General features: G+C 42.6%; 1 protein-coding gene, 1 long non-coding RNA gene and 1 pseudogene across 2 annotated transcripts; all 3 read left to right on the top strand.

Annotated features, from left to right (window-relative positions):
* The first annotated feature begins 19073 nt into the window (after positions 1-19073).
* LOC147646111 (uncharacterized) lies at positions 19074-27316 on the top strand. Its single transcript, XM_086873913.1, has one exon. It carries the CDS (start codon positions 19833-19835, stop codon positions 21849-21851), a length of 2019 nt encoding a protein of 672 aa, XP_086730039.1. The 5' UTR covers positions 19074-19832; the 3' UTR covers positions 21852-27316.
* Positions 25419-26797, top strand: LOC147646112 (uncharacterized; annotated as a pseudogene).
* Positions 27317-34274: 6958 nt separating the features above from the next.
* On the top strand, positions 34275-41207 carry LOC111944118 (uncharacterized). The gene is made up of 3 exons (XR_015281952.1): positions 34275-34557; positions 34639-34920; positions 37042-41207. It is a non-coding gene; the product is annotated as an uncharacterized LOC111944118 (long non-coding RNA).
* The last annotated feature ends 14285 nt before the right edge of the window (positions 41208-55492 follow it).

Below are 55492 nucleotides of genomic sequence, written 5' to 3'. Positions count from 1 at the left end.
AAGGCCATAGGGATAATCATTGATAGACTAAAATATCTCATTTAATTCATGAAAAAAGTATAAAATAAAGTATTAAAACTATAAATCTAAACAAAAGCATCCATTAATGAAACAAATGTTAAAATAACTGTAATCCCATTAAAAGCTTGAACAGAAAATAAATAAAAACAATAACATGCCCATTGCACCCAGGGAGAGAAGTAGAAAACTTCTGTTTCCAGAGATGATCAGAAAAACAAATGAAGAAAACATCTGCCTTCAAACAACTCATCCTTAAAATAACACCCCATGAATTCATAACCCATAGACACACCTCTATGAGGGCTGTAAAAATGAGAAAAATGTCACAATAGAAAATTTTTTTCCCAGATGCCTGCTATTTGTAAAAATAAAAAAACACACAAAACCTGTTTCTTGTAAAAAAGTCTTCATGATACAATAAGAAAAAACTCCTCTCCCTACAAAAACTAATAAAAAACTTGTGTAATGAATACTGTTTTAACATCCGAAGTTCTATCTCTATGCTGTCAGTTAAAAAAAAAAACAACAAAAGTTATTCAGGAGAGGAAAGGCATTCTGTAAGTTTTATTCTGGTTTCTCATTCTTGTAGTCCTGTTAATAAAGTTTCTTTATTCCTTCTAACTTTTAAGCCTGGTTTTCCCTTCTCCTAATCCATATCTCACAGTGAGAAATGAGTAAGTGCCCTGGAGATTTCAGCCAGCGCTAAACCCACCACATTATTTAGTGCATTAGCCAAAAAATCAAATTAGAGAATCTCAGCCACTGCACCAGGCTTAAGCTGAGGATCCCCAGCCAAGCTCAGAGGGAGGAGAACACAGCATTTGTGGGATCCTTTCCAGTCTGACTTGCTTTAGCTGGAGCCTGGGGGAGGAGAGAGCAGGAGAAGGGTTGGCTGAGTCCTCTCCCCTCTGCCTTGCCCTTCTCTGCTGGATCCTCAGTTCATCCCACACCCACCCCAAGACTCCATCCCCATCCTACTGGTGCTGACAGGATTAAAGGAGATAAAGAGGAGATTAAAAAGATAGAGAGGAGAGAAAAAGAGAAGTTTAAATGCAGTTTAAATATGAAAGAAATGCACATGTTAGTGAGTGCTGAGAGTTGAAAGGGAGCTGAAGGGTTTGGGAAGGGCCAGGAGTCCGTGAAGGGCTCAGGAGCTGCTGCTGCTGGGAGGGAGGAAATGCACCAATGGCTCCCAGCAGAGTCTGTGCTTTGAGGCTCTTTCCCAAACAGCTGCAGGAGGGAAAGCAGCTGAGTTTGGAGGAAGAGTTTTCTGCTGAGGTTTCCTGTTTGGAGCTGTCACAAGCTTGAGCTGCTCAAGGGAAACGCGGCTCTGCTTCCAGCAGGGCCCAACTGCCCGGGAGCACAACTTGGTTCCCTGGCCCTGAGCCAACGGGCAGCAGCAGCTTCTGTTCCCTCCTGGCTCTTGTGTCATTTCCAGCAGCACAAGGCACACCAAGAAAAGCTCCTCCAGAACATGCCATGAGAAACACAACCTGATTTCATGGCATGAAGGAGCTCTGACAGTCCCACGGGCTCAGGTTTGTTTGTCAGTGAACAGAGCAGGGAAAAGCACAGCCACATTCCCTGCACAGGGAATTCCCAGGAGGAAAGTGCAGCACTGGAGGATGAGCTTGGATACAACGTTCCCACGGCAGTTTTGGGGATAAAATCGTCAGCAGAGAGAATAGAAAAAGTGCTACCAAGGGTGGGCTGGGGAGGGCTGGTGCTTCCCGGGAGGCTCCCGAAGCTCAGCAGTGTGGAAGAGTGGCTAGCTAACAAAGGTCGTGTTCCCATGCAGCAATTAGCTGAGAAAGAATTAAACAACAGTAGAGTGTAGTTGGTATGAGATGTTGCAATGTCAGAAAGACCTTAGTGATAACTGTGAACTGAGAACAGGACACTGTGATCAGAAGAATGTGGATTCAGCACAGATGAATGACCACAAGAATGTGGAACTAGGTGGAGTTGTCCTTAAACGAAATACCCAATAATGAGCTTGCTTTTGCACTATGTAGGAGCCTAATTATTGATGTTATATAGGGAGTTTGGAGTTGCCAATAAAGGAGACTTGCTGATCATTCATATTGAGTGCTGCTTGTCTCCCGCCGAACTCATCAAATGGCGCCCGAACAAATGGGACCCTTGGGACCTTTGGGACCTTTGGGACATTAAAAAGCGAAGGCCACGGGAGTCGGCGACAGGGGACGGGTCCTCCGCAGCAAGGACGGCGAAAAGCAACGGTGCCGCGCCCCAGGCGACCTCAGAGGAGAGTCCTGGCCGTAACGTGCTGCCAAACCTTGTAGGGCTGCAACAGCGCTGACAGTAAGATGGAAAGGCAAGCAGCACATGATTTATTCACCTGCTTTTTAGAAAAGCCACAGCTTAAGGGTTTTGATTTGCGCAAGGAGCTCCCTGGATTTCTTGCTTACGGGTATGCTCTCGCCTTTGCCTCCCACTGCTGGGCAAACACTCCTATCTATGCTGCCCATGGAAAGAGGGAGGGAGAGTCAGAGAGAAGGAAATAATGAGAAAGAAATTCCACAGCAAACACTGAAACAACAGAATCTGTTCAGTTACGGCAGGATGTGATATATCCTGAACTATTTTCTTCACTTTTGGAGTCACTCTTAACACTACAATCTTATTTAAGTTCCAACTTTGCTACCCTGGAGGAAAAGAATCCAAATTTAGATTGGTTTCCACCCGAACCAGGGGGACATGGGGGAGCACTGAGGTGTGCGCAGAGAGCGGGGGCACCCCTGGGACAGAAGCAGTGCAGAAAAAGTTCCAAGGCCACACTGAACAATTACAGAAACAGCTGAGCAGAAACAGGTGGCTCAGACAGCTTCAAAAAGAGACAAAATAGCCAAAAAATCACAAACTATATGGTATCTAATTCAAACTTCATCACTGTAATTAGAAGTTGATAAGCTGCAATGGTCACCATTGTTGCCACCTGGTCCTAAGAGACTTTTGTGTCTTTGCATTGCCTGCTTTTGTAAAAATTGTGCCCCTTTTTTCCTCTATCAGTGAACAAGAGAGATTGAGAGAAACAACTGTATGTGTTAAACTTAAATTTGTGAGGTTTTTGGGGTTTTTTTCTGCGAGAGTATGTGGAGAATGTGAAGAAAGATAACAGCAGCAGAGAGCAGCAGCAGGGCGGGCAGTCCACCCACCCGCCCTCTAAGAAAAAGCACTGGGATAGTACCCAGTTTGTTAAAAAGTCATGATTCATGGGTTTTTTAAATGTTTTTATATACCCTTTTAGAGTAAATTTTGTGTTTTAAGTAATAATGAATTTATGCAGTTGCAGTTTTTTGGAGTTTTCCTGGAGAAATTATTGTGATTCTTTGAAAGTTTAAAAAGGTCCCTTTTCAAGAAAAAAGGTGTTTAAGGTGAATATTAACAGAAGTTACCTTGCAATAATTAGCCTTAAAACCTAAGGTTAAAATATGGTATAATTTACAGCTACTAAGAAAACCTTCCAATTGATGTTATCTACAAAAGATATTTATGGTTTAAAAAAATTAATTAGTAAAGAGAACTTTACTGTACAAGACAAAGTTAAGTTAAAGTATATATTACCCATTTGCTTGTTTTTTCCACAATTTTAATAAGGTAATTTCAATGTGAGTCCTTTTGTTATATAAAACACATATAACTGCATATATACCAATTTGGATTTTAGATTTTAGTTTAAGAATTGGTCTTTATGTTTCTGAAAAGTGCTACAGAAGCTGAATGGCAACTTGGCCAAATCCTGTGTTGTTGTGGTTTTTCTCTAGAAATACTGCACTTTAAAATCCTAACCAATTTGAACATATACTAGGCAAATTCCTGTTATGAATGTGTATTTTTAGTACCATTTGCAGTTATTGTGAGTTATTCTCAAAGCTAGATGACATAGAATTGTGATGTACTTGTTACATTTTTATAATCTTTATAGTGAATCCATGTTACTGTTATATTGTGTTTAAAAGGTATATATCAAACTTTTAGTTGCCTTTTTGTAGTAACAGAATAAGATTAAGGTATGTTTTTATTTAATATAGATTAAGTGTTAATAGAATTAAGCGAAGTCAAGTTTTATTATATTTAGGCTTGAATGTTTTTAAGTTAAGTTTTATAACTTAGATATTCCTTTAAGGTTAAGTTTGTTACTTCCTTTTGTCATAAATAATTATTGTTAGGTTTAAATATTGTTTAATTTAAATTATTTATGTTTTATTGGAGACACTTGTCTAAACTGCAAAGTATAGTTATTTTCCTAGAGAGATGAAGATAGCCACAACTGAAACAGCTGTGACAGAACGCTGATGAACACCTGCTTGTGGATAGAAGGGAATGCAGTCTGTGACACCCTTGACTTCATCAGGAGTTCTATTGGTTGTTGCAATCTCTGCAGTTTTTGTTTGTTATAGCTTTCTTATTTTTCAGTGTTTCCAGAATTTTAAGAAGATTTACCATTGCTGAGGATCAGCTGCCATGGGAGACGCTTCAGATTAAACCAACTGCTGCATGGTTTAATTGGTCTGGTACCTAAAGCTTCTGATCATTTGATTTGTACAAATGCATTTTAACAGTTTGCTGTGCTGTGAGCATCTCCTAGCTGCTGCTATTGAGAACCTTGTTTTAGAAATGAGTTAAGAGGCATCTTTCCAGTTTAAAGCCAGGCCCTGGCCAAGCCTTGACTTTACCTGGACAGATCTGTTTGCCAGCAGATCCAGATGTTTTCTGTACCAAATCAGTATTTGAGTCACTTTTTGACTCAGCAATTTGACCCTATTAATATGACAGCTGGATCAATTTTGAAGTGGGCTTGGAGAATCATTTCTGGAGGTGGTTGTCCAATCCTTCACTGATGATTTTTTGTTTCTATTTGTTTGCAAAGTATGGGATGCTGGTGCAGTGTTTTAGTAATTAATAGTAGTTTTATATTACATATGTTATTAATAATGTTTATAATTTGATTGATTTTTAACTGTTATAGGTTCTTATTCATTGTGTATATGGTTTTGTGTTAATATTGATGTTTATAACAGAAGTACATCTCGTTTTTATTTAAAAAAAAAAAAAATGGGGGAAATTGATGCCCTAAAAGCATTTGATTAGTGTAATTCATTAACTTCAAAGGAAGAAGTGTCTGTGTTTTGTTGGCAGGTTCAAAAAGGTCACCTGTCCATCTGACCAGACTGTGCCTCTGAACACACGAGATCCAGTGAACAGAGAAGTCACCACACAGCCTTGGTACTACAGACATGGATCAGAAGTGGAGCTGTCAGGACACAGTTGTGTCTGAACACTACACAGACAGTTGCCAACAGAAATTTTATGTTGTTATTATGATGTTGTGTCTCTACCAATTTTTCAGTTATCCTTTGTTTTAAGATTTAGAAGGATGTGAAGAACAACCTGAACATCAAAGCCCTCAGTCACCGATCAGCTGCCAGCTGACATCATGGGAGCAGTGAACGTTCCAAGATTGAATCGTGTTAGAGAAATTCTGTAGAAGATCTAAGAAAAGTGTAGAGACTCCATCTAACTGTATATAAAGCAAACTGTAGTTGTGTGTTTACCCTTTCAGCAAATTGCTTCCACACTTAGACTACATATATACCAGAGCACCTGTGTTAAAAGTAGTTAGATAATAGTTTAAGATAATGAGTTTAGCCTGTATAGTAATTGTTATATTAGTATAAAGTATAAGCATTTCCCCCTTCAAAAGCTAGTGTAAGCATTTTTGAAAGTTCATTTAACGTTTAAGTTTAGCTGTGAGTTTGCAAGTATGGTGTCATTTACATGGAACAAACTGCTTATGGTAATTGTGTTGTGTATAGTCCCGACCAACTGTCTGCTAACTAACATCCAAAAGTGACAGAACATATGGGTCACTCTGGCACATTGAACTGGCCAAAGGTCAATGTGTCTGAGCCTAGCCACACCTGGAGATCCTTTTCACACCTGTCCCATAGGAGTCCCTGAATGGGATCCTCAAGCATTTAAAGGTTTAGTTAGTAATGAGACTCGACTGAATGGATTGGCAATGTTGCAAGAGTGCAATTGCACTGTTGGCTTCACATTAAGACAACTTGAAGCCTGCAGGCAAGCAAAAATTATCAAAGTTCTTAATGTTACCATAGGGCCCCCCAGAAGAATTAGATTTGTTAGGTTGCACCCATACCTCAGGTGGATGGATAATGTTTGAACCCCCAACAGAAGCCATTCTAACAAAGTAATGCAGCACTGGGCTGCAGACAACCCTATAGCTGATCTCGTTACTACACAGAGTAAAGCCTTTATTAGTGGTGCAATCTCACAGAACAATTACCAAAGTGATTACCTAGTTCCATATTCCTAATCTGTGGAGATAGAGCATGGAATTAGATTCCTGCTAATCCACATAGAAAACCCTGTTATTTTGGGAAACTTACTTTGTTTCCATCCAAGCTTACATCAATTGTAGAATGTAGCTGATAAAATAAAAAACATCAGTCAAAGTGAAGCCTGAATGAATTAAAGCTTAGCAACTCTAAAAAGTCTCGCTTGTTAGACTAATAAAAAATTGAATTTAATATCCACAATGTTAAGTGAACTTTCAGCAGATGTGAGTAGTGTACGTCATGCAGTATTATAAAATCGAGCTGCAATTGACTTTTTGCTCTTAGCACAACATGGTTGTGGGGAGTTTGAAGGCATGTGCTGCTTGAATCTTACTAATCATTCAGTTTCCATCCATGGGCAACTGCAGCAGCTACAGGATGGGTTACATGCCCTGGAGGAAGATAGTGACCCCACTGGAAGTTGGTTCTCCAGCTGGGGCATCACTGGATGGTTGAGGTCTCTTGTGCTGGAGGGGGGACGGACTTTACTTATAATGTTAATGGGGATGACAGTCTAAGTTGTGTGTTATCTTGGCTTCATAAGAGTATAGAATGAGTCACATCCAAAGCCTGGTTTGTGCAAAAAGTGAAAGGGGGAATTGTTGCTATATTTTATATATTAGTAAAGGCCTGTCTGCACAAACCAGTCTTTGAAATAAGTCGTGATATTAAAGGCTAAAGTCCTTGAAACCCTCCTGCAGAAGAGAGAGTAAAGCAAAACAAAATCCTTGTGTACAGGAGAAAAAATGTAAACCTGTGTGTGTTAGCCAATAGTAACTTGCTCTGCCCGCAGGCCCTGTAGAACCCTATAAAAGGTGTGCTAAAGATAGAAATAAACGGTGTTCACGTTTACTTCTGTGAAGAGCGGTGGGTTGCTGGCGGTCCTCCAATAAAGTTCTACAAATGAAACATAACAAATGTCATTGGGGTGCAGAGGCATTGGTGAAATTGATGAAACAAAAATTAATCTCGGTACGGATGCTAACAATGGCAAAATCAGTAATGTCAAAATGTGAAATCTGCTTAAAAAACAACTCAGTGACTAGACACAGGCATAGCTAGGGAAGATTAGGATAGGAACAGAATCAGGATGACACTTGGCAAGAAGACTCTAGTAGAGTGAAATTTGGGTGGACCCTAGAGTCTTTGATTGGTCCTATAGCAAACTATCAGAAGAGAGACATGTTGTACAAACTTACAGGTCAGGTAGATAAATTAGCAAGAGTGACCTGAGAAAGATTTAAAGAACTAAGCGTACAATTACAATTTACTACTCCTGAAAGAGCATGGAGTGTGTGAGTTTTTTAAAGGGACGGATTGATCATTGCTGCATCCACACCGCAAATGTAACTGCACATGTAGAATATGACATCAATCAATTGCAACAAATAGAGCACGGAGCACAGGAAGAGCAAAAGGATTTGCCTACAAGTTGGTTAGTCAAAATCTTCAAAGGGTTAGGGTGGAATGTGAGTTCATGGATTAAATCTATCATTGAGAGTGTGATCATCTTACTAACTGTATTCTTAGCAATTTGGTTAGTTGACAGCATCTTCAAGGGAGAAATACAGAAGAAAACGTCCTGGAACCAGAAAATAATAAAGGCACTGATGTGAGATCCTCACCCACCATCTTCTGGTTCTCCAGTTCGTGACAACATCCAGGACAACGCTTATATCAATCAAGGATTCGAAGAACATCAAGTATAAACTCAGAAACAAAAGACTGTATCAAGTGAAAACATTTGCACTTCTAGTGAAGTGAAAATACTTTCAAAGGGGGGAATGATAGTAAAAGGCTTTGAAATCATAGAAAATTCGGGGACTTAGAAAGAAAGTTAGGTTTGGCAAGCCTGGGAAAAGTAGGCCATGGAAAATGTTAGGCCTTGTGCTTGCTAAAGATCAGGTGAAACTGCACCTGTGTAGTCAGTAGATGATAAATGATACAATTGTTAGATGTAATTAGATATAATTATTGTTTAAAGAACATGAGGAACAATGTTAGGGGGCTGGGGGGGATCATGAGAAATCCATGCTTGGGTAACATCAATGTATACAATAGAACAATGTAAGTTTAACAATTAATATGTAAGTTATATAATGATAGAGTACAAAAACATGTTCAACTCAAAACCAAGTCGGGTCAGATTTGGGTCTGAGTACCCATAAATCCCAAATCTCTACAATAAAGCACCTTCATATAATCATTCCGTGATTGTCTGTGTTCTTGAAAGATAACAATTTCATCAGATTTTACTGGAATTTTGTGGGATTTTCTGTAAAATTTTGTGGGATATTGAGGAGATTTAGGGAATTTTGTGGAAATTTTCTGGAATCTTGTGTATTTTTTTGGAATTTTGTGCAACTTTGTGGTGATTTTGTGGGATGTTTCAGGAATTTGGTGACATTTTTAAGAATTTAGTGGAATTTTTGTGGAATTTGGTCAGGTTTTGAGAAGTTTTAAAGAATTTTGTGGGAGTTTTCTGCCATTTTATGGAATTTTTCTGGAATGTTGTGGGATATTGATAAGAATTGAAAAATGTTGAAGGATATTTCTGGAATTGTGTGGAAATTGGAGGAGATTATATGGGATGTTTCTGGAATTTGGTGACAAGTTTAAGAATTTTGGGGAATTATTGTGGAAATTTTTGGAATTTTGAGGATACTTGAAGAATTTTGTGGGATTTTTCTTAGATTGTGTGGAAATTTGTGGAGATTTTGTGGGATGTTTCTGGAATTTGGTAGGGTTTTGAGAAGTTTTAGGGAATTTGGTTGGAGTTTTCTGCCATTTTGTGAGGTTGTTCCTTAAATTTTGTGGGCTGTTTCTGGAATTACGTGGGGGTTTTGTGGAATTTTGAGGGATATTGAGGAGACTTGAAGAATTTTGAGTCAATTACCTAAGATTCTGTGGAACTTGGTAAAGATTTTGTGGGATATTTCAAATATTTGATATGGTTTTGAGAAGATGTAAGGATTTTTTTGTGACATTTCTGCAATTTTGTGGGATTTGGCTGCAATTTTGTGGGATTTTTTCTGAATGTTGTGGGATTTTTCTGGAATGTTGTGGGATATTGATGAGACTTGAAGAATTTTGAAGGATATTTCTGGAATTGTGTGGAAATTGGAGGAGGTTTTGTGGGATGTTTCTGGAATTTGGTGACAAGTTTAAGAATTTTGTGGAATTTTTGTGGAATTTTGTGGGATTCTGAGGAGACTTGAAGAATTTTGTGGAATTTTCTTAGATTGTGTGGAAATTCGTGGAGATTTTGTGGGATGTTTCTGGAATTTGGTCGAGTTTAGAGACTATTTAGGGAATTTGGTGGGAGTTTTCTGCCATTTTATGGGGTTTTCCTTTAATTTTGTGGGATATTGAGGAGATTTTATGGGATGTTTCAGGAATTTGGTGACATTTTTAAGAATTTAGTGGAATTTTTGTGGAATTTTGTAAGATTCTGAGGAGACTTGAAGAATTTTGTGGGATCTTCTCAGATTGTGTGGAAATTTGTGGAGATTTTGTGGGATGTTTCAGGAATTTGGTAGAGTTTTGAGAAGTTTTAGGGAATTTGGTGGGAGTTTTCTGCTATTTTATGGGATTTTTGCATCTATTTTGTGGGCTGTTTCTGGAATTACATGTGGGTTTTGTGGATATTGAGGAGACTTGAAGAATTTTGAAGGATATTTCTGGAATTTTGAGGAAATTGGAGGAAATTTTTTGGGATGTTTCTGGAATTTGGTAACATTTTAAAGAATTTTGTAGAATTTTGGTGGAATTTTTTTTAGAATTTTGAGGGATTCTGAGGAGACCTGAAGAATTTTGTGGGATTTTTCTTAGATTGTGTGGAAATTTGTGGAGATTTTGTGGGATGTTTCAGGAATTTGGTAGAGTTTTGAGAAGTTTTAGGGAATTTGGTGGGAGTTTTCTGCCATTTTTTGGGATTGTTCCTTAAATTTTGTGGGCTGTTTCTGGAATTACGTGGGGGTTTTGTGGAATTTTGAGAGATATTGAGGAGACAAGAAGAATTTTGAGTCAATTATCTTAGATTGTGTGGAACTTGGTAAAGATTTTGTGGGATATTTCAAATATTTGATATGGTTTTGAAAAGATTTAAGGATTTTTTTGTGACTTTTCTGCAATTTTGTGGGATTTGGCTGCAATTTTGTGGGATTTTTTCTGAATGTTGTGGGATTTTTCTGGAATGTTGTGGGATATTGATGAGACTTGAAGAATTTTGAAGGATATTTCTGGAATTTTGTGGAAATTGGAGGAGATTTTGTGGGATGTTTCTGGAATTTGGTGACATTTTTAAGAATTTTGTGGAATTTTTGTGGAATTTTGTGGAATTATGAGGAGACTTGAAGAATTTTTTTGGATTTTTCTTAGATTGTGTGGAAATTTGTGGAGATTTTGTGGGATTGTTCCTTGAATTTGTTCGTGTATAGAGACGATTTAGGGAATTTTGTGGAAGTTTATTGCCATTTTGTTGGATTGTTCCTTAAATTTTGTGGGATATTTCTGGAATTACATGGGGGTTTTGTGGAATTTTGAGGGATATTGATGAGACTTGAAGAATTTTGAAGGATATTTGTGGAATTTTGTGGGAATTGGAGGTGATTTTTTGGGATGTTTCTGGAATTTGGTGACATTTTTAAGAATTTTGTGGAATTTTTTTAGAATTTTGTGGGATTCTGAGGAGACTTGAAGAATTTTGTGGAATTTTCTTAGATTGTGTGGAAATTTGTGGAGATTTTGTGGGATGTTTCTGGAATCTGGTAGGATTTTGAGAAGGTGTAGGGAATTTGGTGGGAGTTTTCTGCCATTTTGTGGGATTGTTCCTTTAATTTTGTGGGATATTGAGGAGATTTTGTGGGATGTTTCAGGAATTTGGTGACATTTTTAAGAATTTAGTGGAATTTTTGTGGAATTTTGTAAGATTCTTTGGAGACTTGAAGAATTTTGTGGGATCTTCTCAGATTGTGTGGAAATTTGAGGAGATTTTGTGGGATTGTTCCTTGAATTTGTTCGTGTATAGAGACGATTTAGGGAATTTTGTGGAAGTTTATTGCCATTTTGTTGGATTGTTCCTTAAATTTTGTGGGATATTTCTGGAATTACATGGGGGTTTTGTGGAATTTTGAGGGATATTGAGGAGACTTGAAGAATTTTGAAGGATATTTGTGGAATTTTGTGGGATATTGAGGAGATTTTGTGGGATGTTTCAGGAATTTGGTGACATTTTTAAGAATTTTGTGGAATTTTTGTGGAATTTTGTAAGATTCTGAGGAGACTTGAAGAATTTTGTGGGATCTTCTCAGATTGTGTGGAAATTTGTGGAGATTTTGTGGGATGTTTCAGGAATTTGGTAGAGTTTTGAGAAGTTTTAGGGAATTTGGTGGGAGTTTTCTGCCATTTTATGGGATTGTTCCTTAAATTTTGTGGGCTGTTTCTGGAATTACGTGTGGGTTTTGTGGAATTTTGAGGGATATTGAGGAGACAAGAAGAATTTTGAGTCAATTATCTTAGATTCTGTGGAACTTGGTAAAGATTTTGAGGGATATTTCAAATATTTGATATGGTTTTGAGAAGATTTTAGGATTTTTTTGTGACTTTTCTGCAATTTTGTGGGATTTGGCTGCAATTTTGTGGGATTTTTTCTGAATGTTGTGGGATTTTTCTGGAATTATGTGGGATATTGATGAGACTTGAAGAATTTTGAAGGATATTTCTGGAATTTTGTGGAAATTGGAGGAGATTTTGTGGGATGTTTCTGGAATTTGGTGACATTTTTAAGAATTTTGTGGAATTTTTGTGGAATTTTGTGGAATTATGAGGAGACTTGAAGAATTTTTTTGGATTTTTCTTAGATTGTGTGGAAATTTGTGGAGATTTTGTGGGATTGTTCCTTGAATTTGTTCGTGTATAGAGATGATTTAGGGAATTTTGTGGAAGTTTATTGCCCTTTTGTTGGATTGTTCCTTAAATTTTGTGGGATATTTCTGGAATTACATGGGGGTTTTGTGGAATTTTGAGGGATATTGATGAGACTTGAAGAATTTTGAAGGATATTTCTGGAATTGTGTGGAAATTGGAGGTGATTTTTTGGGATGTTTCTGGAATTTGGTGACATTTTTAAGAATTTTGTGGAATTTTTGTGGAATTTTGTGGGATTCTGAGGAGACTTGAAGAATTTTGTGGATTTTTCTTAGATTGTGTGGAAATTTGTGGAGATTTTGTGGGATGTTTCTGGAATCTGGTAGGGTTTTGAGAAGGTGTAGGGAATTTGGTGGGAGTTTTCTGCCATTTTATGGGGTTTTCGTTTAATTTTGTGGGATATTGAGGAGATTTTGTGGGATGTTTCAGGAATTTGGTGACATTTTTAAGAATTTAGTGGAATTTTTGTGGAATTTTGTAAGATTCTTTGGAGACTTGAAGAATTTTGTGGGATCTTCTCAGATAGTGTGGAAATTTGTGGAGATTTTGTGGGATGTTTCTGGAATCTGGTAGGATTTGAGAAGGTGTAGGGAATTTGGTGGGAGTTTTCTGCCATTTTATGGGGTTTTCCTTTAATTTTGTGGGATATTGAGGAGATTTTGTGGGATGTTTCAGGAATTTGGTGACATTTTATAAGAATTTAGTGGAATTTTTGTGGAATTTTGTAAGATTCTGAGGAGACTTGAAGAATTTTGTGGGATCTTCTCAGATTGTGTGGAAATTTGTGGAGATTTTGTGGGATGTTTCAGGAATTTGGTAGAGTTTTGAGAAGTTTTAGGGAATTTGGTGGGAGTTTTCTGCCATTTTGTGGGATTGTTCCTTAAATTTTGTGGGCTGTTTCTGGAATTACGTGGGGGTTTTGTGGAATTTTGAGAGATATTGAGGAGACAAGAAGAATTTTGAGTCAATTATCTTAGATTCTGTGGAACTTGGTAAAGATTTTGTGGGATATTTCAAATATTTGATATGGTTTTGAAAAGATTTAAGGATTTTTTTGTGACTTTTCTGCAATTTTGTGGGATTTGGCTGCAATTTTGTGGGATTTTTTCTGAATGTTGTGGGATTTTTCTGGAATGTTGTGGGATATTGATGAGACTTGAAGAATTTTGAAGGATATTTCTGGAATTTTGTGGAAATTGGAGGAGATTTTGTGGGATGTTTCTGGAATTTGGTGACATTTTTAAGAATTTTGTGGAATTTTTGTGGAATTTTGTGGAATTATGAGGAGACTTGAAGAATTTTTTTGGATTTTTCTTAGATTGTGTGGAAATTTGTGGAGATTTTGTGGGATGTTTCAGGAATTTGGTAGAGTTTTGAGAAGTTTTAGGGAATTTGATGGGAGTTTTCTGCCATTTTTTGGGATTGCTGCTTAAATTTTGTGGGCTGTTTCTGGAATTACGTGTGGGTTTTGTGGAATTTTGAGGGATATTGAGGAGACAAGAAGAATTTTGAGTCAATTATCTTAGATTCTGTGGAACTTGGTAAAGATTTTGTGGGATATTTCAAATATTTGATATGGTTTTGAGAAGATTTAAGGATTTTTTTGTGACTTTTCTGCAATTTTGTGGGATTTGGCTGCAATTTTGTGGGATTTTTTCTGAATGTTGTGGGATTTTTCTGGAATGTTGTGGGATGTTGATGAGACTTGAAGAATTTTGAAGGATATTTCTGGAATTTTGTGGGAATTGGAGGTGATTTTTTGGGATGTTTCTGGAATTTGGTGACATTTTTAAGAATTTTGTGGAATTTTCATAGATTGTGTGGAAATTTGTGGAGATTTTGTGGGATGTATCAGGAATTTGGTAGGGTTTTGAGAAGTTTTAGGGAATTTGATGGGAGTTTTCTGCCATTTTGTGGGATTGTTCCTTAAATTTTGTGGGCTGTTTCTGGAATTACGTGGGGGTTTTGTGGAATTTTGAGGGATATTGAGGAGACAAGAAGAATTTTGAGTCAATTATCTTAGATTCTGTGGAACTTGGTAAAGATTTTGTGGGATATTTCAAATATTTGATATGGTTTTGAAAAGATTTAAGGATTTTTTTGTGACTTTTCTGCAATTTTGTGGGATTTGGCTGCAATTTTGTGGGATTTTTTCTGAATGTTGTGGGATTTTTCTGGAATGTTGTGGGATATTGATGAGACTTGAAGAATTTTGAAGGATATTTCTGGAATTTTGTGGAAATTGGAGGAGATTTTGTGGGATGTTTCTGGAATTTGGTGACATTTTTAAGAATTTTGTGGAATTTTTGTGGAATTTTGTGGAATTATGAGGAGACTTGAAGAATTTTTTTGGATTTTTCTTAGATTGTGTGGAAATTTGTGGAGATTTTGTGGGATGTTTCAGGAATTTGGTAGAGTTTTGAGAAGTTTTAGGGAATTTGATGGGAGTTTTCTGCCATTTTTTGGGATTGCTCCTTAAATTTTGTGGGATGTTTCTGGAATTACGTGTGGGTTTTGTGGAATTTTGAGGGATATTGAGGAGACAAGAAGAATTTTGAGTCAATTATCTTAGATTCTGTGGAACTTGGTAAAGATTTTGTGGGATATTTCAAATATTTGATATGGTTTTGAGAAGATTTAAGGATTTTTTTGTGACTTTTCTGCAATTTTGTGGGATTTGGCTGCAATTTTGTGGGATTTTTTCTGAATGTTGTGGGATTTTTCTGGAATGTTGTGGGATGTTGATGAGACTTGAAGAATTTTGAAGGATATTTCTGGAATTTTGTGGGAATTGGAGGTGATTTTTTGGGATGTTTCTGGAATTTGGTGACATTTTTAAGAATTTTGTGGAATTTTCTTAGATTGTGTGGAAATTTGTGGAGATTTTGTGGGATGTATCAGGAATTTGGTAGGGTTTTGAGAAGTTTTAGGGAATTTGATGGGAGTTTTCTGCCATTTTGTGGGATTGTTCCTTAAATTTTGTGGGCTGTTTCTGGAATTACGTGGGGGTTTTGTGGAATTTTGAGGGATATTGAGGAGACAAGAAGAATTTTGAGTCAATTATCTTAGATTCTGTGGAACTTGGTAAAGATTTTGTGGGATATTTCAAATATTTGATATGGTTTTGAAAAGATTTAAGGATTTTTTTGTGACTTTTCTGCAATTTTGTGGGATTTGGCTGCAATTTTGTGGGATTTTTTCTGAATGTTGTGGGATTTTTCTGGAATGTTGTGGGATATTGATGAGACTTGAAGAATTTTGAAGGATATTTCTGGAATTTTGTGGAAATTGGAGGAGATTTTGTGGGATGTTTCTGGAATTTGGTGACATTTTTAAGAATTTTGTGGAATTTTTGTGGAATTTTGTGGAATTATGAGGAGACTTGAAGAATTTTTTGGATTTTTCTTAGATTGTGTGGAAATTTGTGGCGATTTTGTGGGATGTTTCTGGAATCTGGTAGGGTTTTGAGAAGGTGTAGGGAATTTGATGGGAGTTTTCTGCCATTTTTTGGGATTGCTCCTTAAATTTTGTGGGCTGTTTCTGGAATTACGTGTGGGTTTTGTGGAATTTTGAGGGATATTGAGGAGACAAGAAGAATTTTGAGTCAATTATCTTAGATTCTGTGGAACTTGGTAAAGATTTTGTGGGATATTTCAAATATTTGATATGGTTTTGAGAAGATTTAAGGATTTTTTTGTGACTTTTCTGCAATTTTGTGGGATTTGGCTGCAATTTTGTGGGATTTTTTCTGAATGTTGTGGGATTTTTCTGGAATGTTGTGGGATGTTGATGAGACTTGAAGAATTTTGAAGGATATTTCTGGAATTTTGTGGGAGTTGGAGGTGATTTTTTGGGATGTTTCTGGAATTTGGTGACATTTTTAAGAATTTTGTGGAATTTTCTTAGATTGTGTGGAAATTTGTGGAGATTTTGTGGGATGTATCAGGAATTTGGTAGGGTTTTGAGAAGTTTTAGGGAATTTGATGGGAGTTTTCTGCCATTTTGTGGGATTGTTCCTTAAATTTTGTGGGCTGTTTCTGGAATTACGTGGGGGTTTTGTGGAATTTTGAGGGATATTGAGGAGACAGGAAGAATTTTGAGTCAATTATCTTAGATTGTGTGGAACTTGGTAAAGATTTTGTGGGATATTTCAAATATTTGATATGGTTTTGAAAAGATTTAAGGATATTTTTGTGACTTTTCTGCAATTTTGTGGGATTTGGCTGCAATTTTGTGGGATTTTTTCTGAATGTTGTGGGATTTTTCTGGAATTATGTGGGATATTGATGAGACTTGAAGAATTTTGAAGGATATTTCTGGAATTTTGTGGAAATTGGAGGAGATTTTGTGGGATGTTTCTGGAATTTGGTGACATTTTTAAGAATTCTGTGGAATTTTTGTGGAATTTTGTGGGGTATTGAGGAGAGTTGAAGAATTTTGTGGGATTTTTCTTAGATTGTGTGAAAATTTGTGGAGATTTCGTGAGATGTTTCTGGGATTTGGTAAGGTTTTGAGAAGTTTTAGGGAATTTTGTGGGAGTTTTCTGCCATTTTATGGGATTTTTGCATCTATTTTGTGGGCTGTTTCTGGAATTACGTGGGGGTTTTGTGGAATTTTGAGGGATATTGAGGAGACTTGAAGAATTTTGAAGGATATTTCTCGAATTTTGAGGAAATTGGAGGAAATTTTTTGGGATGTTTCTGGAATTTGGTAACATTTTTAAGAATTTTGTAGAATTTTGGTGGAATTTTTTTAGAATTTTGAGGGATTCTGAGGAGACCTGAAGAATTTTGTGGGATTTTTCTTAGATTGTGTGGAAATTTGTGGAGATTTTGTGGGATGTATCAGGAATTTGGTAGGGTTTTGCGAAGTTTTAGGGAATTTGATGGGAGTTTTCTGCCATTTTGTGGGATTGTTCCTTAAATTTTGTGGGCTGTTTCTGGAATTACGTGTGGGTTTTGTGGAATTTTGAGGGATATTGAGGAGGCAGGAAGAATTTTGAGTCAATTATCTTAGATTCTGTGGAACTTGGTAAAGATTTTGTGGGATATTTCAAATATTTGATATGGTTTTGAAAAGATTTAAGGATTTTTTTGTGACTTTTCTGCAATTTTGTGGGATTTGGCTGCAATTTTGTGGGATTTTTTCTGAATGTTGTGGGATTTTTCTGGAATGTTGTGGGATATTGATGAGACTTGAAGAATTTTGAAGGATATTTCTGGAATTTTGTGGGAATTGGAGGTGATTTTTTGGGATGTTTCTGGAATTTGGTGACATTTTGAAGAATTTTGTGGAATTTTTTTGGAATTTTGTGGGATTCTGAGGAGACTTGAAGAATTTTGTGGAATTTTCTTAGATTGTGTGGAAATTTGTGGAGATTTCGTGGGATGTTTCTAGAATCTGGTAGGGTTTTGAGAAGGTGTAGGGAATTTGGTGGGATTTTTCTGCCATTTTATGGAATTTTCCTTTAATTTTGTGGGCTGTTTCTGGAATTACGTGGGGGTTTTGTGGAATTTTGAGGGATATTGAGGAGACTTGAAGAATTTTGAAGGATATTTCTCGAATTTTGAGGAAATTGGAGGAAATTTTTTGGGATGTTTCTGGAATTTGGTAACATTTTTAAGAATTTTGTAGAATTTTGGTGGAATTTTTTTAGAATTTTGAGGGATTCTGAGGAGACCTGAAGAATTTTGTGGGATTTTTCTTAGATTGTGTGAAAATTGTGGAGATTTTGTGGGATGTATCAGGAATTTGGTAGGGTTTTGAGAAGTTTTAGGGAATTTGGTTGGAGTTTTCTGCCATTTTATGGGATTGTTCCTTAAATTTTGTGGGCTGTTTCTGGAATTACGTGGGAGTTTTGTGGAATTTTGAGGGATATTGAGGAGACAAGAAGAATTTTGAGTCAATTATCTTAGATTCTGTGGAACTTGGTAAAGATTTTGTGGGATATTTCAAATATTTGTTATGGTTTTGAGAAGATGTAAGGATTTTTTTGTGACTTTTCTGCAATTTTGTGGGATTTGGCTGCAATTTTGTGGGATTTTTTCTGAATGTTGTGGGATTTTTCTGGAATTATGTGGGATATTGATGAGACTTGAAGAATTTTGAAGGATATTTCTGGAATTGTGTGGAAATTGGAGGAGATTTTTGTGGGATGTTTCTGGAATTTGGTCGAGTTTTGAGAAGTTTTAGGGAATTTTGTGGGAGTTTTCTGCCATTTTGTGGCATTTTTCTGCAATTTTGTGGGATTTTTTCGGAATGTTGTGGGATATTGATGAGGCGTGAAGAATTTGGAAGGATATTTCTGAAATTGTGTGGATATTGGGGGAGATTTGTTGCCGCCTGTTAGTTTACCTTCATTAAGTATGTTTGTTCACCTTCGTTGAGTTTAGAGTTGGTTTGCCCCAGTTTCTCCCCACTATCCCGATATAGTTGTTCCCAATTGCCTGTCATTGTAAACCTCTCCCCTCTTTCCAGATCGTTCCCCATCCATCACTTTGGTCCTACCCCCAAGCCCTATCAATCTATGTACCCCCCACCTTTTGTTCTGGTTCCTTCCCTGCTCATCATCCCTTACTCGATGCCCTATTGGTTGTATGGCTATCCTCCCTCCCCCAAGTCCCTACCATTGGATTTGTGTATTGTAACCCCTTCCCACAACACCTCCCCTGCTGCCATATTATTGGTTGTTGTATGAGCCGCCCACGGGCTTTAAAACCTGGCGCACAGAGGTGCCCAGGGTCTCGGCTCGGACTTTCTCCTCGAGATCCCAGCCCTGTCCCTCATCGCCTTCTCCCTGCGCCTGCTGGAATAAACTTGTTCCTGGGAAATTGGAGAACTCCGAGCACTCTCTCTCCCTTTACTGCACCTCGTGTCGCCCTGCACACTATAGAGCCCGAGCCCAAAGGAGCTCTAGAGGTTCCAGGTCGAGCCACACAGTGCTCACCTGGTTCCCCACTCCTGCCGCTGACGCTTGGCACGAGCTAGCTGGGGCGTGAAGGGCCGAGCGGGCAGCGACAGCTGGCGACCAACGTGGGGCCTCTCGCGAGGTGTAGAGACCCGCGGAGAGGTTGGTGGACCTATTTCACAAAGACCGTGAGCGGCAGCTGCTCTGGTAGTAGCAGACTCTTTTTTGCCGAGTTGCGCTCCCAGAGGTCAAGGCGGCAGCTGTCAGACGTGCAGACGGTCGCCTCGGGAGGTGTGGACGTCGCCTGCAACATCTGTCCGGACTTGGGTGAGTGGTCCCTGTGTGTGGGAAAAGGGGGCGCCCAGTGTGTGAAAACTCCCTCGGGGGGAGTGTGTGTGTAGCCCGGTCTGGACCCGTATTTTTATTTTAGTTGATTTGTTGTTTGGTTGCATGGGGCGGTGGGATTGCTGTGCCAGGGTTGACAAGATGGGAGCACGTCTTTCAGCACAGCAAAAGAGAGTTTTTTACCAAATTGTGGGTACCCTTGAGGGGGGGAATAAGAAGTTTTCTCGTGGGAGGGTAAAGAAGTTTGTGAGATGGCTGTTCCTGCATTTCCCAAATGTAACCCCAGACAAAGCAAATTCTGTAGAATTCTGAATGTGGTTGGGTCCAAATTAACGGAAATAGTTAATGGAGGTGATAATTCAGTTGAAAAATTTGTAACATTATTTATTTTAATTCGGTCTGCTGTAATAGAGGAAAAGAAAATGCAGAAGCAGCCGCCACACAATTCCCCAGTTTCCCCAGTTTCCCTATCCCCATGTACCTCTCCCCCTGATCCCGAGTTGAGGGAGACCTGCAGAGTGACCTGCAGGGCAAGTTGTCCTGTTCAGGGATCCCCCAAGGGTAACAGGATCCCTGGCTCCCCACGTCTCTCCCAGAACCCTTGCCCTGGCAGCCCTGGCCAAGCTGCCAGGGTGTCTTCCCATTCCTCAGTTTCCCCAGTTATCAGACCTCAGTTAAACATTTCCCAGGTTACAAGTCCCCAGTTTTTACCCTCAGACCCCCATGCCTCAGTTTCCCCCAGTCTCCAAGGCTCCTCCATATTCCCTGATTCCTCTTCTAACCCCCGTGCCTCAGTTTCCCCCAGTTTCCAATGCTCCCCTATATTCCCTGACCCCACTCCTAACCCTCAAAATGGCCTCCAAAGGGCACAAGATGGTGGGGACCGCATGGTCGGACCCCTCCCTTGTGCTCCTTCTTCCAAGAACCCCTTTCTTCCCTCAATGAACAACCCCTTCCTCCCTAGCCCCTCCCTTCCATCCTACCCTGACTCCTCCCACTTCCCCTTGGGTGGTTCCTCCTCCTCGGGGGCGTGTCTCCAAAGTGTGACCTCCCAAAACCCCACCCCTTCCAGCCGCTGCTCCTCCCTTCAGCCCTCCTCCTCAGTCGGTCCTCCAGCCCCGCCTCTTCCGGCTTCCGGTTCCCACGCCCCTCCTTCCGGTTCCCACGCCCCTCCTCCCGGTTCCCACGCTCCTCCTCCCAGTTCCCACGCCCCTCCTCCTGGTTCCCACGTCCCTCCTCCCAGCTCCCACACTGTCCCATCCGGTTCCCACGCTTTGGGGACAGGAAGTGACAGGCCTGAGGACCAGAACCCGGAACAGGTAGTGATTCCCTTTGCCGCACCGGTCAGTTTTAGAGGAAGGGGAGGGAGGTACCGAGAATGGGAACCCTTCTCCTTCCAGACAAAGAGGGAGCTGTGCAAAGCCCAGAAAGAGTTCGGCAGGAGAAGTGAACACTTTAAGGGTTTATTAAAAGCCACCTTCTCCGCGAACGAGATGGTCCCCCACGACTTAAAAGAGTTGTTTGCCTGCCTCCTTTCCCCAGCTGATTATAGGCTGTGGAAACAGAGGTGGAAGAAGTCGTTAGAGGCCATCCTTCCTGAGCTGTTGCGCAGCGAGGAGTCTGTGGTTGACGCGGACGAAAACCCCCTCTCGATAGATCACTTGTGCGGTGAAGGGAATTGGGGGAAGCCGGAAGAACAGGCAAGGGTTTTACCCCGGCCTGTCTTAGCTAAGATCACGGAGGCCGCAGAGAAGGTATTTAACATCCTGCCAGGGGGGGAACCCCTGACCAACTTCTCAAATATTAAACAGTTCCCCAATGAGCCATTTACCGTGTTTATTAACCGTTTACAGGAGCAAATAGAAAGACAAGTTGATAAACCTGAGCTACAAGAGCAGCTTGTCTTAGAAATGGCTAAGGCAAACTGTAATGACATCTGCAAACAGGTTATATTTAGTTTGCCCATGTATCCACCGCCAACCTTGGACGTCCTCATTGATGCATGTGAGAAGAAAGTTCCGTTAGTGGGGGCGTCCAGGGTACCACCACCACCACAGGCGGCCAGGAGAACACCAACAGCGGCAGTGACCCAACACCCGTCGGGCCAGTTCATCCTTCCACCAGCAAGAACTACTCAGTGTTACCGATGTGGACAACTGGGTCACATGGCGAGGGACTGTCCCATCGCCCACCTACGCCAGGGGCTCGTGGGAAATGGATCTGGGGAGAGGGTACTGGAGGGAACAGCTAATAAAAAACAAAAAAACTGAGAGCGCGGCGCGAACCTGCCCCGCGCGATGCAAAAAATGGGGCAGGTATCGCGGAGGTGGGGGGAAAGAAACATCGGACGTGGCAAATTTACCGGACGCGACACCTTATCACCGTCAAAGACATCCTCTTCCGGTCCCAGCACTGGACGGTGGTAGCTGTGGACCCACTGGAGGAGAACCAGCCAGGGAATGGACACGACTGTAAGTTTATCGCCATCGGGGACACAAGACACACACCCCCAGAGATTGAGATCTCCCCGATCACCTTCCCGGGTGGTCCGGAAGATCTCATCCTCTTAGCGCGCTGCATTCACCCACCATATTTTCTCCCAAAAGGGCAAATCATAGCTCAGTACATTCCTGTCCCAGAGGGAGTCCCGGTAGACGACCACGCACCAGGCGTCTACTGGGCAGAGGTGGTGGGTGAAAATAAACCCATCATCGACTGCAGCATCAAGCAGGGTGCGGAATCTGTCAACTTGAGGGGTCTGCTTGATACAGGGGCAGATGTGACGATCATCCCCCAAAGGAGATGGCCGTCACATTTGGAGTTGCAACCCGTGGCGGGGAAGGTTCAGGGTATAGGGGGTACTCAATTGGCGCAGGTATCTAAGAGCGTAGTACAAATTAAGGGACCGGATGGGCAATTGGCAAATTTACGCCCATTTGTTGCGGATTTTCAGGTTCCCTTGTGGGGGAGGGACCTTATGTCACAATGGGGGGTAAAGATTGAAATCCCGAAAACCCCTCGGGATTTTTAATAGCGGCCACTGTAGAGCGCCCCTTCCAGAAGCTGGATTGGACCACTGATGAAGCAATCTGGATTGATCAGTGGCCGCTTCGAAAAGACAAATTAAGGGCGCTCAACGAGCTCGTGGAGGAGCAGTTGTATAAGGGTAACATAGTAGAAACTACCAGCCCTTGGAATTCCCCGGTGTTTGTTATCCGAAAGCCGGGGAAAGACAAGTGGCGACTCCTCCACGACCTTCGTGCCATCAACAAAATCATTGTTGACATGGGGCCCCTTCAACCAGGGATGCCTACCCCGACTATGCTCCCCCGAAACTGGAATCTGGCAATAATCGACATCAAGGACTGCTTCTTTCAAATTCCCCTACATCCTGACGACGCCCCACGGTTTGCCTTCTCGATGCCAACCCTCAACCGAGAAGCCCCAATGAGGAGGTTCCACTGGCGGGTTTTGCCACAAGGCATGAAGAATTCACCCACCATCTGCCAGTGGTACGTCTCCTCGTTGCTGTCTCCTGTGCGCAAAGAGATGGGGGAGGTCATCATCCATCACTATATGGATGATGTCCTAGTGTGCGCCCCCCATGACGATCTACTTACCCGATCACTTGACCGAGTGGTTAAGGTTTTAACATCTGCAGGCTTTCAACTCCAGGAGGATAAAGTTCAACGGATGCCACCCTGGAAGTATCTGGGTCTGCGGATTGCTGAGAGGACTGTTGTGCCTCAAAAATTGGCAATAAACAGCAATCCGAAAACCTTAGCGGACCTTCACTCGCTGTGTGGGACCTTAAACTGGGTCAGGCCTTGGCTGGGCCTTTCCACGGAAGACCTAGCCCCCCTCTTCACACTTTTGAAGGGGGAGAAGGAGCTGAGTTCTCCCAGGACTCTGACCCCAGAGGCGAGGAAAACCCTAGAGAAAGTGGAGGATGCGCTTGTCGAAAGGCAAGCACATCGGTACGAACCGACCCTGCCTTTTGAATTCATCATACTCGGGAGAATGCCACACCTCAGTGGGCTGATTTTTCAGTGGGACCAGGGCTCTAAGGATCCCCTCTTAATCATAGAGTGGGTTTTCTTGAGCCATCAAAGGTCCAAAAGTATCACCCGGCCACAGGAGCTGATGGCTCAGCTCATCGGGAGAGCTCGAGCTCGGCTTCGGGAGATGGCTGGATGTGATTTTGCATGCGTTCGAGTACCAGTCAGCTTGTCTCGGGACAAAGCGTCTCCAGATAGGCTGACAAAAGAAATGTTTAATCAACTACTTCGGGAGAATGAGACACTCCAGATTGCTTTAGATAGTTTTGAAGGCCAAGTTTCGGTCCATGCCCCTGCCCACAAATTTTTCAATTCTAAATTTGAACCAATTCCAAAAGAAATGCGGAGCAGAAAGCCCCTCACAGCTTTGACTGTGTTCACAGACGCATCCGGGGCATCTCACAAGTCTGTAGTGACTTGGCGAGATCCCAAAACTCAGCAGTGGGAAGCAGATATTCAATATGTGGAAGGGTCTCCACAAGTTGCTGAGTTGGATGCAGTCGTCAGAGCCTTTGAGAGGTTTCCTGAACCTTTCAATTTAATCACTGATTCGGCCTATGTTGCAGGGGTAGTTGCCAGAGCAGAGCACGCTGCTCTGAAGGAGGTCTCAAACCCGAAATTGTTTGAATTGCTTTCTAAGCTAATACATGCTGTTTCCCACAGAAAGCAACCATTTTTTGTAATGCATGTAAGGTCACATACGAATCTCCCTGGCCCGGTAGCCGAGGGAAACCAGGTAGCTGATTCCCTCGCTGCCCCTGTTTCCATGGCTCAGCTCCCAGATCTGTTCCAACAAGCTAAGCTGAGCAATCAGATGTTCCATCAAAATGTGCCTGGTCTGGTCCGCCAATTCCACCTGCGGCGAGATCAGGCCAGAGCCATTGTGGCCACATGCCCACATTGCCAGACTACCGCAATGCCCTCTCTGGGGTCAGGGGTGAACCCTCGAGGCCTAGGGAGTTGTGAGGTGTGGCAAATGGATGTGACCCATATTCCTGAATTCGGCAGGTTAAAGTTCGTGCACGTTTCGGTAGACACTTTCTCGGGAGCAGTCTTTGCTTCTGCCCATGCCGGGGAGAAAGCCGAGCATGTCTGTAAACACCTCATGCAAGCTTTCTCTGTGTTGGGGGTCCCCAAGGAGTTAAAAATGGATAATGGCCCAGCATATGCCTCCAGGAAACTGGAGGAATTCCTGCAGAGTTGGGGAGTGACACATAAGAGAGGCATCCCACACTCCCCCACTGGCCAAGCGATCGTGGAGCGAGCCCACCAATCGCTCAAGCGCGTCCTCAAACGTCAGTGGGATTCCATGAAAGGTTGTGCCCCTCAGGACAGACTATCAAAGGCACTGTTCACCATCAATTTTCTAAACTGCAGTGATAGTAATCCCAACCCTCCGGTGACCCAGCACTTTGCCTCCACCAGCAACTACCAGCTGCAGCACCGCCCTCCAGTGCTGGTTCGGGACCCAGAGACCCAAAAAATCCTGGGTCCATTCGATCTAGTGACCTGGGGGCGAGGATACGCATGTGTTTCCTCGCCCCAGGGACTAAGGTGGATCCCACAAAAGTGGGTGAAACCTTATATCCCAAAACATCCCTCCAGGCCACCGGACGATCAAGATGTCGTCGCGTCTGTGCAGGCCAAATCCGTAACCCCCAGGAGTAATGAGGAGGAGGAAAACCTTGAGCCCCCTTTTCCCTCTATTGATTTTTTGATATCCCTTTATGTTCAGTGAAGTATCTGTTTTCTTTGTTTTCAGAAAGAGCCATCGGAAAGATGACCACCCCGATTGTTGCGCCAACCACTGCGCTCCTGATGATGCTGGTGACCCAGATCAACATGTGGATCGTGCCCCAACCCAAACAAAATGTTTGGGTCATGTTGGCAAAGTCCCTCCAACGGGATGAGCTATGCTTATCCACAGGAGCAGCGGGAAATCCGATGACCACTTGCCTGGTGGGGATCCCGTTAAAGCCTGATGAGTACCCGGATTCCCTGTTGGGTTTGTTCAAAGAAGCTAATAAAGGGAGGCCAGCTCAGCGAGTGGCCCGCTCTGCACCCACTTACAAGATAAAGAGGCCTGTCCAGAACCCCCTCCTACTGTGGAGAGACTGGCTGGCCTTCTTGGAACGGGCAACTGCTGAGCCCCAGGAATTTGATTTGTTAAACTCCTCCCCCGCACCCTATTGTATCCATTTCCGTTACTACCCCTCTGATCCTACTCTTTATTCTAATTTAATACAAGACAACAGTTTCAAGCAGCCTCCTGGTGCAAGAACATTGCCCATGTTAAGATGCCCTCAACCCTCAGTTCCTATCCTCTTAAGCTGCCTAAGGGCATATTTTTAGTTTGTGGGGACCGAGCGTGAGCTGGCATCCCCTCTCGCCTTCTCGGAGGGCCGTGCACTTTAGGCCGGTTGTCTTTGTTTGCCCCCAATACATCTCAAATTGAAAATTGGGAACAAAAGAATAATTCGGTTATTAAGAAGCGCAGTCTCGAAGATCTTGACCCTGATTGAGACTCTGAAATTTTTCATTGGAATAAACCAAAACGAGTTGCTGCGTCAGTATTTCTGCCATGGTTGGCCGCAGCACAAGCCCTCGGAGAATTAGGCCAATTAGAGTGTTGGGTGGTCAAACAAGCCAATTTAACGTCAACCGCGCTGAGCGACCTCCTCGAAGACGAGGAGATAACCAGGCGAGCAACGCTACAAAATCGCGCTGCTATTGATTTCCTACTGCTCCTCCATAATCATGATTGTAAAGAATTTGAGGGACTTTGCTGTATGAATCTGACCACCAGGAGCACAGACATCAAGAAAACTATCACAGAAATGAAGGGCATGATCCACCAAATACGCCAAGAGACTAATGACTGGGTCACCAGTCTTTTTTCGGGATGGGGGGTCTCCGGATGGCTCTCGTCCATTTTAAAGACTGTTTTATGGATTGTTTTCGTCGTTTTCATTGTTTTAATAGCGTTTGCAGTTTTAAGATGTTTAGTTCAATCAGTTTTACATCTTGTATCCCCCTCCCCTCAAGTCAATTTTGTTAGCGCTCCTTCTCCTCCCTCTTCACCTCCTCCTTCTCCCGTACCCCAAGACTGGTTTGTTGAACCCTCTGCACCTCCTGCCGATGCAACCTCCTCTTTCTAAAAAAGAAAGGGGGAGATGTTGCCGCCTGTTAGTTTACCTTCATTAAGTATGTTTGTTCACCTTCGTTGAGTTTAGAGTTGGTTTGCCCCAGTTACTCCCCACTATCCCGATATGGTTTGTTCCCAGTTGCCTGTCATTGTAAACCTCTCCCCTCTTTCCAGATTGTTCCCCATCCATCACTTTGGTCCTACCCCCAAGCCCTATCAGTCTAGGTACACCACACATTTTGTTCTGGTTCCTTCCTTGTTCATCACCCCTTACTCGATGCCCTATTGGTTGTATAGCTATCCTCCCTCCCGCAAGTCCCTACCATTGGATTTGTGTATTGTAACCCCTTCCCACAACACCTCCCCTGCTGCCATATTATTGGTTGTTGTATGAGCCGCCCACGGGCTTTAAAACCTGGCGCACAGAGGTGCCCAGGGTCTCGGCTCGGACTTTCTCCTCGAGATCCCAGCCCTGTCCCTCATCGCCTTCTCCCTGCGCCTGCTGGAATAAACTTGTTCCTGGGAAATTGGAGAACTCCGAGCACTCTCTCTCCCTTTACTGCACCTCGTGTCGCCCTGCATACTATAGAGCCCGAGCCCAAAGGAGCTCTAGAGGTTCCAGGTCGAGCCACACAGTGCTCACCTGGTTCCCCACTCCTGCCGCTGACGCTTGGCACGAGCTAGCCGGGGCGTGAAGGGCCGAGCGGGCAGCGACACAGCAATCCTGAGATATTCAGAATTCATGCTTTTACGTCTGAGCCTGATTCCCAGCAGGCTGGGGCTGGGTGGAGCAGGGTATGCTGAGGGGACCATGACTCCAGTGCTGTTTGGGAATTCCTGTTCAACCCTGCCAGCCTGGCCTGAAGCTGCACACCCCAGTCCTCACATGCTGAAATGAATCAAAATTGTTTAGTCTGCTTGAGTGTCATGGAGTTACTTTACCTTTAAGGGAGTTGGAGTTGCTGGGAAGTGCTTGGAGTCTTTTCTCCTGACCAATTATCGGTCATTGCTGGGAATTGACAGCAGTTTAGGCCATTGAAAAGTGGGATCAACTTGTGAACCCTACCTTAAAATGTAAAAGCAGAGCTCTCTGGGTTCTTTTTGTTTTCTGGCTGTGGAGGGTGGCGGAGCTCCAGGCCTCCCGTCCCTGCCCAGGCCATGCGGCCGGGCGGGGATGGGGCCGGGCCTGCCCCGTCTCCCGGCCGGGAGATGGGGGGGCCTGGGGAAGGTTTTCTCCGGGCCGGGCCGGGCCGAGCCGATCTCTGGCTCGGCTGCAGGTTTTGCTGTAACTAATTCACTAGAAACTGCCCAGTAAAGAAAGAGGGAAGCCCTGGACTTGCAGCGAGTTGGAGCAGAGACTACACGCTCCAGAGCAGCCATGAGGAACCTTCCGTCGCAGACGGCTCCAGCTCCTGTTCGGCAGAGATCCCTAAACCATCTACAAAAGCCTGGGCAAGATTTTAACTCTTTCATTACCCAGATGAGACTTGCGGATTAATCTTTTTATCCAGAGAGAGAGAGAGAGAGAGAGATCAACATGAAAAGAGACTTTATAAACTACCAGTGACAAGAAAGAAAAGAAGCTTCAGGAAAGGTAGAGAATTAAGAAGATGCTTTAATTAAGCTGAAATATCTCCCTGTTAAAACTATGGAGATGGACAATGAAGTCCTGAAAAGAACTCCTTTAATTCATGATATAAGATCTAGAGAGGAATAGTGTTCAAAGTGTAAATTTGAGTAAAGAGTAATTATAGTATAGTGAAGTACTAAGAGATTAAAAGCCTTGAGAGGCCATGAGAAAACTGTTGAGAGATTTGAAGCCCTGAGAGGCCATGAGAAAACTGTTTTCTAGTGAAGCTCACAGAAACAGATAAAGAAGACTTTTTTTTTTCCCTTTTAAGTTGTATGCCTGTTTTGCTCTTATTTCTAATCCATATCTCACAACAAAAAGTAAATAATTTTCTTAGTTAGTGGTTTAAAACCACGACATTTTTTGGTGGAGAATGCGGGCAAACAAATTAACAAATCTGGACCACTACATTAATAGTGTTTCTGTGAGATAAAAGGTTAATTAAGAGCAAAGCATGATTGTCTTAAGTTTATATATAACAGTGATAATGAAAGTCTAGGGGTGGAAAGTAGTGAATGTTCTGTTTCTTCTTTTCTGTCAATTTATTGTGTTAAGTTGTATATTGAATATCATTGATAATTTTTTAGGTAAAGGTTCACAAGTTGAAGGGGTGGAATGTCATGGAGTTACTTTACCTTTAAGGGAGTTGGAGTTGCTGGGAAGTGCTTGGAGTCTTTTCTCCTGACCAATTATCGGTCATTGCTGGGAATTGACAGCAGTTTAGGCCATTGAAAAGTGGGATCAACTTGTGAACCCTACCTTAAAATGTAAAAGCAGAGCTCTCTGGGTTCTTTTTGTTTTCTGGCTGTGGAGGGTGGCGGAGCTCCAGGCCTCCCGTCCCTGCCCAGGCCATGCGGCCGGGCGGGGATGGGGCCGGGCCTGCCCCGTCTCCCGGCCGGGAGATGGGGGGGCCTGGGGAAGGTTTTCTCCGGGCCGGGCCGGGCCGAGCCGATCTCTGGCTCGGCTGCAGGTTTTGCTGTAACTAATTCACTAGAAACTGCCTAGTAAAGAAAGAGGGAAGCCCTGGACTTGCAGCGAGTTGGAGCAGAGACTACACGCTCCAGAGCAGCCATGAGGAACCTTCCGTCGCAGACGGCTCCAGCTCCTGTTCGGCAGAGATCCCTAAACCATCTACAAAAGCCTGGGCAAGATTTTAACTCTTTCATTACCCAGATGAGACTTGCGGATTAATCTTTTTATCCAGAGAGAGAGAGAGAGAGAGAGATCAACATGAAAAGAGACTTTATAAACTACCAGTGACAAGAAAGAAAAGAAGCTTCAGGAAAGGTAGAGAATTAAGAAGATGCTTTAATTAAGCTGAAATATCTCCCTGTTAAAACTATGGAGATGGACAATGAAGTCCTGAAAAGAACTCCTTTAATTCATGATATAAGATCTAGAGAGGAATAGTGTTCAAAGTGTAAATTTGAGTAAAGAGTAATTATAGTATAGTGAAGTACTAAGAGATTAAAAGCCTTGAGAGGCCATGAGAAAACTGTTGAGAGATTTGAAGCCCTGAGAGGCCATGAGAAAACTGTTTTCTAGTGAAGCTCACAGAAACAGATAAAGAAGACTTTTTTTTTTCCCTTTTAAGTTGTATGCCTGTTTTGCTCTTATTTCTAATCCATATCTCACAACAAAAAGTAAATAATTTTCTTAGTTAGTGGTTTAAAACCACGACATTGAGTAACCAGCATTCCTGGGGTCAAATAAAAATTCTCTGTGAAGCAGATGGAGCAGTTCAGCCCTAATTGTCCAGCTTGTTTCAGGTTTCCACAGCTAACTTTTTTGTGCAACATCAGCTTTTGAAAAGTCAGAAAGAGAAAAGAAATAAAAAGATAATAACAAGATGAATAAAAAATCAGCACACTGAAATAACACAATTTTATTCCTGAAAAGTTTATTAAGGATCTGCTGGAGCTTCAGCTGTTTTTCTAGTTAGTCCTACAGAGGATGTGTCCAGTCCCTAACTACGTTAATCTCCTGAAAGAGTGACACAGGGTTTTTCCTGTTTTTAGGACCTGGAAGACTTTGAGGTTTATAAATATATGGGGGAGTAATTGCAAGGCACTGTACTGTATTTATATTGGTCTTTTAATAAGTCATAAAATTACAGATGGACCATGATAGGAAAATAACTTGCTGCAGGAAAAATTCCTCAGGATACCTGGTTATTCCCAGTATCTACTGCTGTCATTTAGCAGGGGAAGAGGGACAACAAGCCATGTCTGAATAACAACATGCTAATGTGCTCTCTTCCTGAGTCTGCTCTGAAAAGATCTGTGATTGATAAAGATGAAGGAATTTGAAGAGTTATTTTGGTTATTTCAGAGAAAGTTTAAAATGGAGAAAGGATTGGGGTGACTAGGAGGCTGTCATTAGCTATCACTTTCAGTGCTGTGTATTGTAGCAAAAATGATAAATGTGCCCTTTTGGTGTTCTGCTGGTGTTTAGATTTTCTGAGTCCCTCAGCTGTGAGTTGGGTTTCCATGCTGGTGGAACTGTCCTGCCTGTTGCTTGCTGGGTGCACTGGAACAAAGAGCTGAGCAGTTTATGAGAATTACCACAAACGAGTTTGTGTGGCTCAGAGTGAAAGAGAGGAAATTCATGTTTAATGTAGAAAATCTTCCCTGTGAGGGTGGTGAGGTCCTGGCACAGGTTGCCCAGAGAAGCATAGTAAATAAAGTTTCAGAATCCTTCATTTCTGCCCCATTCTTTTTCCGTAAGTTCCGGTTTGGTTTTCAGAGTGCCACCTTCTCAGCTGGTTGCCATTTGTGTCCTCCTTTCTCTCCTGCCTTCCTTTGTCTGCTCTTTTTCCCTCCCAGTGTCCCTCTTTTCCTGTGGCAGTTCCCAGCCAAAGACCCTCTCCTGATTTTTGTTTTTCCCCAATCCAGGAGGTAAAGCAGCCCTGGATGAAGTTATGGAGGCTGGCAGTGGAATGTCATTGTAAGATCTTGCTCCACTTGGGTCTCTGCCCTTTGAGAACTTGGCCTTGAAGGGCAGGAACATCTTTTCCTTGCTGGAAGCTGGAATGCCAGCCCATTGCAGTGTGTGCCATGGACCCCAGAGGGCAATTCCCGAGGCTGCCAGGGTGCTGCTCCTGCTGTGCCTCCCAAGGGAGCTGGGCAGGGTCCAGCAGCTGGGTGGGCTCCCAGAGCAGACAGCAAAGGTTGCTTTGCTGCACATTCTCCAGCTGGAAGCGGAGGGGAGAAGGGAAGGGAGTCCTGACAGAATCCTGGAGTGTTCATGACTGGAAGGGACCCTGCCCATGGTTCCACCCAGGGTTAGGATGCCATGCAGGAGAGGTGCCTCTGCCCCAGTGAAGGTGCAAATGAGACCATAGGAGGACAACAAGCAGATTTTATTGAACGTGGGTTTTATTGAGAAAGAAATGGGTGCCAGGGACATAGAAATAGGGAGGAGGTCTCAGAGGCAGAGAGTGCTCAGAAGACGATCAGGTGGAAGTAGGTGCTTTTTAAAGTCCTTCCCTGCATTCTGGGATCCCAGATGTGTATTTTAATTTGATGATCTTCTTCTTCTTCTTCTTCTTCCTATTTACTATTTCTTCATCTAAATCGTTTTCTTCTTTCCCTTCTTCTTCTTCTTCTTCTTTCCCTTCTTAATTGCTACTACTATTTTTTCTTCTTCGTCTTACTCTTATTCTTCTTATTCCTAATTTTTATTCCTATTTACTACTACTATTTCTTCTTCATCCTATTCTTCTTATTCTAATTAATCTTATTCACTTATGCTTACTGTAATTCCTATTCTTCTTATATGAATGACTATCTTCATCTTCTTATTCCTATTCATCTTCGTATTCCTATTCCTATTCTTATTCCTAACTACTACTATTTCCTAAACTCAACATTGATTTTTTTGGAAGAATGGTACGAGCCAAAGTTCTGCAGTCACGTCAGTGGAGCAGCACCTCTGGTCTGTGCCCATTCTTCATGGATATAATCCCAAAGGACTGGCGTGGGATCCTTTCATGAGAGGAAATGTCCCGTGATGCCACCAGGGGAAGTTCAGACTCAATATCAGAAGCAGTTTTTCTCTGACAGAGGCGTGAGGCATTAGAAGAAGTTGCCCGGGGAGGTGGTGGAGTGGCTGTCTCTGGAGTGTCGAAGAGTTGTGGCCCTTGGGGATGTGGTTTTGCGGTGATGGCGGTGCTGCCAGGAGGCCAGTGGCACTGGGTGACTGTCGGGGTCTCTTCCCACCTTGATGACTCTGGGATTCACTGCTGAGCGCCCTGGCACCAATGTGCCCCATGGCTGCTGTTTGGGGTTGGCCACAGCGGTGACTCTGGGTGTTGGGGAGATGCCCCTGGCACAGTCCACAGTAGCCATGGCAGCTGAGGCTGCAGGGCCATGTCCAGGGCAAGGTGTGGCTCCCTGGGGCCCTGGGCCAGCTGCCATCTGTAAGCCTGGCACCGGCGCTACTCCTGTGGCTGTGGTGCCCAGCAGGGCCAGCGGAACAGCGCCCGCAGCGCCCGCCGTGCCCGCCTGAGGAAGCCGGGCCGTTTGCTGGAGGGAGACGGCTGCTGCCTGAGGGCCTCGGGGACCTCGAGGCTGTGCAGGGCAGGCCCCAGGCTCTGAGGCCCTGCCTCAGGCCCCTGCTGGGCCATGGAGGCTTGGCCATGCAGGGAGGAAAGTGAGGCACGGAGTGACTCCGGTGCCTGGACCTCAAGCCAGGCCTCCCGAGGGACAGGCACTGGCAGCCCGTCTGCCGCAAGAGCTGCCAGGCTTTGGGCCCTGCTTTCTGCTTCACACAGCTCGAGGACGCTGACTTTGTCCAAGCTGTCCTCCTCCTGTGGCAGGGGGGTGATCCCAAAGCTGAGGATGCTCACATATTCATAGCTGTCCTGTGTGCTGCTGTTGTCTTCCTCGGTGGAATCGTCTAGGCTGCTGGAGTCCCCGTCCAGGAAGTCTCCATGGCCCAGTTCGCTGCACTCTTCCGAGTCGTACCAGTCCTGGCAGCTGCTGACCTCTTCCTGGGACAGCTCTGGCTCTGCTTGGCACTCCTGGGAAGACTCACTCTGGGTGTATTGTTCCCAGTCTTCATCACACTCAGCTGGGGTCCCCTCCTCACTCCCTTCCTCTGCTAGGAGTGACCTCCCCTCAGCGACAGCCTGCTGCTCACTGGGGCTCTGGGCTCCCGGCAGGCTGGGGGAGCAGCAGGTGCTGTGAGGGGCAGGGCCTGAGCTCTGTACCCCTGCTGATGGCATCTCCTCACTGGGGGCAGGAGAATGTGTCTGCTTCTCCTGGCTGTTCGCACTTCCTTCCCCTTGCTGGGACAGCTTTAGGTCACTCACCTCCTTCTCCCCTTGGGGCAGCTCCTTGACTGTCACCCTTTGCTGCCACTGGTAGAGGTGTTGCTGTGCCACTTCTCCCCAGGGCACTCTCACAGCCACCTTCCCCTGCTGCAACTCTTGGTGACTCCCTGCTCCGTAGAGGCGAGGCTCTTGGGCCCGAAGGTCTCCCCACTGGGAAGGCTCGTCATCCACGTCAGGGTTCTTCTCTTCCGTGATGACCAAGGGCCCCTCCTTCTCCTCAGTGCCTGACTGTGGCCAGGCTGAGCCACCCACTGCCCCCACCAAGTGCCCGCTGAGGGCCTGGTCTTGTCCCCAGCTGGGCAGGGGGCTGGGTGGCTGGGAGCATTTGGGTTTTGCCTTGTTCTCCTCCATCTCTGAGATCCTGAAGCGCGAATGGATCTCGGGAGCTGCTTCCTTCTGCAAGAGTGGCTCTCACGGGACTGGGCACCTCAGGGTTCTGCGCCGCTGACACACCCTGAGTCGTGGTGGGGCTCTCTGATGTCACAGGGGTCTCTTAGCACCGCTGAGTCACAACGGGCCACACCCAGTACCCCTGCAGGTAGCAGCTGAGCCCACTGGAATCTTCATGGCTGGTGCTTCCCGGGAGGCTCCTGAAGCTCAACAGTGTGGAAGAGTGGCTAGCTAACAAAGGTCGTGTTCCCATGCAGCAATTAGCTGAGAAAGAATTAAACAACAGTGGAGTGTAGTTGGTATGAGATGTTGCAATGTCAGAAAGACCTTAGTGATAACTGTGAACTGAGAACAGGACACTGTGATCAGAAGAATGTGGATTCAGCACAGATGAATGACCACAAGAAGGTGGAACTAGGTGGAGTTGTCCTTAAATGAAATATCCAATAATGAGCTTGCTTTTGCACTATGTAGGAGCCTAATTATTGATGTTATATAGGGAGTTTGGAGTTGCCAATAAATGAGACTTGCTGATCATTCATATTGAGTGCTGCTTGTCTCCCGCCGAACTCATCAAATGGCGCCCGAACAAATGGGACCCTTGGGACCTTTGGGACCTTTGGGACATTAAAAAGCGAAGGCCACGGGAGTCGGCGACAGGGGACGGGTCCTCCGCAGCAAGGACGGCGAAAAGCAACGGTGCCGCGCCCCAGGCGACCTCAGAGGAGAGTCCTGGCCGTAACGTGCTGCCGAACCTTGTAGGGCTGCAACAGCGCTGACGGTAAGATGGAAAGGCAAGCAGCACATAATTTATTTACCTGCTTTTTAGAAAAGCCACAGCTTAAGGGTTTTGATTTGTGCAAGGAGCTCCCTGGATTTCTTGCTTATGGGTATGCTCTCGCCTTTGCCTCCCACTGCTGGGCAAACACTCCTATCTATGCTGCCCATGGAAAGAGGGAGGGAGAGTCAGAGAGAAGGAAATAATGAGAAAGAAATTCCAGAGCAAACACTGAAACAACAGAATCTGTTCAGTTATGGCAGGATGTGATATATCCTGAACTATTTGCTTCACTTTTGGAGTCACTCTTAACACTACAATCTTATTTAAGTTCCAACTTTGCTACCCTGGAGGAAAAGAATCCAAATTTAGATTGGTTTCCACCCGAACCAGGGGGACATGGGGGAGCACTGAGGTGTGCGCAGAGAGCAGGGGCACCCCCGGGGCAGAAGCAGTGCAGAAAAAGTTCCACGGCCACACTGAACAATTACAGAAACAGCTGAGCAGAAACAGGTGGCTCAGACAGCTTCAAAAAGTGACAAAATAGCCAAAATTCACAAACTATATGGTACCTAGTTCGAAATTCATCACTGTAATTAGAAGTTGATAAGCTGCAATGGTCACCATTGTTAGCACCTGACCGTGAGAGACTTTTCGTGTAACATCGCCTGCTTTTGTAAAAATTGTGCCCCTTTTTTCCTCTATCAGCGAACAAGAGAGATTGAGAGAAACAACTGTATGTGTTAAAGTTAACTTTGTGAGGTGTTTTTTTGTTGTTTTTTTTCTGCAAGAGCATGTGGAGAATGTGAAGAAAGATAACAGCAGCAGAGAGCAGCAGCAGGGCGGGCAGTCCACCCCCCCGGCTCCCTCTCTAAGAAAAAGCACTGGGATAGTACCCAGTTTGTTAAAAAGTCATGATTCATGGGTTTTTAAAAATGTTTTTATATACCCTGTTAGAGTTAATTTTGTGTTTTAAGTAATTATGAGTTAATGCAATTGCAGTTTATTGAGTTTTACTGGAGAAATTATTGTGATTCTTTGAAAGTTTAAAAAGGTCCCTTTTCAAAAAAAAAGGTGTTTAAGGTGAATATTAACAGAAGTTACCTTGCAATAATTAGCCTTAAAACCTAAGGTTAAAATATGGTATAATTTACAGCTACTAAGAAAACCTTCCAATTGATGTTATCTACAAAAGATATTTATGGTTTGAAAAAATTAATTAGTTAAGAGAACTTTACTGTACAAGACAAAGTTAAGTTAAAGTATATATTACCCATTTGCTTGTTTTTTCCACAATTCTAATAAGGTAATTTCAATGTGAGTCCTTTTGTTATATAAAACACATATAACTGCATATATACCAATTTGGATTTTGGATTTTAGTTTAAGAATTAGACTTAATGTTTCTGAAAAGTGCTACAAAAGCTGAATGGCAACTTGCCAAATCCTGTGTTGTTGTGGTTTTTCTCTAGAAAAACTGCACTTTAAAATCCTAACCAATTTGAACATATACTAGGCAAATTCCTGTTTTGAATGAGTATTTTTAGTACCATTTGCAGTTATTGTGGGTTATTCTCAAAGCTAGATGACATAGAATTGTGATATACTTGTTACATTTTTATAATCTTCATAGTGAATCCATGTTACTATTATATTGTGTTTAAAAGGTATATATCAAACTTTTAGTTGCCTCTTTGTAGTAACAGAATAAGATTAAGTTATGTTTTTATTTAATATAGATTAAGTGTTAATAGAATTAAGAGAAGTCAAGTTTTATTATGTTTAGGCTTGAATGTTTTTAAGTTAAGTTTTATAACTTAGATATTCCTTTAAGGTTAAGTTTTGTTATTTCCTTTTGTTATAATTAATTTTATTAATTTTAAATACTGTTTAATTTAAATTGCTTATGTTTTATTGGAGACACTTGTCTAAACTACAAAGTATAGTTATTTTCCTAGAGAGATGAAGATAGCCACATCTGAAACAGCTGTGATAGAACACTGATGAACACCTGCTTGTGGATAGAAGGGAATGCAGTCTGTGACACCCTTGACTTCATCGGGAGTTCTATTGGTTGTTGCAATCTCTGCAGTTTTTGTTTGTTATAGCTTTCTTATTTTTCAGTGTTTCCAGAATTTTAAGAAGATGTACCATTGCTGAGGATCAGCTGCCATGGGAGAGGCTTCAGATTAAACCAACTGCTGCATGGTTTAATTGGTCTGGTACCTGAGGCTTCTGATCATTTGCTTTGTACAAATGCATTTTAACAGTTTGCTGTGCTGTGAGCATCTCCTAGCTGCTGCTATTGAGAACCTTGTTTTAGAAATGAGTTAAGAGGCATCTTTCCAGTTTAAAGCCAGGCCCTGGCCAAGCCTTGACTTTACCTGGACAGAATGTTTGCCAGCAGATCCAGATGTTTTCTGTACCAAATCAGTATTTGAGTCACTTTTTGACTCAGCAATTTGACCCTATTAATATGACAGCTGGATCAATTTTGAAGTGGGCTTGGAGAATCATTTCCGGAGGTGGTTATCCAATCCTTCACTGATGATTTTTTGTTTCTGTTTGTTTGCTAACTATGGGATGCTGGTGCAGTGTTTTAGTAATTAATAGTAGTTTTATATTACATATCTTATTAATAATGTTTATGATTTAATTCATTTTTTACCTGCTATAGGTTCTTAATCCTTGTATATATGGGTTTGTGTTGATGTTGATGTTTTTAACAGAAGTACATCTCATTTTTATTTTTTTTTAAGAAAACGGGGAAAATTGATATCCTAAAAGCATTTTGATTAGTGTAATTCATTAACTTCAAGGGGAGAAGTGTCTGTGTTTTGTTGGCAGGTTCAGAAAGGTCACCTGTCCATCTGACCAGACTGTCTGCCTCTGAGCACACGAGATCCAGTGAACAGAGAAGTCACCACACAGCCTTGGTACTCCAGACATGGATCAGAAGTGGAGCTGTCAGGACACAGTTGTGTCTGAGCACTACACAGACAGTTGCCAACAGAAATTTTATGTTGTTATTATGATGTTGTGTCTCTACCAATTTTTTAGTTTTCTTTTGTTTTAAGGTTTAGAAGGATGTGAAGAACAACCTGAACATCAAAGCCCTCAGTCACCGATCAGCTGCCAGCTGACATCAAGGGAGCAGTGAACGTTCCAAGACTGAATCGTGTTAAATCATAGTCTGTTTGTGAAGGAAATTCTGTAGAAGATCTAAGAAAAGTGTAGAGACTCCATCTAACTGTATATAAAGCAAACTGTAGTTGTGTGTTTACCCTTTCAGCAAATTGCTTCCACACTTAGACTACATATATACCAGAGCACCTGTGTTAAAAGTAGTTAGATAATAGTTTAAGAGTTTAGCCTGTGTAGTAATTGTTATGTTAGTATAAAGTATAAGCATTTCCCCCTTCAAGAGGTAGTGTAAGCATCTTTGAAAGTTCATTTAACGTTAAAGTTTAGCTGTGAGTTTGCAAGTATGGTGTCATTTACATGGAACAAACTGCTTATGGTAATTGTGTTGTGTATAGTCCTGACCAACTGTCTGCTAACTAACATCCAAAAGTGACAGAACATATGGGTCACTCTGGCACATTGAACTGGCCAAAGGTCAATGTGTTTGAGCCTAGCCACACCTGGAGATCCTTTTCACACCTGTCTCATAGGAGCCCCTGAATGGGATCCTCAAGCAGCATTTAAAGGTTTAATTAGTAATGAGACTCGACTGAATGGATTGGCAATGTTGCAAGAGTGCAATTGCACTGTTGGCTTCACATTAAGACAACTTGAAGCCTGCAGGCAAGCAAAAATTACCAAAGTTCTCAATGTTACCATGCAGCCCTCAGAAGAATTAGATTTGTTAGGTTCCACCCATACCTCAGGTGGATGGATAATGTTTGAACCCCCAACAAAAAGTCATTCCAACAAAGTAATGCAGCACTGGGCTGCAGACAACCCTATAGCTGATCTCGTTACTCACACTGAGAGTAAAGCCTTTATTAGTGGTGCAATCTCACAGGACAATTACCAAAGTGATTACCTAGTTCCATATTCCTAATCTGGGAGATAGAGCATAGAATTAGATTCCTGCTAATCCACATAGAAAACCCTGTTATTTTGGGAAACTTACTTTGTTTCCATCCAAGCTTACATCAATTGTAGAATGTAGCTGATAAAATAAAAAACATCAGTCAAAGTGAAGCCTGAATGAATTAAAGCTTAGCAACTCTAAAAAGGCTCGCTTGTTAGACTAATAAAAAATTGAATTTAATATCCACAATGTTAAGTGAACTTTCAGCCGATGTGAGTAGTGTACGTCATGCAGTATTATAAAATCGAGCTGCAATTGACTTTTTGCTCTTAGCACAAGGACATGGTTGAGAGGAGTTTGAAGGCATGTGCTGTCTGAATCTTACTGATCATTCAGCTTCCATCCATGGGCAACTGCAGCAGCTACAGGATGGGTTACATGCCCTGGAGGAAGATAGTGACCCCATTGGAAGCTGGTTCGCCAGCTGGGGCATCACTGGATGGTTGAGGTCTCTTGTGCTAGAAGGGGGACGGACTTTACTTATAATGTTAATTGGGATGAAAGTCTAGTTTGTGTGTTATCTTGGCTTCATGAAACTATAGAATGAGTCACATCCAAAGCCTGGTTTGTGCAAAAAGAGAAAGGGGGAATTGTTGCTATATTTTATATATTAGTAAAGGCCTGTCTGCACAAACCAGTCTTTGAAATAACTCGTGATATTAAGGGCTAAAGTCCTTGAAACCTTTCTGCAGAAGAGAGAGTAAAGCAAAACAATATCCTTGTGTACAGGAGAAAAAATGTAAACCTGTGTGTGTTAGCCAATAGTAACTTGCTCTGCCCGCAGGCCCTGTAGAACCCTATAAAAGGTGTGCTAAAGATAGAAATAAACGGTGTTCACGTTTACTTCTGTGAAGAGCGGTGGGTTGCTGGCGGTCCTCCAATAAAGTTCTACAAATGAAACATAACAAATGTCATTGGGGTGCAGAGGCATTGGTGAAATTGATGAAACAAAAATTAATCTCGGTACGGATGCTAACAATGGCAAAATCAGTAATGTCAAAATGTGAAATCTGCTTAAAAAACAACTCAGTGACTAGACACAGGCATAGCTAGGGAAGATTAGGATAGGAACAGAATCAGGATGACACTTGGCAAGAAGCCTCTAGTAGAGTGAAATTTGGGTGGACCCTAGAGTCTTTGCTCGGTCCTATAGCAAACTATCAGAATAAAGAAATGTTGTACAAACTTACAGGTCCGGTAGATAAATTAGCAAGAGTGAGCTGAGAAAGATTTAAAGAACTAAGCGTACAATTACAATTTACTACTCCTGAAAGAGCATGGAGTGTGTGAGTTTTTTAAAGGGACGGATTGATCATTGCTGCATCCACACCGCAAATGTAACTGCACATGTAGAATATGACATCAATCAATTGCAACAAATAGAGCACGGAGCACAGGAAGAGCAAAAGGATTTGTCTACAAGTTGGTTAGGCAAAATCTTCAAAGGGTTAGGGTGGAATGTGAGTTCATGGATTAAATCTATCATTGAGAGTGTGATCATCTTACTAACTGTATTCTTAGCAATTTGGTTAGTTGACAGCATCTTCAAGGCAGAAATACAGAAGAAAACGTCCTGGAACCAGAAAATAATAAAGACACTGATGTGAGATCCTCACCCACCATCTTCTGGTTCTCCAGTTCATGACAACATCCAGGACAATGCTTACATCAATCAAGGATTCGAAGAAAATCAAGTATAAACTCAGAAACAAAGGACTGTATCAAGTGAAAACATTTGCACTTATAGTGAAGTGAAAATGCTTTCAAAGGGGGGAATGATAGTAAAAGGCTTTGAAATAATAGAAAATTCAGGGACTTAGAAAGAAAGTTAGGTTTGGCAAGCCTGGGAAAAGTAGGCCATGGAAAATGTTAGGCCTTGTGCTTGCTAAAGATCAGGTGAAACTGCACCTGTGTAGTCAGTAGATGATAAATGATACAATTGTTAGATGTAATTAGATATAATTATTGTTTAAAGAACATGAGGAACAATGTTAGGGGGCTGGGGGGGATCACGAGAAATCCATGTAACATCAATGTATACAATAGAACAATGTAAGTTTAACAATTAATATGTAAGTTATATAACGATAGAGTACAAAAACATGTTCAACTCAAAACCAAGTCGGGTCAGATTTGGGTATGTGTACCCATAAATCCCAAATCTCTAAAATAAAGCACCTTCATATAATCATTCCGTGATTGTCTGTGTTCTTGAAAGATAACAATTTCATCAGATTTTACTGGAATTTTGTGGGATTTTCTGTAAAATTTTGTGGGATATTGAGGAGATTTAGGGAATTTTGTGGAAATTTTTCTGGAATCTTGTGTATCTTTTTGGAATTTTGTGCAACTTTGTGGTGATTTTGTGGGATGTTTCAGGAATTTGGTGACATTTTTAAGAATTTAGTGGAATTTTTGTGGAATTTGGTCAGGTTTTGAGAAGTTTTAAAGAATTTTGTGGGAGTTTTCTGCCATTTTATGGAATTTTTCTGGAATGTTGTGGGATATTGATAAGAATTGAAAAATGTTGAAGGATATTTCTGGAATTGTGTGGAAATTGGAGGAGATTATATGGGATGTTTCTGGAATTTGGTGACAAGTTTAAGAATTTTTTGGAATTTTTGTGGAAATTTTTGGAATTTTGAGGATACTTGAAGAATTTTGTGGGATTTTTCTTAGATTGTGTGGAAATTTGTGGAGATTTTGTGAAATGTTTCAGGAATTTGGTAGGGTTTTGAAAAGTTTTAGGGAATTTGGTGGGAGTTTTCTGCCATTTTGTGGAATTGTTCCTTAAATTTTGTGGGCTGTTTCTGGAATTACGTGGGGGTTTTGTGGAATTTTGAGGGATATTGAGGAGACAAGAAGAATTTTGAGTCAATTATCTTAGATTCTGTGGAACTTGGTAAAGATTTTGTGGAATATTTCAAATATTTGATATGGTTTTGAGAAGATTTAAGGATTTTTTTGTGACTTCTACAATTTTGTGTGATTGGGCTGCAATTTTGTGGGATTTTTTCTGAATGTTGTGGGATTTTTCTGGAATGTTGTGGGATATTGATGAGACTTGAAGAATTTTGAAGGATATTTCTGGAATTGTGTGGAAATTGGAGGAGGTTTTGTGGGATGTTTCTGGAATTTGGTGACAAGTTTAAGAATTCTGTGGAATTTTTGTGGAATTTTGTGGAATTATGAGGAGAGTTGAAGAATTTTGTGGGATTTTTCTTAGATTGTGTGGAAATTTGTGGAGATTTTATGGGATGTTTCTGGAATTTGTTCGGGTATAGAGAAAATTTTTAGGGAATTTTGTGGAAGTTTATTGCCATTTTGTTGGATTGTTCCTTAAATTTTGTGGGATATTTCTGGAATTACATGGGGGTTTTGTGGAATTTTGAGGGATATTGATGAGACTTGAAGAATTTTGAAGGATATTTCTGGAATTGTGTGGAAATTGGAGGAGATTTTGTGGGATGTTTCTGGAATTTGGTGACATTTTTAAGAATTTTGTGGAATTTTTGTGGAATTTTGTGGGGTATTGAGGAGAGTTGAAGAATTTTGTGGGATTTTTCTTAGATTGTGTGGAAATTTGTGGAGATTTTGTGGGATGTTTCAGGAATTTGGTAGAGTTTTGAGAAGTTTTAGGGAATTTGGTGGGAGTTTTCTGCCATTTTGTGGGATTGTTCCTTAAATTTTGTGGGCTGTTTCTGGAATTACGTGGGGGTTTTGTGGAATTTTGAGGGATATTGAGGAGACAGGAAGAATTTTGAGTCAATTATCTTAGATTCTGTGGAACTTGGTAAAGATTTTGTGGGATATTTCAAATATTTGATATGGTTTTGAGAAGATTTAAGGATTTTTTTGTGACTTTTCTACAATTTTGTGGGATTTGGCTGCAATTTTGTGGGGTTTTTTTCTGAATGTTGTGGGATTTTTCTGGAATGTTGTGGGATATTGATGAGACTTGAAGAATTTTGAAGGATATTTCTGGAATTGTGTGGAAATTGGAGGAGATTTTGTGGGATGTTTCTGGAATTTGGTGACAAGTTTAAGAATTTTGTGGAATTTTTGTGGAATTTTGTGGGGTATTGAGGAGAGTTGAAGAATTTTGTGGGATTTTTCTTAGATTGTGTGGAAATTTGTGGAGATTTCGTGAGATGTTTCTGGAATTTGCTAAGGTTTTGAGAAGTTTTAGGGAGTTTGGTGGAAGTTTTCCGTCATTTTATGGGATTTTTGCATCTATTTTGTGGGATGTTTCTGGAATTACGTGTGGGTTTTGTGGAATTTTGAGGGATATTGATGAGACTTGAAGAATTTTGAAGGATATTTGTGGAATTTTGTGGGAATTGGAGGTGATTTTTTGGGATGTTTCTGGAATTTGGTGACATTTTGAAGAATTTTGTGGAATTTTTTTGGAATTTTGTGGGATTCTGAGGAGACTTGAAGAATTTTGTGGAATTTTCTTAGATTGTGTGGAAATTTGTGGAGATTTTGTGGGATGTTTCAGGAATTTGGTAGAGTTTTGAGAAGTTTTAGGGAATTTGGTGGGAGTTTTCTGCCATTTTATGGGGTTTTCTTTTAATTTTGTGGGATATTGAGGAGATTTTGTGGGATGTTTCTGGAATTTGTTGACATTTTTAAGAATTTTGTGGAATTTTTGTGGAATTTTGTGGGATTCTGAGGAGACAAAGAATTTTGTGGAATTTTCTTAGATTGTGTGGAAATTTGTGGAGATTTTGTGGGATGTTTCTGGAATTTGGTAGGGTTTTGAGAAGTTTTAGGGAATTTGGTGGGAGTTTTCTGCCATTTTGTGGGATTGTTCCTTAAATTTTGTGGGCTGTTTCTGGAATTACGTGGGGGTTTTGTGGAATTTTGAGGGATATTGAGGAGACAGGAAGAATTTTGAGTCAATTATCTTAGATTCTGTGGAACTTGGTAAAGATTTTGTGGGATATTTCAAATATTTGATATGGTTTTGAGAAGATTTAAGGATTTTTTTGTGACTTTTCTGCAATTTTGTGGGATTTGGCTGCAATTTTGTGGGATTTTTTCTGAATGTTGTGGGATTTTTCTGGAATGTTGTGGGATATTGATGAGACTTGAAGAATTTTGAAGGATATTTCTGGAATTGTGTGGAAATTGGAGGAGATTTTGTGGGATGTTTCTGGAATTTGGTGACAAGTTTAAGAATTTTGTGGAATTTTTGTGGAATTTTGTGGAATTATGAGGAGACTTGAAGAATTTTGTGGGATTTTTCTTAGATTGTGTGGAAATTTGTGGAGATTTTGTGGGATGTTTCTTGAATTTGTTCGTGTATAGAGACGATTTAGGGAATTTTGTGGAAGTTTATTGCCATTTTGTTGGATTGTTCCTTAAATTTTGTGGGATATTTCTGGAATTACATGGGGGTTTTGTGGAATTTTGAGGGATATTGATGAGACTTGAAGAATTTTGAAGGATATTTGTGGAATTTTGTGGGAATTGGAGGTGATTTTTTGGGATGTTTCTGGAATTTGGTGACATTTTGAAGAATTTTGTGGAATTTTTTTGGAATTTTGTGGGATTCTGAGGAGACTTGAAGAATTTTGTAGAATTTTCTTAGATTGTGTGGAAATTTGTGGAGATTTTGTGGGATGTTTCAGGAATTTGGTAGAGTTTTGAGAAGTTTTAGGGAATTTGGTGGGAGTTTTCTGCCATTTTATGGGGTTTTCTTTTAATTTTGTGGGATATTGAGGAGATTTTGTGGGATGTTTCTGGAATTTGTTGACATTTTTAAGAATTTTGTGGAATTTTTGTGGAATTTTGTGGGATTCTGAGGAGACAAAGAATTTTGTGGAATTTTCTTAGATTGTGTGGAAATTTGTGGAGATTTTGTGGGATGTTTCTGGAATTTGGTAGGGTTTTGAGAAGTTTTAGGGAATTTGGTGGGAGTTTTCTGCCATTTTGTGGGATTGTTCCTTAAATTTTGTGGGCTGTTTCTGGAATTACGTGGGGGTTTTGTGGAATTTTGAGGGATATTGAGGAGACAGGAAGAATTTTGAGTCAATTATCTTAGATTCTGTGGAACTTGGTCAAGATTTTGTGGGATATTTCAAATATTTGATATGGTTTTGAGAAGATTTAAGGATTTTTTTGTGACTTTTCTACAATTTTGTGGGATTTGGCTGCAATTTTGTGGGATTTTTTTCTGAATGTTGTGGGATTTTTCTGGAATGTTGTGGGATATTGATGAGACTTGAAGAATTTTGAAGGATATTTCTGGAATTTTGTGGAAATTGGAGGAGATTTTGTGGGATGTTTCTGGAATTTGGTGACAAGTTTAAAAATTCTGTGGAATTTTTTTTGGAATTTTGTGGAATTATGAGGAGACTTGAAGAATTTTTTTTGATTTTTCTTAGATTGCGTGGAAATTTGTGGAGATTTTGTGGGATGTTTCTTGAACTTGTTCGTGTATAGAGACGATTTAGGGAATTTTGTGGAAGTTTATTGCCATTTTGTTGGATTGTTCCTTAAATTTTGTGGGATATTTCTGGAATTACATGGGGGTTTTGTGGAATTTTGAGGGATATTGATGAGACTTGAAGAATTTTGAAGGATATTTGTGGAATTTTGAGGAAATTGGAGGAAATTTTTTGGGATGTTTCTGGAATTTGGTAACATTTTTAAGAATTTTGTAGAATTTTGGTGGAATTTTGTGGGATTCTGAGGAGACTTGAAGAATTTTGTGGAATTTTCTTAGATTGTGTGGAAATTTGTAGAGATTTTGTGGGATATTTCTGGAATCTGGTAGGGTTTTGAAAGGGTGTTGGGAATTTGGTGGGAGTTTTCTGCCATTTTATGGGGTTTTCTTTTAATTTTGTGGGATATTGAGGAGATTTTGTGGGATGTTTCTGGAATTTGTTGACATTTTTAAGAATTTTGTGGAATTTTTGTGGAATTTTGTGGGATTCTGAGGAGACAAAGAATTTTGTGGAATTTTCTTAGATTGTGTGGAAATTTGTGGAGATTTTGTGGGATGTTTCTGGAATTTGGTAGGGTTTTGAGAAGTTTTAGGGAAGTTGGTGGGAGTTTTCTGCCACTTTATGGGATTTTTGCATCTATTTTGTGGGATGTTTCTGGAATTATGTGTGGGTTTTGTGGAATTTTGAGGGATATTGAGGAGACTTGAAGAATTTTGAAGGATATTTCTGGAATTTTGAGGAAATTGGAGGAAATTTTTTGGGATGTTTCTGGAATTTGGTAACATTTTTAAGAATTTTGTAGAATTTTGGTGGAATTTTTTTAGAATTTTGAGGGATTCTGAGGAGACCTGAAGAATTTTGTGGGATTTTTCTTAGATTGTGTGGAAATTTGTGGAGATTTTGTGGGATGTTTCAGGAATTTGGTAGAGTTTTGAGAAGTTTTAGGGAATTTGGTGGGAGTTTTCTGCCATTTTGTGGGATTGTTCCTTAAATTTTGTGGGCTGTTTCTGGAATTACGTGGGGGTTTTGTGGAATTTTGAGGGATATTGAGGAGACAGGAAGAATTTTGAGTCAATTATCTTAGGTTCTGTGGAACTTGGTAAAGATTTTGTGGGATATTTCAAATATTTGATATGGTTTTGAGAAGATTTAAGGATTTTTTTGTGACTTTTCTACAATTTTGTGGGATTTGGCTGCAATTTTGTGGGATTTTTTTCTGAATGTTGTGGGATTTTTCTGGAATGTTTTGGGATATTGATGAGACTTGAAGAATTTTGAAGGATATTTCTGGAATTGTGTGGAAATTGGAGGAGATCTTGTGGGATGTTTCTGGAATTTGGTAGAGTTTTGAGAAGTTTTAGGGAATTTTGTGGGAGTTTTCTGCCATTTTGTGGCATTTTTCTGCAATTTTGTGGGATTTTTTCGGAATGTTGTGGGATATTGATGAGACTTGAAGAATTTTGAAGGATATTTCTGAAATTGTGTGGATATTGGAGGAGATTTGTTGCCGCCTGTTAGTTTACTTTCATTAAGTATGTTTGTTCACCTTCTTTGAGTTTAGAGTTGGTTTGTCCCAGTTACTCCCCCACTATCCCGATATAGTTGTTCCCAGTTGCCTGTCATTGTAAACCTCTGCCCTCTTTCCCGATTGTTCCCCATCCATCACTTTGGTCCTACCCCAAGCCCTATCAGTCTATGTACACCACATCTTTTGTTCTGGTTCCTTCCCTGCTCATCATCCCTTACTCGATGCCCTATTGGTTGTATAGCTATCCTCCCTCCCCCAAGTCCCTACCATTGGATTTGTGTATTGTAACCCCTTCCCACAACACCTCCCCTGCTGCAATATTATTGGTTGTTGTATGAGCCGCCCACGGGCTTTAAAACCTGGCGCACAGAGGTGCCCAGGGTCTCGGCTCGGACTTTCTCCTCGAGATCCCAGCCCTGTCCCTCATCGCCTTCTCCCTGCACCTGCTGGAATAAACTTGTTCCTGGGAAATTGGAGAACTCCGAGCACTCTCTCTCCCTTTACTGCACCTCGTGTCGCCCTGCACACTATAGAGCCCGAGCCCAAAGGAGCTCTAGAGGTTCCAGGTTGAGCCACACAGTGCTCACCTGGTTCCCCACTCCTGCCGCTGACGCTTGGCACGAGCTAGCCGGGGCGTGAAGGGCCGAGCGGGCAGCGACAGCTGGCGCCCAACGTGGGGCCTCTCGCGAGGCGTAGAGACCCCCGGAGAGGTTGGTGGACCTATTTCACAAAGACCGTGAGCGGCAGCTGCTCTGGTAGTAGCAGACTTGTTTTTGCCGGGTTGCGCTCCCAGAGGTCGAGGCGGCAGCCGTCAGACGTGCAGACGGTTGCCTCGGGAGGTGTGGACGTCGCCTGCAACAACTGTCCGGACTTGGGTGACTGGTCCCTGCGTGTGGGAAAAGGGGGCGCCCAGTGTGTGAAAACTCCCTCGGGGGGAGTGTGTGTGTAGCCCGGTCTGGACCCGTATTTTTATTTTAGTTGATTTGTTGTTTGGTTGCAGGGGGCGGTGGGATTGCTGTGCCAGGGTTGACAAGATGGGAGCACGTCTTTCAGCACAGCAAAAGAGAGTTTTTTATCAGGTTGTGGGTACCCTTGAGGGGGGGAATAAGAAGTTTTCTCGTGGGAGGGTAAAGAGGTTTGTGAGATGGCTGTTCCTGCATTTCCCAAATGTAACCCCAGACAAAGCAAATTCTGTAGAATTCTGGAATGCGGTTGGGTCCAAATTAACGGAAATAGTTAATGGAGGTGATAATTCAGTTGAAAAATTTGTAACATTATTTATTTTAATTCGGTCTGCTGTAATAGAGGAAAAGAAAATGCAGAAGCAGCCGCCACACAATTCCCCAGTTTCCCCAGTTTCCCTATCCCCATGTACCTCTCCCCCTGATCCCGAGTTGAGGGAGACCTGCAGAGCGACCTGCAGGGCAAGTTGTCCTGTTCAGGGATCCCCCAAGGGTAACAGGATCCCTGGCTCCCCACGTCTCTCCCAGAACCCTTGCCCTGGCAGCCCTGGCCAAGCTGCCAGAGTGTCTTCCCATTCCTCTGTTTCCCCAGTTATCAGCCCTCAGTTAAACGTTTCCCAGGTTACAAGTCCCCAGTTTTTACCCTCAGACCCCCGTGCCTCAGTTTCCCCTAGTCTCCAAGGCTCCTCCATGTTCCCTGATTCCTCTTCTAACCTCCGTGCCTCAGTTTCCCCCAGTTTCCAATGCTCCCCTATATTCTCTGACCCCTCTCCTAACCCTAAAAATGGCCTCCAAGGGGCACAAGATGGCGAGGACCGCATGGTCGGACCCTCCCCTTGTGCTCTTTCTTCCAAGAACCCCTTTCTTCCCTCAATGAACAACCCCTTCCACCCTAGCCCCTCCCTTCCATCCTACCCTGACTCCTCCCACTTCCCCTTGGGTGGTTCCTCCTCCTCGGGGGCATGTCTCCAAAGTGTGACCTCCCAAAACCCCACCCCTTCCGGCCGCTGCTCCTCCCTTCAGCCCTCCTCCTCAGTCGGTCCTCCAGCCCCGCCTCTTCCGGCTTCTGGTTCCCACGCTCCTCCTTCCGGTTCCCACGCCCCTCCTCCCGGTTCCCACGCCCCTCCTCCTTGTTCCCACGTCCCTCCTCCCAGCTCCCACACTGTCCCATCCGGTTCCCACGCTTTGGGGACAGGAAGTGACAGGCCTGAAGACCAGAACCCGGAACAGGTATTGATTCCCTTTGCCGCACCGGTCAGTTTTAGAGGAAGGGGAGGGAGGTACCGAGAATGGGAACCCTTTTCCTTCCAGACAAAGAGGGAGCTGTGCAAAGCCCAGAAAGAGTTTGGCAGGAGAAGTGAATACTTTAAGGGTTTATTAAAAGCCACCTTCTCTGCGAACGAGATGGTCCCCCACGACTTAAAAGAGTTGTTTGCCTGCCTCCTTGCCCCAGCTGATTATAGGCTGTGGAAACAGAGGTGGAAGAAGTCGTTAGAGGCCATCCTTCCTGAGCTGTTGCGCAGCGAGGAGTCCGCGGTTGACGCGGACAAAAACCCCCTCTCGATAGATCACTTGTGCGGTGAAGGGAATTGGGGGAAGCCAGAAGAACAGGCAAGGGTTTTACCCCAGCCTGTCTTAATTAAGATCACGGAGGCCGCAGAGAAGGTATTTAACATCCTGCCAGGGGGGGAACCCCTGACCAACTTCTCAAATATTAAGCAGTTCCCCAATGAGCCATTTACCGTGTTTATTAACCGTTTACAGGAGCAAATAGAAAGACAAGTTGATAAACCTGAGCTACAAGAGCAGCTTGTCTTAGAAATGGCTAAGGCAAACTGTAATGACATCTGCAAACAGGTTATATTTAGTTTGCCCATGTATCCACCGCCAACCTTGGACGTCCTCATTGATGCATGTGAGAAGAAAGTTCCGTTAGTGGGGGCGTCCAGGGTACCACCACCACCACAGGCGGCCAGGAGAACACCAACAGCGGCAGTGACCCAACACCCGTCGGGCCAGTTCATCCTTCCACCAGCAAGAACTACTCAGTGTTACCGATGTGGACAACTGGGTCACATGGCGAGGGACTGTCCCACCGCCCACCTACGCCAGGGGCTCGTGGGAAATGGATCTGGGGAGAGGGTACTGGAGGGAACAGCTAATAAAAAACAAAAAAACTGAGAGCGCGGCGCGAACCTGCCCCGCGCGATGCAAAAAATGGGGCAGGTATCGCGGAGGTGGGGGGAAAGAAACATCGGACGTGGCAAATTTACCGGACGCGACACCTTATCACCGTCAAAGACATCCTCTTCCGGTCCCAGCACTGGACGGTGGTAGCTGTGGACCCACTGGAGGAGAACCAGCCAGGGAATGGACGTGACTGTAAGTTCATCGCCATCGGGGACACGAGACACACACCCCCAGAGATTGAGATCTCCCCGATCACCTTCCCGGGTGGTCCGGAAGATCTCATCCTCTTAGCGCGCTGCATTCACCCACCATATTTTCTCCCAAAAGGGCAAATCATAGCTCAGTACATTCCTGTCCCAGAGGGAGTCCCGGTAGACGACCACGCACCAGGCGTCTACAGGGCAGAGGTGGTGGGTGAAAATAAACCCATCATCGACTGCAGCATCAAGCAGGGTGCGGAATCTGTCAACTTGAGGGGTCTGCTTGATACAGGGGCAGATGTGACGAACATCCCCCAAAGGAGATGGCCGTCACATTGGGAGTTGCAACCCGTGGCGGGGAAGGTTCAGGGTATAGGGGGTACTCAATTGGCGCAGGTATCTAAGAGCGTAGTACAAATTAAGGGACCGGATGGGCAATTGGCAAATTTACGCCCATTTGTTGCGGATTTTCAGGTTCCCTTGTGGGGGAGGGACCTTATGTCACAATGGGGGGTAAAGATTGAAATCCCGAAAACCCCTCGGGATTTTTAATAGCGGCCACTGTAGAGCGCCCCTTCCAGAAGCTGGATTGGACCACTGATGAAGCAATCTGGATTGATCAGTGGCCGCTTCGAAAAGACAAATTAAGGGCGCTCAAGGAGCTCGTGGAGGAGCAGTTGTATAAGGGTAACATAGTAGAAACTACCAGCCCTTGGAATTCCCCGGTGTTTGTTATCCAAAAGCCGGGGAAAGACAAGTGGCGACTCCTCCACGACCTTCGTGCCATCAACAAAATCATTGTTGACATGGGGCCCCTTCAATCAGGGATGCCTACCCCGACTATGCTCCCCCAAAATTGGAATCTGGCCATAATCGACATCAAGGACTGTTTCTTTCAAATTCCCCTACATCCTGACGACGCCCCACGGTTTGCCTTCTCGGTGCCAACCCTCAACCGAGAAGCCCCAATGAGGAGGTTCCACTGGCTGGTTTTGCCACAAGGCATGAAGAATTCACCCACCATCTGCCAGTGGTACGTCTCCTCGTTGCTGTCTCCTGTGCGCAAAGAGATGGGGGAGGTCATCATCCATCACTATATGGATGATGTCCTAGTGTGCGCCCCCCATGACGATCTACTTACCCGATCACTTGACCGAGTGGTTAAGGTTTTAACATTTGCAGGCTTTCAACTCCAGGAGGATAAAGTTCAACGGATGCCACCCTGGAAGTATCTGGCTCTGCGGATTGCTGAGAGGACTGTTGTGCCTCAAAAATTGGCAATAAACAGCAATCCGAAAACCTTAGCGGACCTTCACTCGCTGTGTGGGACCTTAAACTGGGTCAGGACTTGGCTGGGCCTTTCCACGGAAGACCTAGCCCCCCTCTTCACACTTTTGAAGGGGGAGAAAGAGCTGAGTTCTCCCAGGACTCTGACCCCAGAGGCGAGGAAAGCCCTAGAGAAAGTGGAGGATGCGCTTGTCGAAAGGCAAGCACATCGGTACGAACCGACCCTGCCTTTTGAATTCATCATACTCGGGAGAATGCCACACCTCAGTGGGCTGATTTTTCAGTGGGACCAGGGCTCTAAGGATCCCCTCTTAATCATAGAGTGGGTTTTCTTGAGCCATCAAAGGTCCAAAAGTATCACCCGGCCACAGGAGCTGATGGCTCAGCTCATCGGGAGAGCTCGAGCTCGGCTTCGGGAGATGGCTGGATGTGATTTTGCATGCATTCGAGTACCAGTCAGCTTGTCTCGGGACAAAGCGTCTCCAGATAGGCTGACAAAAGAAATGTTTAATCAACTACTTCGGGAGAATGAGACACTCCAGATTGCTTTAGATAGTTTTGAAGGCCAAGTTTCGGTCCATGCCCCTGCCCACAAATTTTTCAATTCTAAATTTGAACCGATTCCAAAAGAAATGCGGAGCAGAAAGCCCCTCAAAGCTTTGACTGTGTTCACAGACACATCTGGGGCATCTCACAAGTCTGTAGTGACTTGGCGAGATCCCGAAACTGAGCAGTGGGAAGCAGATATTCAATATGTGGAAGGGTCTCCACAAGTTGCTGAGTTGGATGCAGTCGTCAGAGCCTTTGAGAGGTTTCCTGAACCTTTCAATTTAATCACTGATTCGGCCTATGTTGCAGGGGTAGTTGCCAGAGCAGAGCACGCTGCTCTGAAGGAGGTCTCAAACCCGAAATTGTTTGAGTTGCTTTCTAAGCTAATACATGCTGTTTCCCACAGAAAGCAACCATTTTTTGTAATGCATGTAAGGTCACATACGGATCTCCCTGGCCCGGTAGCCGAGGGAAACCAGGTAGCTGATTCCCTCACTGCCCCTGTTTCCATGGCTCAGCTCCCAGATCTGTTCCAACAAGCTAAGCTGAGCCACCAGATGTTCCATCAAAACGTGCCTGGTCTGGTCCGCCAATTCCACCTGTGGCGAGATCAGGCCAGAGCCATTGTGGCCACATGCCCACATTGCCAGACTACCGCAATGCCCTCTCTGGGGTCAGGGGTGAACCCTCAAGGTCTGGGGAGTTGTGAGGTGTGGCAAATGGACGTGACCCATATTTCTGAATTCGGCAGGTTAAAGTTCGTGCACGTTTCGGTAGACACTTTCTCGGGAGCAGTCTTTGCTTCTGCCCACGCGGGGGAGAAAGCCGAGCATGTCTGTAAACACCTCATGCAAGCTTTCTCTGTGTTGGGGTTCCCCAAGGAGTTAAAAACGGATAATGGCCCAGCATATGCCTCCAGGAAACTGGAGGAATTCCTGCAGAGTTGGGGAGTGACACATAAGAGAGGCATCCCACACTCCCCCACCGGCCAAGCGATCGTGGAGCGAGCCCACCAATCGCTCAAGCGCGTCCTCAAACGCCAGTGGGATTCCATGAAGGGTTGTGCCCCTCAGGACAGACTATCAAAGGCACTGTTCACCATCAATTTTCTAAACTGCAGTGATAGTAATCCCAACCCTTCGGTGACCCAGCACTTGCCTCCACCAGCAACTACCAGCTACAGCACCGCCCTCCAGTGCTGGTTCGGGACCCAGAGACCCAGAGACCCAAAAAATCCTGGGTCCGTTCGATCTAGTCCCTGGGGCGAGGAAACACATGCGTATTGGGATATTTCTGGAATTTGGTAGGGTTTTGAGAAGATTTAGGTAATTTTGCTTATTTTTTCTGGAATTTTGTGAGATGTTTCTGGAATTTGGTGGGATTTTTTTGGAATGTTGTGGCAGTTTTCTTGGATTTTGTGGGATTTTGAGAAGCCTTGAAGAATTGTGTGGGATTTTCCTTAGATTGTGTGGAAATTAGTGGAGATTTTGTGGGATGTTTCTGGAATTTGGTGGGATTTCTTTAAAATGTTTTGGAATTGTCTGGAATTTTGTGGGATTCTGACAAGAGTTGAGGAATTTTGAGGGCCTTTTTCTTAGATTGTGTGGAAATTAGTGGAGATTTTGTAGGGTGTTTCTGGAATTTGGTGGGGTTTTCAGAAGTTTAAGGGAATTTTCTGGAATTTTCTTGTAAAGTTGTGGTGATTTTCTTGAATTTTGTGGGATTTTGAGAAGCCCTGAAGAATTGTGTGGGATTTTTCTTAGATTGTGTGGAAATTTGTAGAGATTTTGTAGGGTGTTTCTGGAATTTGGTGTGCTTATGAGAAGATTTTGGGAAATTCGTGCGGGTTTTTTTGAATGATTGTGGGGTGTTTCTGGAATTTTGTGGGATTTTGAGGAGCCTTGAAGGATTGTGTGGGATTTTTCTTTGTGCGGAAATTTGTGGAGATTTTTGTGGGATATTTCTGGAATTTGGTAGGCTTATGAGAAGATTTAGGGAATTTTGTGGATTTTTTTCTGGAATTTTGTGAGGTGTTTCTGGAATTTGGTGGGATTTTTTTGGAATGTTGTGGTAATTTTCTGGAATTTTGTGGGATTTTGAGGAGACCTGAAGAATTGTGTGGGATTTTTATTAGGTTTTGTGGAAATTTGTGAAGATTGTGTGGGATATTTCTGGAATTTGGCAGGGTTTTGATAAGATTTAGGGAATTTTGTGGGTTTTTTCTGGAATTTTGTGGAATGTTTCTGGAATTTGGTGGGATTTTGAGGAGACTTGAAGAATTTTGAGGGATTTTTCTTAGATTGCGTGGAAACTTGTGGAGATTTTTGTGGGATATCCCTGGAGTCTTGTAAGCTTATGAGAAGATTTTGGGAATTTCGTGGGGTTTTTTTCTGGAATTTTTGAGGTGTTTCTGGAATTTGGTGGGATTTCTTTGGAATGTTTTGGAATTGTCTGAAATTTTGTGGGATTCTGAGGAGACTTCAAGAATTTTGAGTACATTTTTCTTAGATTGTGTGGAAATTTGTGGAGATTTTGTGGGATGTTTCTGGAATTTGGTACAGTTATAAGAAGATTTTTGGAATTTGGTGGGGTTTTTTTTGAATGTTGTGGCAGTTTTCTTGGATTTTGTGGGATTTTGAGGAGCCTTGAAGAATTGTGTGGGATTTTTGTTAGAATGTGTGGAATCTTGTGGAGATTTTTTGGGATATTTCTGGAATTTGGTATGCTTATGAGAAGATCTGGGTAATTTTACTTTTTTTTTCTGGAATTTTGTGAGATGTTTCTGGAATTTGGTGGGATTTTTTTGGAATGTTTTGGAATTGTCTGGAATTTTGTGGGATTCTGAGGAGACTTGAAGGAATTTGTGGGATGTTTCTGGAATTTTTAGGATTTTTTTTGAATTTTGTGGAGTGTGTGTGGAATTTTGTGGGATATTGAGGAGACTTGAAGAACTTGAAGGGATCTTTCTTAGGTTTAGTGGAAATTTGTAAAGATTTTGTGGGATGTATCTGGAAGTTGGTGGGCTTATGAGAAGATTTTGGGGACTTCGTGGGGTTGTTTTTTGTAAGTTTGTGAGGTGTTTCGGGAATTTGGTGGGATTTTGGAATGTTGTGGCAGTTTTCTTGGATTTTGTGGGATTTTGAGGAGCCCTGAAGAATTGTGTGGGATTTTTCTTAGATTGTGTGGAAATTTGAGGCGATTTTGTGGGATATTTCTGGAATTTGGTGGGCTTATGAGAAGATATTGGGGGTTTTGTGGATTTTTTTCTGGAATTTTGTGGGATGTTTCTGGAATTTGGTGGGATT

Source organism: Cyanistes caeruleus, unplaced genomic scaffold (assembly GCF_971803275.1).
Source record: "Cyanistes caeruleus unplaced genomic scaffold, bCyaCae1.hap1.1 HAP1_SCAFFOLD_123, whole genome shotgun sequence".
Lineage (NCBI taxonomy): Eukaryota > Metazoa > Chordata > Aves > Passeriformes > Paridae > Cyanistes > Cyanistes caeruleus.
Note: the sequence above shows the minus strand (reverse complement) of the source record. Positions and strands in the feature narration are given on the sequence as shown.

Coding starts and splice junctions, on each gene's coding strand:
- LOC147646111 (XM_086873913.1), top strand. CDS start 19,833: ATGGCTGTTCCTGCATTTCCCAAATGTAACCCCAGACAAAGCAAATTC.